This window comes from Balaenoptera ricei, chromosome 21 (genome assembly GCF_028023285.1).
Source record: "Balaenoptera ricei isolate mBalRic1 chromosome 21, mBalRic1.hap2, whole genome shotgun sequence".
Classification (NCBI taxonomy): Eukaryota; Metazoa; Chordata; class Mammalia; order Artiodactyla; family Balaenopteridae; genus Balaenoptera; species Balaenoptera ricei.
The window spans coordinates 24,916,566-24,988,654 of record NC_082659.1 but is presented as its reverse complement, the minus strand read 5'-3'; positions in this window follow the sequence as shown (position 1 = coordinate 24,988,654).

Below are 72,089 nucleotides of genomic sequence, written 5' to 3'. Positions count from 1 at the left end.
CCAACTATACCAAGTGTTAGTGAAGTGTGGAAGATTTGGAACTTCCATAACCTATTGGTGGTAATGTAAGGTGGTACAACCAGTTTGGAAAATACTGCAGCAGTTTCTTAAAAAGTTACATATTCTATACGTAATATATATATATGTCATATATATATAATATATATATATATTTTTTTTATTCTAGCCATTCCATTCCCAGTATTTACCCAAGAGAAAAGGAAAAGCATATGTCCGTACAAAGACTTGCACAAGAATCTTTGTTGCAGCTTTATTCATAACATCCCCAAACTGAAAGGAACCCAAATGTTCATCAAGTTGTGAATATAAACCAAATTGAGATATAACCATATAATAGAATACCACTCTGTAATAAAAAGGAATAAACTACTAATACAGGCGACATGGAGGAATCTTAAAAGAATTATGAGAAGTAAAAAATGTTAGCCACAAAAGACTAATATAAAATTCTAGAAAAGGCAAAAGTAGAGTCATAGAAGACAGAGCAGTGATTGCCAGGGTCCAGGATGTGATGTGATGATGTTAATTGAAAGGGGGCATGAAGGAACTTTTTTGGGGGGTGATAAAAATGTTCTACAGGGAATATAGCCAATATAATAACCATAAATGGAGTATAACCTTTAAAAAATTGTGTGAACCACTATGTTGTACATCTGAAACTCATATATTATGAATCAACTGTACATCAATTTTTAAAAAAGCAGATGGGAGAGAAAAAAAGGCCAAAAAAATGTTGTACATCATGATTTTGGTGGTGGTTATATGACTATATATATTTCATCAAATTGTACATTTCAAATTGGCTGGTTTCATTTTAAGTAAATTATATCTCAATGAGGCTGATAATTCTTAAAAATTACTCATTAGAAGCTTCCCCAAAGAGATGATGCTATACGTTCACTAGAAAAATACAAATACATTTCTCTTTAACTATGTACCTGAAAAGGCTGTCTTCACAGACTTACCTGATATATGGTTGGAAGAGTAAATACACCAGGCAAGAGGTAACACACCAGCTCCAGAATTTCACTTGGCAGTCTCACCTGGTTTTCTGATTGCAATTTTAAACTGTTTTACACACACAAAAACAGTATCAGTACTCTTTAATTACTATCCTTCCACAAAGAGTTCCAGGTTTTAGGCATGTAGAAAATATCTCTGCAAATCTTTATTAATGACAAGGCTACTGTCCTCGCTTGAAAGAATCCTTTAGATTCAGGCGATGGTCTGTTACCTTAGAATCTGGCCATTTAGGACCTTCTCAGAGAAAGGAGTTCTGTTAATGAACGTTGTGTAACTATAATTTCAAACCTGTAAATCTAGGAAGTGGGGGGAATCATGTTCCTTAATGTTATCTTATAGCACCTCCTGGTGTTTAGATAACTGAAGGCTTAAATCTTGGATGGCCAGTCTATTTTTCCCTAAAACCAGAGAAATTAGAATGATTCTTAATGGTGAACAGTGAGACTATAAATAGATTTATTCATTTATACATTATTTACAAAGAAATGAATTGAGGGATTCTTAGTTTGGAACTGCCACTTGTTTTTGAAAATAAATAAAAATAATGGCTACTTACGGGATAGTCCAAACTTAAAAAAAAATAGGAGATTCATTGGAATTTTTTTTTTTAAGAGTTTCTTTTTAGCCAGCCAGCCATACCTAACCCCACGTAGAATGATCTTCATTTGAAGAACTTCTGCAGCAGCTGGACCCTTTGTCTTAGTCAGGTTCTGAGCAGCTTTTAGGCACGGAGAAGGGTCAGGACAAGTCTCATCAGTAGGTAGGTTAGAACTTGTTGAGGCTGAAGAAAAATGCTTTGCAAGGAAAAGAGCATAGCAAATTCAGCCAAGCTTACTTAATGATGAGAAGCTAAACTCAATGTCTCTTCCCTCATGCCTGCACAATGACCATTCCATTTTCCCTGGACTTCTGTTAAGGTAATCAGCCAAAGTAGGAGATGGAAAAAACCACACTCAGCACATTTTCCTGCATCTCAGTGATTCTGAAATAATTTGGAGGTATGGGGAGGTTGGAGAGATAAAAGCTAAAATGTCCCAAGATTAACTGTGGATATCATTTAAGCATGCTACCCTCACTCCAATTCCATAGGTAATCAAGAGAGTCACCTAGAGTTCATGTCTCCCTTATGGATATTGAACAAGCCAGATCAAAGGGGGAAGGGAAGCATTTATCATTAAGGTATACAAAAAAACACAACAATGTAGCTAATTTCTCACTAACATCATCCATCTGTAACTATTGGGTAGCAAGTCTTGGTATAAATGCAATGATAAGCTTGAAATTTGAAAATTAATAAATTGGTTAGTTAATTGGTCCTTTACTTAAGTCTTTTCTTCTTCAGTTTCTGCTGTTTGTGTATTATTAAAATACTTTTTTACTCTACTGGAGAAAATCAGCAGGTGCTTTTTAATTATTCAAACTCCTCTGGAAACCAAATTACTTAATGTAATTACATCTGGGATAAAAAAAATTATTAATAAAAGCCATTAACAGTTCTTAGGGAACTTGACATATATACTTACCATTTTGGAAAGAGACAGAATTGATTTTTCTTTTTTATTTATTTTAATTTTGTTTCTCATAAGAATTACATGGCAACAATCAGGAAAAGATGGTAATATTTATCTTAGTGATAAAATGCACTGTGTTCAACTATGTAAATTTTATCCATGAAAATCCATGTTGTTTTGCTGTATTTTCACCCACTTGCATAGATAACGAGGGTTCCCCGTGTCATCTCTGGTATTATGAATAATGTTTTTACTGGAGTAAAAGAACATCTTAGACCTGAAAAAAAACAAATGTAGATACCAAACACAGACAACCAAGCAGGGCATGAACGAATGTACAACTACACTATGAAAGAAAGAAAAGTCAACGACAAACAAAATAATTTGCATGTTTTTAAACAACTTTATTTTCTTTTAAAAAGCCAGAATCTTATGAAACTACTTTTCCAATTATCCCCTGATTCTGAATAAATGGGGAGGTGTTTTGGATGGAAAATTTAAGTGCAGCTGTTTTGATATAAAAACCTCCACAATTTCATCCTTGAGCCAACCAATAAAGTACGCGTCAACCTTTTACAACTTCAGAAAAAGCCTCGAGGTAGCATTTCTGCCCACCTCGATATGTAAAGGCTGCACTTGGCTGGGATTTGACTCTGGGGAAATTATTCTGAAAGGAGCAAGTTAGGAAGGTATAACCACACAGACTTGTAACACAACAGAAACATTTGCTTTTCTGGTGCAATGAAAGTACAGCTGCACATTTCTCACGGCCCTCAGTTATGATCTATACATACCAACAACACATACAAATTCTGCTTTTTATATTAGTGTTCCTACAACAGGCAACTAAACCTTGTGTCAAGCAACTAAAACAAGGCAGAAAGTCAAGCTCTCATGATCCCAACAGCTCACACAGAGGTGACTATGAAGATACACTGTCCTTCCAAACACATGCCTGTTTGAAAACAATTTGTTTTTAGTCTAAAGCTTCTAGGGCTTATCATAAATTGAGCCATTCTTTTAAAAGTTAACCCCTTTTCTTCTCATTGAGAATTGCTGTTTCTAATTAAACAATTCAGCTGATTTGCTATTGTCTTTATGTCTCATTTAAGATTGAAATTTGCTCATCTCCATCACTGCTTTTACAAAGCACTGGTATTTTATTCTCTGCCAGTTTCTCCCCATAATTATATTTATTTCTCTGTCTGTTTTGATGTTGGCCAATTAGAGGCTCTTTCGGCTCCCTCTAAGTTATCTTTATGAAATGATATACACGATTCTCATCATACTTCACTTAGGCTATGAGAGAATGTTCTGGTTACATTGCTTTAAAGTATCAGGCACAGACATCAGACACTGGTCCTCAAGCTAATGCCAGCACATGACAAAATTGACACTGCTCTCTTGCAAAATGAAAAAAAACAAATGAAAACAAAAACCAAGATGGGAAAACACAGGTTTTTATAATGCTGTCCCATTTGAGGGACTGTCCTTGATTCTGAAAGCATGTGTTTCCATTTTTTCTTATGGTTAAAATTCTCCTTCTTTTTTGAAATGAAGGCGATTGCAAATGGTAATTGCTTTTAAGGCCCTACTTGGCACAATAAAAATGCTACATAGATTTCCAGATTCTGTGAACTTCTGCCAGTATATGAAATTTAAAAATCTGAACTAATCTAAGACAAGCAGTCCCTTGACTCACTGGAATGGCAGTATTAAGTAACAACTAAGAAATGGTGTCAGATGTTTGCTATGGCCAAGTAGGGAAGGTTTCCCATTAGCCTTTAGATAGGAATGGCTTGAATTGACAGCAGTCAGTTCAATACTATATGCTAATTAGTTTTCCTATCTTAAAACTTAGTCAAGTAACTCAAAATAATCACCCATTATTTTTGTCTCCAAAATCTTGTGTTTACTATAACTTTGCTCATCAAATTTTGATAATAAATAACAAATATTGCAAAGATAAATTTCATCTTTAGTACACCCAAACCAATCTGTGGAGTTAGAAGAAATGAGTTCACTGGGCCTGGCCAAGCTTGGTTCAGGCAGAGAGGCCTCAATTTCCTCAGGGAATCACTGGTCCTCATCATAGTCCTCCACTTATTACTGGGTGACACTGGCATCTCACTACTGTCCTACAGCTTGGATTCCACTTCCTTTAGATGGAGGCTACAAGAATAATCCTGACCCACCTAAGAGGCTGCAAACTGAGCTTTACCTTATAAAATTGCAGCAACTGTTTTGGTAGTATTTTAATTCTAAGTTTTAGGTCAACATGTGTGATTTAAATGCTAAAAAGGTAAACAGCTACTCTGGGGATGACTTTCCCAGGTGGAAGCCAGCTTAGTATTTTGACGATTATTGGTAGCAGGATCAGGAGGGAATATAGAAACTATTGAACGGTGACAAATAACATTGGTTTCTTCATAATCTACCCTTTAATAAAGCTGATATAATTGATGTACTTCTATATAAACCCACACTGTATCTGCGAAGCCAAAAACACAACAGGAAAAACTTACGTCATCAGTATTTTATTACATCTGTGGACATTTCTCTTTGTTTGCTTTTGCCTCAAGAGATATCATTTTGCCTTTTGGATCCAAGTGTTACACATTCACTAGCTGGATTTCCTATGTTTTGCAATTCTCTGAGTAATCTCCATTAATCTAGATTCCTCAAGGGGGTCTAAGACCATTAGACCCTTTAAATGGAGAGTTGTTCTCTTATGAGCTTCACAGAGACTACACATTGAATTTCTATCCACAGACTGGAGAAACTGGAGAAAGATGTTGATTTAAAACAGGTGTAAACGTAGGTTATTTGGGTTTCTTTGATATGCTGGTGTGATGATTAGTTTATCCCTAAAGAGCAGCATCTAGATTTTTTTTTTCTTTCCAAAACTGCCTACTTAAGAGCCACAGCCTCATTCTGTATTACTAGGAAAGGGTAGATGCTTTAGAAAACATACAGCCATGGATATAGTAAGGTAGATATACCTAACATGCTCTGTAACGAAATGTCCATTTTTCAAGTACTTGAATGCAAACTAGTTAAAATAGAATTTTTTTTAAGTTTTGATTTTTTACATTCTGTACAATCATTCTAAAGATTAAAATAAGAATGCCAAAATATTCTAAAACAGGTTTCAAGAATAACTAAAGTCTTAATCAGTAGGGAAGCCAAGAGGTGTCTCACAGAGGTTTTTGATACTCCCTCTCTCCCTCCCCAAATCCAAGTAAAAATCATATCTTGCTATGCAAATACAACTTCAAAACAAGTACCAGTGGGATTGCTGGATTATATGATAGCTTTATTTTTAATTTTTTGAGAAGCCTCTATATTGTTTTCCAAAGTGGCTGCAACAATTTACATTCCCATCAACAGTGTACAAGGGTTCCCTTCTCTCCACATCCTATCAACACTGTTGTCCTTTGTTTTCTTGGTAATCACCTTCCTAACAGCTGTGAGGTGATATCTCATTGTGGTTTTGATTTGCATTTCCCTGATGATTAGTGATGTTGATCAATAAATGGTGTTCAGAAAACTAGATATCAACATGCAGAAGAATGAAATTGGATCTTAATCTTATACAATGCACAATAATCAACTCAAAATGGATTAAAGATGTAAAACCTTAACCTGCAAATCTCCTAGAAAAAACAAAGAGAAAAAGCTTCTTAACATTGGCCTTGTCAAAGATTTCTTGATATGACACCAAAAGCAAAAACAACAGAAGAAAAAATAGAAAAATAAGATCAGTCAAAGTAAAAAGCTTCTGAACAGAAAAAAAAGCAATCAACAAAGTGAAAAAACAACCTAGAGAATGGGAGAAAATATTTATAATCCATATAGTTGATAAAGGGTTAATATTCAAAATACATACATAAGGAACTCCTACAACTCAATAGCAAAAACTAAAATCGAAAAGCAAAAGCCACAAATAATCCAATTAAAAAAGACCTGAACAGACATTTCTCCAAAGAAGACATACAAATGGCCAACAGGTGTATGAAAAACACTCTTGTGAAGGGAAAATACAAATTGAAATGACAGAATTTCTAAAACATAATGATAATAAAGAGATACATTGAAATTAATGTTTAGAGGAAAATTCACAGAACTCCATTTTTGCAAGTCAAAAAAATGAAAGAATGAAAATGAATAAATTAAATACCAGCTCAAAACCCTATAAAAAAGAATAAGAAAGTAATAAGAAAGCACAAAGAAGGAAAAAAATAAAAAGTAGAAATTAATGAGGGAGGAAATAGAAAAATAGTATACTTAACAAAGAAAATTACTGTAGGTTTACTTCAAAGAAATTAATGAAATAAGGGAGAAATCGCAAATACGAAAAATAAGAAATAATAAGGGGAAACAACCACTGAAACAAAAAAATTAAAAACATCCTAAGACATTATTATGCAGACCTCTATTCAAATAACTTTGAAGACCTACATGAAATGTATAATTTCCTGGGGTAATACAGGCTAACAGTGTTTGACTCCATTATCAATAAATAATGTTTTTCACAGAAGATAAAAATAAAGAAACTATGCCACTTAAAAAATAAACCACTTTGCCCAGATAATTTCAGAAGAAAATTCTGACAAACTTTCAGAGTCAGTATTTCAAATGCTTTATGAATTGTTCTAAAACATGGAAGATAAAGGGATAATTTTTAATGAAGATAATTTTTAATGAAGTATTACACTGATAACTAAATCTGAATTTTTTAAGTAAAAGAACAACACCTATAGAGTTATATACTTATACTGATGTAAAAATACTACATAAAATGCTAGTAAACAGAATCTTATATAACATTAAGAAATAAATACAACATAACCAGTAGCATTTATTCTAGAAATGCAAGATTGGTTCAATATAAAATAATCCATTAATATCATACTCCATATTAATAAATTAAAGGAAAAATCATATGACTATCTCCATAGATATTGAAAATTCCCTTGACAAAATTCAACAACTATTTCTGGTACAAACACTTAAGAAAATAGGAACTGATAATTACTTTCTTAGCATAATAAAATATATATAACATATATATTATATATTATAATTTTATAATTATTTTATAATAAGTATATAACCATAATACTTATCAATGATAATTATATAATTACATATGATGTTATATATTATATATTTTATATACAGATAACATGTATTATAATCTATATATATAATGTGTATATATACTTTATATATGTGTCCTAAATATATATATATCTATATATGAAAATATCAGAATCATTTCCAGTAAAATCACAAACAAGGCAAGGAGTCCACTATCCTCATGACTATTCAACTTTGTACTACAGGTATTAGCCAGTGCAATTAGAGAAGAGAAATCAATTAGAGGTATAAGAATTGTTTAAAGAAGGAGAAAAATCACCTCTACTTGCAGATATTATAACCTCAGAGAATGAATGATAAAAGAAACTTAACCAACAAAAGAATTCAGTAAAGTAGCAAGATATAAAAATAACATGAAATCAATGGTCTTCATTTAAATAAGCAAATAAGCTAACAGTTGTAATGACAGAGAAAATCTTATCCACGATACCAACAAAGAAGAATAAATATGCAGGAATAAACTTAAGTCATGGGCCAAACTTGTATGAAGGACACTTTAAAACATTACAAAAACTTCCAAGTTCAGCCCTGAAATAAAAAGAACTTGGGGGTTTCCCTGGTGGCACAGTGGTTAAGAATCCACCTGCCAATGCAGGGGACACGGGTTTGAGCCCTGGTCAGGGAAGATCCCATATGCCGCAGAGCAACTAAGCCCGTGCACCACAACTACTGAGCCTGCACTCTAGAGCCCGCGAGCCACAGCTACTGAGCCCACGTGCCACAGCTACTGAAGCCCGCGCGCCTAGAGCCCATGCTCTGCAACAAGAGAAGCCACTGCAATGAGAAGCCCGCAAACCGCAACGAAGAGTAGTCCCCACTCTCCTCAACTAGAGAAAGCCCGTGCACAGCAACGAAGACCCAACGCAGCCAAAAATAATTAATTAAAAAATAATAATAACTTGGAAGGCATCACTCCTATATGAACAATAAGAAAAAGTTGAACAATCTGAGAATCAATGACTTTTCTCAGACCCATAAGAGAACTGAGGTTGCAGGTAAATGAACACCTGAAAATCTGGAGAGAAGGCATGTTCAGAGTCACAGCTGAGATCTCCTCATGGCTTTGGCAGGGAGAGGGTCAAGGGTGATCACTGCAAATATTCCCAGCACCTTCTCCACAGTAAAGGCCTATATCAGAAAAGGCAATTTTGAGTCTTATCTCAGATAGGGGAAGGTCATTCCTCAAATTCTAGACCCCACCCCCACCAGGCTTTCTGTCTCATCTCAGAGAGAAAAAAAAATAGTTAACAGGGGTCAGGGCTTCAAAAAATAAACTGGGAACATTGCAGCCAAGGAAGGAAGTAGGGAGCAGGGAGAAAAAAATTAAAAGCTATACCACTAGAAAAACAATTGTGAAGGTCACAGCCAAGAGACACAGACCCACTAAAAGACTGAGATTTAATCTTAAGATTATAGACTGTTCCCCCTCCCCCACCTTTTACCACGACCCTACCAGAGCCCCAGTATAATAATAACAGGCTACAGATGAAAGAATTGCAAGCCACAGACTTTCACTACAGAGGAATACATAGGAAGCCCAAAGTCAAGAGGGGAGACAGAAACGAGGACAATGGAGGGATCTGAAGTCTCTGGCAACATAGCTACAGCAAACATTAAACCCAGATTTACATAACTTTCCTTACTGAAAGCCCATTTATTAGTCTCTAGTACCCAACACAAGTTCAGCTCCCCACAAAATCTTATGAGGAATGCCAAAAATCAAGAAAAACAAAGGTCTAAAGAGACAACGCAGTCATCAGAATCAGACTCAGGAGGAATTATCAGACAGGAATTTAAAATAGCTATGATTACTGTGTTAAGGGCTCTAACGGAAAAAATAGACAACATACAAGAATAAATATATAATGTAAAGAGACAGATGGAAACTTTAAGAAAAAACACAAAAGGAGATGCTGGAAGTCAAAAAGGTAGTAAAGAATGCCTTTGGTGAGCTCATCAGTAGGCTTGACATAGCCAAGGAAAGAATGAGAATCTGTGAGCTTGAGGATATGTCAATAGAAACTGCCCAAACTGAAATACAAAGAGAAAAAAACAATGGGGGAAAAAAAAACCAGAATATCCCAGAACTCCAGGACAATTTCAAAAGGTGTAATATATGCATAACTCAAATACCAGTAGGACAAGAAAGAGAGAATGGAAAAGAAGAAACGTTTTATGTAATAGAGAATTTTACTAAATCACAGAAAGCAAAGCACAGATCCAGGAGGGGCAGAGAACACTAACTAGGATAAATACCAAAATAAAACAAGAAAAACTCCCACACCTAGGCATATCATATTCAAACTGCAGACAACCAAAGACAAAAAGAAACTTTAAAAGAACTCAGAGGAAAAAAACACCTTCCCTATAGGGGAACAAAAATAAGAATTACAATAGACTTCTCATCAGAAACCATGCAAGCAAGAAAAGAGTAGAATTTGAAAAATATCCATGCAGATGAATTCCAAATAATTTATACAGACATTCTCAAGGAGGAAAGGCATAACTTTCCACTCCTCAAGTACTGGTTTTCCATGGTAACTCTTTCCAAAGAGTGTAGTATGAAAAGGAAGCGGAGGAATTTACCAGTGGTGAAACCTGACCAACACTATCTCAGCTGGGTGATCAAAGTCAACATCAATAGTGATGTCATGTGATAGCATATACCCTTGGTATATGTGATCTTCCTCCCAAAACCCATAATCCCAATCTAATCATGAGAAAAACATCACACAAACCCAACAGAGGCACATTCTACAAAACACCTGACCAATACTCCTCAAAACTGTCAAAGTTATCAAACACAAGGAAAGTCAAGAAACTGCCATAGCCAAGAAAGGCCTAAGGAGACATAACTACCTGTAACGTATTTTCCTGAATGGGATCCAAGAACAGAAAAAAAATGACGTTAGGTAAAAACTAAGGGAATCTAAGTAAATTACGGAGTTTAGTTAATAATAGTGTATAAATATTGGTTAATTATTTATAACAAATATATCATACTAATGTAAGATGTTAGTAATAGGGAAAACTGAGTATATCGGAGCCCAGTGCCATGGGGTGGAATAGGTAACCCCTCCCAGGGTGGAAAGGCACTGTGAAAAGTTTAGTGACAAAAGACATGAATACAAAGCTGAGGGATTATAATCTCTTTTCAATACGATTTGTGCCTTAATTTACAGGTTTCCCTCCCATCTCTTTTATTTTGTCCTTAAAATTTACTTGATTAATGCTATTTTTCCTATAAAGACTCTCAGAGTATGGATTTTGCAGATTGAATCCTCATGGAGTAGCTTAACATATCATCTAGCTGCTGGATTACCTGTAAATTCGATGCTGGATCCAGAAGCTAGATTGGATGTAGCTTCCTGCTTTTGATATGACTCTAGCAAGTGGTGTATTCTTTCAGCAGAAGACACAGTGTTCAATTGTCTCTCTTCGGAAATGTTAGCAGCCACTGCCGCTCAATGCCTAGATCTGAAGGAGTCGCACGAAGGTGGCATTCTTTGTTTTAGTTGAACTTTAAAACTTTCTAAAATCAACTTTATGGAGTTATAATTTACACACAATAAAAATCACCAGTTTTAAATTGCAGGGGGGAAAAAAAAACCCTATCTACTAAAATAAAAATGCATGATTATAACAGTTAACTGGATTTCTGCTATTCTATATGCATATGAAAGCATTGTATATACTCTCATTCTTTCTCCTTTATCTACAAAGAACAAAATAATGACCATAAGTTTTCAAGGAATCAACAAAACCGGGGTAAAATGTATCTCTTTTCCTGTTCATTGACATCGCTGGGAATCCTTACCTACATGAGAGTGACCTTAACCTTCAGACTGAAATATATTATTCTTGATCTCTTTGACATGTACAGCTTATCATGGTTTGCAAAACCTTTTTTACATTTGTTTTCTCATTTGGTACAAACAGCTACATCATAAGAAGGTACAGTAGATATTATCAATGCCATGAGCTGTATTTGATCTACACAAGGAACCTGGGGAAGGAAGAAGATAGGAAATACCCATGGAAATAAAATATACATGCATGTGTATGACAGGGAAGAGATGAAAGAGACATTCTGGCACAATTGATAATCTCAGCTAGAAGTTATCTATATCAGTTTGGGGAAAAAAAAGTTCCTTTTTTAGGCCTTGAAAAGAATCACATAGCCAGGGCCAATAAAAATATGTGGAAACCTCACAAACAACAAATTCTCTCCATGAAAATCAGATGGAGAACTAGGAAAAGAAAATGATCTAAATTCATTTTCCCAAATCATACTTTTACATATTATCATAGATTTATCTGCATTGGCAGAGAATAGAAAGAACACAGTCTCTTGAGGAAGAAAGACCTGGCTTTAAGTCCCAATTACACCATGTACCTATGTGACCATGGGTGATTCGCAAGCCTCTGTGCTCTAATTATCTCATTTGAATAATGAGGAAATAATGTCTATTTCCTAAGACTGTAGAAGAGATGAAATGATACATAGAATATTCTGGGACAAATATGATTTCTAATGAAAGCTCAGCACCTATAATACTGCGTGGGGTCATGAGGGTCTAATCGTTAAGGTCCTTGGGAACATTTTCGCTCAATAGTTCAGAAACTGCTCCTGTGCAGAGAAAAAACTTACAGTTTTATTCAACTTCAATAACTTCTTCAGCAAAGGCACATTGGCAAATGGGTTATGCAACCCATATATTGTTATGAAAATTGACATCGGATACAATTCAGAAAAACTTATCCAAATTAAAATAGAAAAAAATATTCATCATTTAAAAAAGAGGTTCCTCCTTTCTGTCAATGTTTTCCTTAGTTTTTGCTCCAAACAGGACTTCAATGATCATTTTGATACAAAGTTCATAATGCCTTTGATTATCGAAGGTTATTCATGCAAGTTACACAACAGGGATTCTTATGCATTATATTGTTATATAATTATATATTTTCTATAAATAAATACCAATAGCAATAAGTCATAATTTTTACTTCAAGGACTCAAAACCCCTCCTCTCAAAAATATAAAGCAGAGGGCTTCCCTGGTGGCGCAGTGGTTCAGAGTCTGCCTGCCAATGCAGGGGACACGGTCCGAGCCCTGGTCCAGGAAGATCCCACATGCCGCGGAGCAACTAGGCCTGTGAGCCACAGCTGCTGAGCCTGCGCGTCTGGAGCCTGTGCTCCACAACAAGAGAGGCCGCGATAGTGAGAGGCCCGCGCACCGCGATGAAGAGTGGCCCCCGCTTGCCACAACTGGAGAAAGCCCTCGCACAGAAACGAAGACCCAACACAGCCATAAGTAAATAAATAAAAATTAAAAAAAAATATATATATATATATATATAAAGCAGAAAAGAAAATTGCAGAATGATATAAGAAAGGATGATGCTATTTACATAAATTTTTAAAATGTTTTGAAAATACTATTTAGTGTTTTACCTTCACAGAATAATATATAGATGACAACACCAACCTCCTCTGACGTAGGAAGAGGCTTCCAATGTATCTGTAATAACACTGTTTCTTAACAAATATCTGAAGCATAGATGTTAAAATATTCAGATTTGATAAATCTAGGTATTAGGAACAGAGGTGTTGATTATATTGCTACTTTTCTATATTCTGTAATAATGTTTTAAATTATTGTAATTAAAATGATGTATATACATGAAATAAAAACCTTTAAAGAATAATAAAGGGTGTAATATGAAAATTTAGAGCTTTCCAATCTAGCTCTACCATTCCAGGCCCACTTACTGAAAGTATCACTTTTGATCAAGTACGTTTTAGTTCTTTTATCGTTACCTCAATAAATCTCAAACATATATCACTAGTCCTAATTTTATTAAAGTAAAATCTGTTAACATCTTTCTATAAAAGACAAAGAATTAGCTCCCTGATACTACCCTTTCTCATCTCCCTCCTCCCCTCAAATTTGTTGGTCATCATTCAGTTACACTGTGAAACTTTTGCAAGATATTTATCAATTTCACGGCCCAGTATCCCTACACCTCACCCTAGTTCTTGGCATTTTAAATCATTTTTGTACTTTTTTTTCAATAAAACTGCTTTGTGAGGGAAGGAACATAAGTGAACTGGAGGCTAACAGTCATCTTTTTATTATTATGACGTTTAAATTGTGGTAAAATGCACATAAAATTTACCATCTTAACCATTTTAAGGGTATAGTTTAGCAGTATTAAATACATTCACACTGTTGTGCAACCATCACTACCATCCATCTCCAGAACTCTTCGTAAAACTGAAACTCTGTAACCAAAAAGAGTAACTTCCATTTTCTCTCCCACCCCCAACCCCTGGTAACCACCATTCTACTTCCTGTCTCTATGAATTTGACTACTCTAGGTACCTCATATAAGTGGAATCACACAGTATTTGTCTTTTTGTGACTGGCTTATCTTACTTACCACAATGACCTCAAAGTTCATCCATGGTGTAGCATGTGTCAGAATTTCCTTCATTTCTAAAGCTGAAAAAACATTCCATTGTATATAAGTACCAAATTTTGTTTATCCATTCATCTGTCAATGGACACTTGGGTTGCTTCCACCTTTTGGCTACTGTGAATAATGCAGCTATGAACATAGGTGTACACATATGTCTTCAAGACCCTCATTTCAATTCTTTTGCACATATGCCCAGAAATGAAATTGCTGAATCATACAGAAACTGTACTTTTAATTTCTATAGCAGCTGCACTATTTTCTACTCCCACCAATAGTGCACAAGCATCCCGATTTCTCCACATTCTCACCAACACTAGTTATTTTCTTTTTGTTGACAGTAGCCATCTTAATGGATGCAAGGTGGTATCTCATTGTGGTCTTGATTTGCATTTCCCTAATAATTAGTTATCTTGAGCCTCTTTTTATGTGCTTATTGACCATTTGTATGTATTCTTTGGAGAAATGTCTATTCAAGTCCTTTAGTCATTTTTTCATCAGGTTGATGTTTTTCTTGTTGACTTGTAGGACTTCTTTATATATTCTAGATATTAACCCCTTATCAAATGTATGATTTGCAAATATTCTCTCCCATTCTATGAGTTGCCTTTTCACTCTATTGTTTCTTTTGATGCACAGAAATTTTTACATTTGATGTAATCCAATTTATCTATTTTTTTCTTTTGTTATCTATGTTATTGGTGTCATATCCAAGAAATCATTGCCAAATACGTCATGAAGCTTTTCCCGTTTTCTTCTAAAAGTTTTATAGTTTTAGCTCTTACTTTTAGGTCTTTGATCAATTTTGAGTTATGAATTTTAAAGATTTTTTAAAATTTATTTATTTTATTTATTTATTTCTGGCTGTGTTGGGTCTTCGTTGCTGCACACAGGCTTTCTCTAGTTGCGGCGAGGGGGGCTACTCTTCATTGCAGTGCGTGGGCTTCTCACTGCAGTGGCTCCTCTTGTTGCAGAGCACAGGCTCTAGGCACACAGGCTTCAGTAGTTGTGGCACATAGGCTCAGTAGTTGTGGCACACAGGCTTAGTAGCTGTGGCGCACGGGCTTAGTTGCTCCGCAGCATGTGGGATCTTCCCAGGCTAGGGCTCGAACCCGTGTCCCCTTCATCGGCAGGCAGATTCTCAATGACTGCGCCACCAGGGAAGCCCCAGAGTAATGAATTTTATATACAGTTTAAGGTAAGAGTCTACTTTCACTCTTTTGTATGTGCATATCCAGTTTTACACAACAACTTTTGCTGAAAAGACTGTCCTTTTCCCACTAAATGGTCTTGGCAACATTGTTGAAATATTTGATTGCTGTATATGTAAGAATTACTTCCGGGTTTTGTATTCTATTTCATTGGTCTATATGTCTATTTTTAGTCCAGTTCCACACTATTTTGGTTCCTGTAGCTTTGTAATAAGTTTTGAAATCAAGATGTGTGAGACCTCATACTTTGTTTTTTTTCAAGATTATTTTGACCATTCAGGGTCCCATATATTCCACGTGAATTTTAGGATGGGTTTTTCTATTTCTGCAAAAACACCACTGGGGTTTTCATATGGACTGCACTGAATCTATAGATTGCTTTGGGTAGTATCAACAGCATAAAAGTCTTTCAATCCATGGACACAGATGCCCTTCCAGTTACTTGTCTTTAATTTTTTTTCAGCAAAACTTATAGTTTTGGGTGTATAAGTCTTTCACCTCCTTGAATAATTATTTAGTGAGTATTTTATTCTTCTTGATGCTATTTTAAATGAAACTGTTTTCTTAATTTCCTTTTCAGATTGTTCATTGTTAATGTATAGAAACCCAACTGGTCTTTGTGTATTGATTTTATATCCTGCCATTTTGCTAAATCTGTTTTAGTTCTAACAAGGTTTTTTAGTGTGGAACTTTTAGGGTTTTCTACATATAAGATCATATTGTCTGCCAACAGAGATAATTTTACTTTTTGTTTCCAATTTAGATGTCTTTTCTTTCTTTCTTTTTTTTCCTGATGTTCTGGCTAGGACTTCTAGTATGATGTTGAATAGCAATGGTGACAGTGTGCATCCTTGTTTTTTCCTAATCTTATAGGAAAATATTTCAGTCTTTCACCACTGAGTATGATTTTAATTATTATGTAGAGATACTTTTCTTCTATTCCTAGTTTTTTGAGAGTTTTTATCATAAGAAGTGTGTTGAATTTCTTCAAATGTTTTTTCTGCATCAATTGTGATGATTATGTGGATTTTTCCTTCATTCTATTAATGTGGTGTATTACATTAATCGATTTTTGTTTGTTAAACATATGTTTCACATATCCTTGCATTCCAGAAATAAATCTCACTAGGTCATGGTGTATAATCCTTTTAATGTGCTGTTTGCTTGTATTTTGTTAAGAATTTTTGCATCAATATTCATCAGGGTTATTGGTCTGTAGTTTTCTTTTGTTGTAAGTCTTTGTCTGGTTTTGGTATCAGGGTAATGCTGACCTTATAGAATGAGTTTGGAAGTGTTCCTTCCTCTTCAGTTTTCTGGAAGAATTTGAGGGAGATTTTTTAAAATTTAGAAAGAATTTAGAGAAATTGTTCTTTAAGTGTTTGGTAGAATTACCAATGAAGCCATACGGTTCTGGAAGGTTTTTGATTACTAATTCAATCTCCTTACTCGTTATAGATCTGTTCAAGTTTTCTATTTCTTCATGATTCAGTCATGGTAGATTGTATGTTTCTAGGAATTTATCCATTTCAGCTTTTGTACTTTGCATCTCTCCCCACTTTATGTTATTGATGTCACAAATTATACATTTACATATTGTGTAAATATTAACTTTTTTTTTTTTTCCCACACCACACAGTATGTGGGATCTTAGTTCCCTGACCAGAGATTGAACCTGTGCCCCCTGCAGTGGAAGCATGGAGTTTTAACCACTGGACTGCCAGAGAAGTCCCAATATTAACTTATTTTTATAATTATTTTTATGTTTTTGTCTTTTAAATCCTATAAAGCAATAAATGTGGAGTTTGAACCAAAATGACAATAATAAGTTTTACATTTGTCCATGTACTCACCTTTACTGGAGAACTTTATATTTCATATGGTTTTGAGTTACTCTCTAGAATCCTTTCATTTCAACTTGAAGGATTCCCTTTAGCATTTCTAGTAGGACAAGTCTAGTGGTAATTAACTCCTTCAGCTTTTCTTTATCTGTGAATGTCTTAATTTCTCTCTCATTTTTGAAGGACAGTTTTGCCAGTTATAGAACTCTTGGTTGATGGGTTTTTTCTTTCAGCACTTTAAATATATATTCTGTGGCCTTTTTGTCTGTGGGGTTTCTGCTGAGAAATATGTTGATAATCCTATTGAGGATCCCTTGTATGTGATGAGTTGTTTTTCTCTTACTGCTTTCAAGATTCTCTGTTTTTGACTTTCCACAGTTTAATTATATTATGTCTCAGTGTGGGTATAGTCTACTTGGAGTTCATTGAGCTTATAGTATTGTATGTCCATGTCTTTCCTCAAACTGGGGAATTTTTCAGCCACAAGTATTTCTTCAAATAAGCTTTCTGCCCCTTACTCCTTTCTTTCCTTGTTCTCCTCCTGGGATGCCTATAGTGCATATGTTGGTCCAAATAATGGTGTCTCAGAAGTCCTTAGGCTCTGCTGACTTTTCCTCGTTCTGTTCTCTTTTTGGTCCTCAGATTTGATAATTTCAAATGCCATGTCTTCAAGCCCACTGATTCTTTCTTCTGCCTGTTGAAGTACAAAACCTCTAGTAAAAATTTCAATTTAATTATTGTATTTGTCAGCTCAAGAGCTTCTGTTTGGCTATTCTTTATAATTTGTACCTTTCATTTTGTTCTTATAACATTTTCCTAATTTCTTTTAGATCTGTGTTCTCCTTTCATCTTACTGAACATATTTAAGACAGTTGTTTTAATATCTTTGTCAAGTAAGTCTGAAGCCTGTGTTTCTTTAGGGTTTTTGGAGATTTGCCACTTTGAATGAGCCATATTTCACTATTCCTTTGTATGCCTTATGACCTTTTCTTGAAAATTGGGCATTTTAAAAAACAGCCATCCCACCCAGTCTTTGGAGACTGTCTCTTTATGGGGAAAGACCTTCAGTAAAAAGCCTGGTGTGAAGATTTAAGATTTTCTCAGTCCTTTTCTGTGCATTAATCTTCTCTGGGTCAGTGTGTGTGCTTTCATCCTGTTACCATATATTCATGACTGCTTTTAAATGTCTTAATTTCCCTAAGAGTCTCATCCCTATTCTTTCTCAGGACCTTAGGTATTCTATTGTAGTCCCTTGCCTGTAATCTTTTGCCCCAAGTCATCTATGAGTCTGAGGTCCTCTTGAAGCTCTCTCACATCATGGTGGCTGCCAGTTGTTTTAGCAACCTTCAACCTGATAGCCAAACTATGCCATCATTCCCCTCAGTGCTCCAAGTCAGGTGAGACAGAAACCAGTCCCTTGGGCAGCCCCCATAAAGCCAGAATGTTGCAAACAAGTCCTACTTTCTTTCCAGCCTAAAAAAGGAACCAGGAATTGGTTGGTTTCCTTCCATTCCACACTAAGTAGGGTGTGGGGCAAAGGTCAGCAAGCATGCCCCAAAATTTCCTATCATTTTGAGTGTGGCTTTTCCTTGGTTGGGAATTGATTAAGTTGCTGCAGATCCTTAATTGGTTTCTAGAGTTTCCACAAAGCTACTTTGGTCAGTGTGTTGTTGTTTACTTGATGCTTTTGTGGGCAAAGAATGGAGCTTCCTAGTTTGCCATCTCCCTTGGTCATCTTTTTTAAAAACATAATTTGGTTATATCTCTCCCATAAATTGGATTAAATTATTTGATGTCTATTAAAATAAAATCCAAAGTCCTTGGCCTTCAAGTGTTGCACGATTTGTCCCAAGTCTTTGCTTTCCTTTCCAACTTTAATTTGCTCCATTCTTCCCATTTCTCACTAAACTCTAACCACAATAATCTTCTTTTAGCTCCAGGAATGCTCAAGTCCTTCCTGCCTTGAGACCTTTTCACATGTTCTCACTTTTATCTAGAACATGTTTCCTTCCCACTCTGTATTGCTAATGCCTTTTTTTCCCTCAAGTGTTATCTTCTGGGACCTCTCCTCAAGAAAGTTGTTCCTTACCTTTCAGATTAGGTTAATCTCATTGTTATATGCATTACAACACCAGGAATTTTTCCTTCATAGTGCTCTTTCAACTGTAAAGGTATAGTTTTTTGGTTATATTTATTCAATATCAATCTCCCCTACAAGCTGGTAAACTCTTCAGCATAGTGAAAATGTTGCTGTTTACTGCTACATCCACAGTACCTATAACAGTTCTTAGGACACAGTAGGCACCCCAAAATATTTTTTGTTTATTTGTTTCTTTGATGAATAAATGAAGCTTTTCATTTGTATGTTTGCCTTGTTTCACTTTCTCTCCTCTTTAATCCTATAGCAATACTGCTGCATATGGATTTCCTTTCTGGTTTTAATATTTACACACTTGAATAGACAGTCTCAATGTCTTTGCATTTTACCGCCAGGCTCACCTAGGGCAACATTACAAAGTGCAAAACATTCCTCTTTCAGTGTTCTTTGCCCACCTTAATCATTTTTTTTCCCTTCAGGTAGCCGGTGCTCTCATCCTGTGAAGAAGTAATTGCTTCTAAAAAAGACCTTGAGTTCTTACTAAATTCTGGACTTACTTCATCAAGAGGCTCTCTTAGCAGCAGACAGTGCATAAACACAGTGGAATTTCCCACACCTTTGACAGGCATAGAAGAAAGCTAGTTTTGGAGGGAGCTTCTCCACAACTCTTAAGTAACGATGCAGAGTTCCTCTTATTGTCTCATTCCTTTTCTCATTCCTTCATTCACTGTGATATTTTGAGTACATACTACATGAACAGTAATATACAGGAGCTAGTAGTCCAAAGATGAATATGATTCGATCCCCATCTTTAAATTCAGTCTAGCAAAAGAGATGGATACCTGAATGAATTATAATACGTTACCAATTATTAATTCATTCAACAGATTTATTGAGACCTTACTCTATGTCAGGCTGGTGGGGAAACAAGAATGAAAAGAAATATGATTACTCTCAAACAGATTACAGTATAAAGGCAAACATATTTGCAAGCAATTATTGTTAAAACACATGGCCCAGGTCTCATAGATGGGGGAAGTAATTGCCTCATATAATTCTTTCAGCAACTCAGCCCATAAAGGCAATTTCCATTCTCAAGAATATTTTGCTATTGGTACCTTTAACAAATGGCAAGGAGACAGGCCACTTTTTTTCCAGAAGGAAACATAGTAAAATATAAAGGGAAAATTATGATGAAGGAAGACAAATGGACCTATAAAATACAGGGAAAGAAATGTCAAGAGGATAAAAGGTTAGAGTAAAAACACACTTAAACGTTTAATAAGGTCGAATGGGAACCAATTAAAAACAATAATACTTTCTCAATTCAGTTCCACAGCGAAAGGGCTGGTGGGACCTGCCAAGTCACTTGGTTCAATTCCCTGCCTCTAGGCTATGCTTAATTTCAACTATCCTGGGTAGTAACTGTGATGTTCCCACCTGTATCCCCTGGCTTCTATGCCATAGCTTTATTTCACCCATTAAACAAATTCATTTTTTTCACCATGGCAGAAGGAATCAACAGAACCAGCATTTATTTGTAATTCATCGCTTCTTCTAGCACTTGTCACAGGCAGTATCTGACACAGAATTCAGTAACACATTTGCAGTGAGATATGGAGTATCCAAAACGTATCCCTTCAATCTTCATCACAAAACTGTTGGGAAGGATAGAGTGCGAGGCCTGATACATAGGGAATTATCTTAGCCAATTTTTTGGTACCATGGTGAAGTGACACTTAGCAAGTGTTTGAATTTGTTTGTGCTAAGGATCTAAATTATAAAATGTGTAATATTCAAGGTCCCTCTCAGGGTTGATAATCTATGAATCTACATATTCTGACATTTTATTTGACCTTACAAGGGAAACCCAAAATATCATAGTGGATATGGTGATGCTCTGTCCAGATCCCACCTCAGGTCCAACTGATCCATTCCTCAACTTTTCAACAGCAAGGGTCTTTTGTGCTTGCATTATATTCACTCCTTGTTACGTTTCTTGAGTGTTCAATTTATTAAATCATTGCCAACAGATGTATAAATTAAGTTTCCTTAAATATTTCAACCTTTATTATAAACTTAACTAAATCTCCTTAAACAATTTAAAATAGACTTTAAAATTTAGACTGGCTGATTCTTTTGAAACCTCAAACACCTTAATCAGTAAACAAAAAATACAGAAATACAATGTCTTCAAAATGTATTCCTATACTTAGACCTAACATTGTTCTAAATATTAACAACATGTGCTTGATTTCTTTCTTTACTATTTCTAGACAACCTTACATATTGCTAATGTTATGGACATACTAACTTTGATACTATCTCAGGTTACAGTATTCTTATTAAATCAACAGGATAAAGAACACAGTCTCAGAAATCTAAGGTTATAGAATTTGGGTTACCAACCAACTGATCCTTAGTTGGGAAATGAGACCTGATTGTTTCTCTCAAGATGACTTTAAAAGATTATGCAGTCTTTTATGGCTGTAATTGCTTACTAAACTAATAAGAATTTTTATATTTTTATAAACTATAAGAATTTTTATAACCAGGATTTCAACTGGATTTTAGCTCTTCATAACTCCCCAAATGATGTACCCTTAAGATCCACTTGGACGATGTCCAATGACACATGTCCCATTACAGCAATATTAAAATGTACGTATGTGCAATGATAGCCCAGTAGCAATGAGCACACCTAGCACCTAAATCTTGGTCTCAAGATACCATTACCCAATAAAAGAACTAGGGCTACTTGGAGAAATGGCTGATTCCAGGGGTGGGGGAAAGAAAGTACAAGATGAGCCTGGAATATCTTATTGTGCCAGAGAGTAAGAAACTGCTCAAAAAATGATGGGGGAAATGCCAACCAATAAATGTGGATGGAATAAAAGAGAAATTAGAAAAAATTTCAACCCTATATATTTAGAATGTGTCACAATATCCTACTTAGAAGTTTTTTACTACACTGATTAGATACATTACTCGACAGACCTTACTTCTGACAATATGTCAGCATTGTCGTCCCTTCTTTCTGGCATGTCCTTCCTCCACTTCTCAGTCTCAGCTGAATTAGAACCTCCTCTATGAGCCTATCCCGTCCCGCTGAACACCCTGGATCTCCTCCTCTGCTCTCACTAAGCTTCAAATGATGTTCTGACGTTGCCATTTTTCTTCCTGCCTTATGGTAACCTGTTTGTACATGGTGTTTCGGAACTACCCTCAAACATTCCCTCCCATTTCCCCACCCACAATTTTGAAAGGGAAGTATGATATTTATTTTCCTTCCTATTACATCTCCTTCCTCTCTATTCTCTCACTTCACTACTGCCTCAGAATCGCATAGTCTTTAAGATCACAGGCTTGGGTGTAAGTCTCATCCCAGTTCAAATGCTGGTTCTACCACCAGCTAGGTGTATGGCTTCGGATATTTACTTCTCTTCACCTCAGTTTTCTCATCAGAATAATGGTAAACTGTTCTTGACGGAGCCATAGTGAGCATCGTGTAAGTTAATGAATGCCGAACACTTAGCACTGTGACCCGCAAAAGCTGCTCAGTGAGTATCACCTGCTATCATCCTCATCAACATCATCATCATCATCATCATCATCATCATCATCATCATCATCATCATCAGTGCTACAGTAGCATCATTACTAGCTGTCAAGAGCCACAAACTCAGAACAACTGATGAAATCTGAATGTCTGAGTGCTGAAATTAAAGAGTGTTTAATGAGGTTTTAACCGTAGTTAACTTTCTGACCACAACTTCAGAGACTCTCACAGAGGAAAAGTTAAGCCATTTTAGCCCTGAATTCAACAAAAGCAACCATTAATTCTTAACCTAATTAATGACCTTAACAAATATGTGTTCCAAAAGCAGGGAAATCTATTAACCAGATAGAGTCTGACTCATATATTCATTGGTCCATCCTTTAGGCAACATTTATTGAGCATCTACCATGTGTCAAGTACTCTTCTACGTGTTAGTGATGTTGCAATAAACAGAGGAGACCAATTCCCCACTTCCTTAAAACTCACGTTCCAAACGGAGGTGGAAAATCCAGTCATTCCACCCCAAAATAAATGTTGTACATTATAAATCACATAGTGATGAGTACAAGGACAAAAAGGGTAAGGAGACATAGAATAATGAGGAAGTTGCTACTTAAATGGGGAAGTCAGAGAAGACCTCTCAGATGAGTGTTCACTTTTGAAATTCCTGATTAAATTCACCTTCCCATATTTTGAATAATATAAGACATTAAGTCTAACAATATATATCAAACTCATATCCTTAATTATATCAAGTCTTGCCCAAGATCACTGTGTCCAAATATGTAAATAGAAGAACATAATTACTGGTCATGGATTAATTCCAATCCATAGTATGCCTACAGCTCTTGAACATGGATGCCAACTGCAATTAGTTCCATAACGTGAAGGGAAACAGGGAAGCCAGCCTGGGGTAACTAGTTTACGCTAGCCTGAGCTGCATTTAGGCAATTTATGGGAAGTAGTTTATTCCAGACTCATTCATCAGTCTACAAATACCATCTTCATGTCATCCCAGAGAACTTAACCTGTGAAACCACTGATGGTGTTATATTAAGTAAATTCATGCTCTGGACCAGAGATCAAAAGGCTGGTTCTAGTCACATGTTTGCTTCTAATGTGTCCCTTGACCTCAATCAAGTCAGTAAACCATCTGATCATTATTTTCCTCATCACTATTACTGAGAAGGAAAAGAAAGTGCTGTGGTCCTTAGTCCTAGACTAAGAACCAGAATTTAAGTTCCTGAGTGGCTGTTTCATTGGTTTTGTGACCTTGAGAATATCACTCCAAGCCTCTGGTCCCATCTCTAAAATGAGAGGCAGACTAAATGATCTTCAGTGTCCTTTACGGCTCTAACAGCCTGTGGATCTAAATATAAAAATCCCACAATCATTAGTTCTGTAACACAGCATTTAAGATGGCATTTTCAATTTTATCAATAACTTTGTTGCCAAGGAAAAAAAACTTTTAAATCCTTATGAAAAACACTTATACGGTCTTTGCCAAAAATAATTTTTTAAGTCCTATTACTTCATTCTTTCTCATCCATTTGTTCCTTCCTTATTGACCCTTTTTATCCTTTTTTTGGCGTGTACCTTCTTCTCCCATCCCTAGGAGACTTTGAGCAAACGATAGGGGAGCAAAATGAGTATTCAGTGCTGGCATACAATCATTTTAACGCTTAGTTTCAAATACTTCGAATGTTCTCCTCTCGTTTCCCTTTCTTTACAGCCTCTGTTGCATCCTATGGGCTTTCTATCTTGTTTTTCTTATTCAGTATTCATAAAGTGTTTATGCTAAAACAGAAATGTTTTCAGGTTTCACCAAATGCTTTTCTCTCCCTGATACTCTTTCTCTAGCACCTTCCTGCTCCATGACATTCAAATTGTACCCCTTTCTGGTCACGACCATAAAGGTTGCTTAAAACTACCCCTTTCTCTTTCCTCTCCCTGCTCTCATCTAACTGGCTCCACACATTCTCACGAAGCAGAAAAGAGATGTCAACACATTGCAACAGGAGCAATTAGAAACAGCGTTGGCTGGCTTGTGCCCTTCTGGACCTCTGAAGAGGAACTAAAAATAGAAATGAGCTGAATCTGTTCAGGGCTTAGCACTGCCAGAGGAGTTTCCTCAGTTAGTTCTCCAAGGCTATATTTTCTGAGTCATCTTTCACAGCTCAGAGGCCAGAACTCATAACTCATATGCTGTGCTCTCCATCAAGACACAGTTACTGTCAGAAAGTGGTTCCTCTCTAAAGGGAGATCTTTACTCATGTCCTGACTGGCAGCCCACAGAGTTCATCAAAGGAAGGGCAAATTGCTCGCTTGTCTCAAAGCTGCAGTGAAAGCCTACTAAATCATATAATAAAAGTATATCTCCTCTTCTCATTCTGACCTCTCTAAACCAATAACGTATTCTAGAATGAGCCATATTAAAAATAAATATCCACTGGCACAGTCCGCAGATTCCAGGCTATGTGAAACAGAGACGTCATTGGTGGGGAGGTGGAGGGGAGAGTGAAACAGTGGGGGTCCCCCTATGTTAACGTCTCCCAGATGCTCCTTGTGGCTTACTACCTTCTGAAAGCTTGTCTATTCTTTATTGTTCAATGAATGTCAGAGAGAGTTTTTGGTTTGTTTTCTCAAATCCTGCTATTAAATTGCACTGAAGCAGTGAGAGGATAAAGCCCAACTCCTTTAAACTAAAATATTATGATTTTGAGCATTCTTCTTGCTATGAACCTTTCTAAAAACCAAAGTTGCCCTAGTTACCCTAGTCTCCATGCCTGGTTCTTAAGATAGTTTTCAGGTAAAAGCATTGGCCTCTTCTTATCTCATAAGGTCAATAAACAAATCCAGAATGGTTTTCTTCCTTCCTTCCTCCCTTCTTTCCTTCTTTGCTTCCTCTCTCCCTCCCTCCCTCCATCTTTCTTTCTCTTTCGCTCTCTTTCTGTTTTAAAGAGTGGCTTGTAATTGCAAAGGCTGTTATGACGTCACCAAAGATTGACACTGATCAGAGACTTTTAATAAAGCAAGGGTGGGGCTGAGGAGCTTACTGACACTCATCACAACTTACTCTTCCTACTGGGTTGTGTGACACAGTTCAGGATACTAATGTCAAGTTGAGAGGCAGCACTCGTGCCACGGTAGGTGCTAGCAAAGAAGTAAGAATCCAGCTATGAAGTTTCTTGAGGAGAAAGAAATGTTTGCTGGTCTGCCTCAAAGCCTTCTTGTTCTTTAAATGCTGCTCCCCCAGCCTGCTTACCTTGCCCAGTAAGAGACGGAAGGTTGGAGATGCTGTGTCTCATAATCAAGGCTCTCGGAACAGCTCCCAATGGGGACATCAGCGCCACCAAGGGACGTTGGGAGCAGTCACTAATAAAAATCAGTATAAAATGCTTTGCACATGGAGGATGCTGGGTTAATCGCCATCACCTAAAGTTTAAAATATATTGGCTGTCATGCTGATTTAAGTGACAGGAGAGGTGTTGCATTACAACCATCTCTTTGCAATTCACACTCAACTTCTTCCACATATTTTGGCCATGGTAAAAAGTATTAGGTGCTAGAAAAGTTTACATTTGTTATTTATTGAAAAGTTCGATGTCTCAGTCATAGTGAAAATATAATGGCTGCAAGAACAAAGATGACGGATAGACCACTATGTTCCTTAACTCTACAAGCCGTAACATGTTCTCAGTTGTGCAAGGGGAAACGAAGCAGTTCCTTCAACTACTGAGAAGAAACTATTTTCATGGGGGCACCATCACGGATGCACCAAAAGATGCTAATGCCCCCTCCACCCCACCATCCACCCTAACTGTGGAAATTCACTTGCTATTAACCATGTGAGAACCGTGTTTAACAGGAAATTGACAACGGCACATCATTTCCTGGAAAACTGAGAGCCATAATATTTCCAAGCACCATGTGCCCGCTAGACATCACCACAGGGTTCCATTTCTTACATTACTGAGGCTTCATGCCTTACCCAACAATGACATAGCACTTTTTAGTTCACAGACAAGAGTTTTCTTTTAAAAATCTGTCAACTACCTAGCATTCTATAACATCCATAATTGTAATTCATGGCATTTGTATATTTGTATAATGCTTTAGACTTTTCAAATTGCCTGTAGATATGTTCTTACTTAATTAAATTCATTCAATATTTTTTAAGATCTTACAATGAGCCAGGAACATAACCCTCACACATAAACACACAACAATAACAACAAACTGGGTATTATTATCTCCAGCCTGCAAATGAAGAAAAGTAAGGCGGGGATATAAAGTAATATCCCAAGGTCACAAGATGACAGATTAGAGAAAAGGTTGGTAAGCAACAACAGAGAGAAAGATTTGTCAGGACAGTCAAGGTCAGTTACTAGATAACTCTCAATTATCAACATAATGAATGTATAAAAAGAAAAGGAAAACTCAGAAGCGTCAATGCAGTTAACTGCTTCAAACTTAATATTTGAAATTGAGCCTCTAAATTTAAATTCTTTCCATTTTTTCCCCTCTTTGTTTTCTGCTGGAACTATGAACAAATAAAGAAATTACCAAATCTGATAACCGTCGACAGGGATTCTTTACCTTTTTAGTGTCACTGAACCCTTCGGCTAGCTGGTAAAATCTATGGACCACTTCTCAGACTAATGTTTTGAATGTACAAAAGAAAATATAGAAGATTACAAAATGATTAAATTAAAATACAATTATAAAAAACATCAAAAGAAAGAAATTGCAATTTAATGATATACATGCTTCTGTATTAACGCATTAAATAATGAACTCTAGCTGCCAATAACTGACTTAAAAATAGTAATAAAGAATAAATGGCATTTCCAGAGATCTGCAACAACTGTAATATGATATGAAAATATCTGTAAGCTCTACTGGTGATAACGTCACAGACACTCTTAATACTACTGTGGTTTGTGCCTACGTATGTAATTGAAGGAACTGTTAAATTTTAATGATTACTAATTTAAAAGATGGAATTTTTACAGACCATTTGAATTCTATCCAAGGGCTTCTGTGGGCCTATGGACCCTATATTTAAAATAAAACAAATGGATATAACAAAACAGAAACAGACTCACAGGTACAGAGAACTAGTGGTTACCAGTGGAGAGAGGGGTTGGGGGAGGGGCATGATATGGGTAGGGGATGAAGAGGTATAAACTAGTAGGTATAAAAATAAACAAGTTACAAGGATGTAATGTACAGCTCAGGGAATATAGCCAATATTTTATAATAAATTTATATGGAGGATAATCTATTAAAATGTCGAATCACTGTGTTGTACACCTGAAACTAATATACTGCTGTAAGTCAACTATACTTCAATTTTAAAAATAAATTAAAAAAAAAAAAAAACTCCTCCGTAGGAGAAAGGAAAGGGTAAGCACATTTGGAATGTACATAAATTATTCAGAGTAGCCTGAATTAGCACGAGGTTTCATCAGCCTAGGTAAGAACACTGTTTTGTGCTTTTCTTACAGATCCTAGAACAATGTTTGATAAATAGTAGTCAGGTGTTCAGGAGCGTTTGTTAACTGACTCCTGGATGGTCAGACCTCTTGGCTGAGTCCCAGGGCAGGATCCTCCCTTCTGAGTTACTTCCATTCTTCTTGCTGGAGACAGGTGGACCCTCCTTGACAAAATGAACATGTGGCCTTAGTGAGCCAAAGGAAGAAGAATTAAACGGTCCCTTATCTCCACTGGCAGGTGGGAAAATTACAATAGCAAAATGGGATAAAACAAATTAAAAACATATCAGAGAGAATGTTTCACTTAATACAGTTCTACTTGACAAACTGTTTCTCCTTCTAGAGGAACACGTTATTTTATGTGACACTAAATGGCAAGAATAAATCAAAAGCATTGTTTAGTTGGGGTAAGGAGAGAAATAAACTTGAATGAATTTAAACTGTAAGTCAAAATGGTACAGATACCCTGATGAATGACCCCGATTTACTCTCAATGGTTTCATTATGCAAATTATGTTATTTGTTTTCTAGCTTTACTCAGAACAAACAGTGATGCCACAATAAAAGCAAATCATTTTCTTATCAAGTGTCTCATCAATGTGACTTAAGATATTACAAAATTACTCTGTCCTGGCCTTCTTTATATTATCCATTGATCATTTAATTTCAAATGTCAATGTGACGCGGTAATATCATCACCAAAGTTTTTTCTTAATAAATACTCTGTGCATAGAGAGGTATCATGGAGGATTAGAGCTTATAGTAAGAAGAGCAAAATGAATGTGATTGTTCTAGTCTTTCTATCATTTAAATAAGTTATATCTTGTTTTGTACCAGTAAGTTTTTATTTCCTATTTTGCCTGCATAGCAACAGTAAAAAGCCAAGTATTCCTGAGTTAATGAAACAGCAAAAAGGAAGTGTATTAAAATAAATTGTTCTCTGGAGCCAGATTTCCTTGTGTGGTAACTTGCTGCTTCAGTTCAGAAGTCCCTATTTCCCATCCATCCCTTTCCTTCTTGGATTGCCCACCATTTCTCCTCAGTTTTGTTCCCTCTCTCCTCTGCTTAAACTCCTCTCAATTTCGGTACCATGATACTTTTCCCTCCATGTCTCCCTTGCTTCTAGTCATAGTTTATTCTGAGAGTAATCACACAGAAAGCAGGATGAAATAGTAATGAATTTAAATAATGAAAAGTGTGATTTTGTCATAAATGGGAATCACAGTTTACTTTAATCCTCATATAGACAAGTAAGCATCAAAAGGATATGACAGATATATGAAAGAAACATTTCAAATTCAGCAAAATCTATCATTAACTTTTTTCCTCTAAGGATTGGGAAAAGCCTTGGGATTTAACAGTAGGATAGCTCACATTTCAACTATTTAGTAGTGGTTTTACAAGTAAAATCTTCCCTCCCACTGATCTCCACACCCTGACCCACCAAAATGATAAAATGAGAAGAGGCAGAAGGACTTTGGGTCATTGCTGGAAGAAAAAGCATTAACATTAAACCAACAAAACATTAAACCCTTATTTGCTTGACTAGGCACCTGAATGTCGACCTCTCCCTTCCCTGACCTGCTTTTTAGAAAAACGGGCCCTGTTTTCAGAAAACCTAGCTGCTGTCCAATGTCTTGATCCAAACTGAAAAGACCACCCAAAACCAGTACTGGTCAGAAATTGAATTTCTAGAATTATTACTGCCAGCGACTCCTGTTGGCATGGGTCTCAGTGACACGCTGCCTCCTTCCTGACACTGACCTACACCAAGTGTGAGTTCACCCCATTGTGTTGGACTCTGATTTTTGATGACTAGCTGATCAGCTTCACAACTCTGGGCAAGGATCACCCCAGGCAATCCTCCTTCCTCACTGACCACTGCCACTGAGTGTCTACCATGCTTCAACACCTATAGCACTTGTGATAATAATACTTACCATTATTTAGTGCTAACTATGTGCCAGGTACCATGCTAAGTGCTTAATGGGCATTATCTAATTCCATCCTCTCAACAATTTTATTAATCCTTTTATTTCCAGATGAGCAAATTGTTGCTTAAAGAAATTAAGAAACTTGCCCACATTCACATTTCGTAAGTGATGGAGCTAGAATTTGAACTTAGGTTTATCTGACTCCAGGACCATTACCTATGATCATACAAATTAGAATAGACCTGATAGATGCACTTATATCCCAATGAAACCAGGCCTCCTGGAGCAAAAAGATTATGGCCTATGGTTTCAAATCAATGACCCATAATAGTTCCCCCCTATACCAGCCATTGGGCCATATAAGCATAAAACAAACAGCCTTGTGCTAAAAGACTCTTTAATCTAGCTACGGAGATCAGACAAACAGCTTTGAAAATGCAATGAACTATACAAAATAGCATATGATTAAGGGTCAAATGACTAGTACAGATTAGAAATGCTGTTAGGAGGTAAGAGCAAGAAGAGATTCAATCAAGCTGGGAGGATCAGAAAAGGCTTCCAAGGAAAGACCTGAGCTAGACCTTGAAAAATGGCTCCAATTTTAACAGGAAGAGAAGAGGGAGGAGGATATGAAACCCATCAGCAGATATGAAATTGGGACTGAAATGTCATGATAGCAAATGCAGGAAATGAGCAGGTCACTGCCATCCGATCTGGGCAGAACCAGTTTTTCTCAGCCTGGAAACATCCACCACCAAACTGGGGAAGTTATCCTTCTCAAGCTCCATTAAAGACTTGTAGCCTGATGATGGTTTATTTTCTTCAGAGTTAATAAAAAGCTTTTATTTGGTGAGACACTGCTTTGTCCTACCATTCACCAAACCCCAATTCAAGTTATTTCAGGATGTTGATTTCTATTTCCTGATGACTCATGCAGTGGCAGCTTGAAGGAATAGGCTTAAAACCTCTAATTGAGACAGCAAAGAAATTGTAAATTAAAACTTTTGTATCTGTATTGGTGCCAAAATTTTATGGGAGAATGAAATACATATATTCATGTTTACATACGTTATGAGCCAGATCAGCTCATTAAATTTTCAAAGTTGAAGAAAACTAAAACTTTTAAAAAATTTTAACTGATTCATTCATCAAAACTTCCAGTTTGATAAATGAGCAGAGGATTTCAGAAAATTGTCTTATGAATGAAAATCTCTCTCTTTAGAGGGAGGCATTATTATACTCCTGGTTATTATAAATAAGAGTAATAACTATTGTATTTATTTAAGAAATGGTGATTAAATAATGAGGTGGTATCTTTGTTCCAGCTTTTGTTTTTCCAACTGAGTAAAAATGAGACACAGGAAAATATTTGACTGTGCTTGATAGTAGAGGATTCAGAAGCAATGCAGGGAATGATCATGTCTGATATTTACAAGGTGCTCATGTCCTCAATCATCCTCTAAATATCATGCTTGGCATTGCTGATTAAAGTAAATGACTACAACTAGTAACATCCAGTACTACCTTTGGTCCTGTATACACCTTGGAATGTACAGCTCTGGGTTTTTAGAGAGTGTAATTTTTGACTATCTGGAAATCTCAACACATGAAGAGATCCAGCACTCCTCATTTGCATATAATGTCACAATCAGCTCTACTCCATTTTCTGTCAAATGTCCTGTCATTTCTGTCATTTTCTGTCAAATGCTAATTCAGGCATCAAATATTTATGTGTTTAAATATAGTGAGCAAATATTTGTGCCTGGAAAATAATGAGCTGGATTTTAGTTAATTTGAAAAAATAATGACAAAACAAAAAGGCTATGTGAAGTAGAAGTTGTTCTAATTTCAAGGCATTGAGAAGATTACATTTTTGCTTTTCATCTATATTCATTTCAATGTCCCTCATCGTATGATTCTATGAGGCTTCAGTAAGTGACTGTTGCTTGTTTTGCAAATGGAAACCAAACTGGCTGGCTGTAGTCACTCGAAGCATTGCTGTGTAGCCAGGTCTCCAACTGAGGCCAGATTTGTTTATCACCGGTTTGTAGGTGGCCCTTGCAGGTATATGCATAAAGGTTTTAGTGTTTTGACTAAGGAAGAAAATGTTTGACTTTACTGTTGTTGTTGTTTGCTTGTTTGTGGTATGACTGGTCGGAGAAGATGAGAGAAGTGGCAAAGATGGCAAAGAGGAGAGCAAGAAATTTTCCACTCTCCCCCTGGTGTGACCCCTGAGAAGGGAAAGGAGCCGACTTCAGGAAAGACTATGGAAACTCTGACCATGACCACTGATGCTTCAGGGCATAAATGACAAGGCCCTTCACAGAGTCTGGCATCTAAAGAATGTCTCTCAGGAACACCAGCGGACCATATGCACAGCAGAAACATTGACATTTTCAGGGAAAGCAGTACCAGCAGAAACAAGTGAGATCTAAATGAGAAGGCAGACATAGTACAATGGGAACAACCGTGTTCCTAGACACAGCTGAGAAACCATCCTCAAATATTCCAGAACTGGCTGAGGGAGATTTTAAGAGGAAGCTGAATTCCTATATAAAGAAGGGCTGGGTTGGGAGGAAGTGGTGGAGAAATGAGTCCATGAGAATGCTCATGCTCTGTTCTTGCAGCAGCGGCTGGCGTTTAGATATTATATAAATATGACATGTGTTTATAAATTTAATGTTAAAATGTCAACATCCCCTCCAAAGAAAGCCAGGCAAAAAGATTTATCCCAGACAAGTTTGTTTGAAGATTAATCTAAGCATGAACTTCTCTCAGCATGAACATCAGCGAACGTAAGTGATGAATATCTGATAGAGTTACTTAATTTTCCTCTACATGATTATTTTTGCAGGACATTATGATTCTTCCATATGCTAAAGAATTGGTTATTCCATTGTCACTTTGGAAAAGTTTCTAAAGGATGTGAAACGTGCTCTCTAACAAAGCTAGGAAGGAGGCAATTATTCACAACCTGTCCCAACTATTGCTGTATCCAGTATTGATGCAGTTAAAGTGACTATAAGCAATTGTCTCTTAATACGTATTTTTCATGTTGCTACCCTAGAATTTTCATTCACCTACTATAATTTACTAACATCTTACTTAATGAAAGACTAAATGTTGTTCAACCAAATTGGGAACAAGGGAAGGATGTCTGTTCCCAGCACTTCTATTCCAATCTACTGCAGCTCTAAGCCATTGCAATATGGCAACAAAGGGAAATAAAAGGCATGCTGATTGGAAATAAAGAAGTAAAACTTTTGTATTCATGGACAATATGATCATGAACATAGAAAATTCTAAGGAATTTACTGAGAAAACCCACTATGACTAATTAGTGAGTTTATTAGCAAAGGGTCAGAATACAAGGCCAATCTACAAAATCAATACCTGTACTTCTATATACTAGCAATAAATATTCTAAATAAGAACTTAAGTATACCATTTAAAAGAGCATCAAAAATGCATCAAATACTTACGGACAAATGTGTTCAAATGTGTTTAGGGCTTGTACACTGAAAACTACAAAATATTGCTAACTGAAATTAAAGAAGACCTAAATAAATAGAGAGGTATAACAAATCTAATGGATTAGAGGATTCAGGATTGTTAATATATCCATTCTCCCTAAATTTATCTATAGATACAACAAAATCCCAGTCAAAGACAGTAGGGATCTTTTTTAGTAGAAGTTCATAAGAAAATGTTAAAATTTATCATTCGTGGTGGATGCTACGAAGTACCACCCACACTCCCTTTCAGAAATAAAGGAATTCTGCTCTTTAGCCACTGGTAGTGCCAGCTGTAAACAGTCCTCAGAGGCCAGTCCCATTTGGGATTGGCTAAGCAAAAGAAAACTGTTCCAGCAAGGCCACAGCCCCTTCCCAGGGCTGCCTGTATTCAGCAACTGATAGACATAGAGGTTTAAGAGCCTGGCCTTCTTATTCCAACTCAAGACCACTTGAAAGTGATTCCATCTTCTAAATTCCTTGCAACCTCAGTTAAAACATTCCATTGTAACTGCATGGCAGGTTACTTCTCTCTCTGACAAACCCTGTTTCTTTCTCTTCCTTTCCGTAAGTGTTGAACCCCAAAGCATTCCTTAATAAACCTCCTGCATGCTCATTTCTATCTTAGAGTCTGCTTTCTGGGGCATCCCACCTGTGACAGAGTCAAGGTATAGGAGTCACATGAACCCCGGGTCCAATTCATCCCAAGCAATGACTGCCTAAATTAGAGTGGTCCAAAAATAGAATACTCTGCTCTGAAAAAAGCAGTCATTTTCTTAGCATGGAAAGATCTCAAAATGATTGGAAGACATGTTGTAGAGAACTTCTGATTTAGTAAAAGATTTAAATATATAACTAAAAAGCCTCTTCCGATTTAAAAAGCCTTCAGTTCATTGTATCTCAACTAGTTTTTTGACCTGGGACAAATCATTTGTTCACTTGAAGCTGTTTCCTTTTTGGAAAAATAAGGGTGTTAGATGAACACTGAAGTCGCTGGTAGCCTCCCGTGATTTTACAATTCATAATGTCTTTTTTTTTTTTTTTTTTCATAATGTCTTTTTATAACAAGTTTTTAAGAAAGGGAGGGCTAGTATGATCCCAGTTTCACGGAAAATGAAGAGCAGGCATGAAAGATTTAGACCCATGGCTACTATAGCATAAAGAGAATGCAGACCACTCTCTGCTAAATTGCTGATTTTCTTTGAAAAGCTCCAAGTTCCTCCAAAAAGTGTGTTTGCTTATCATAATTGATTCTAGTTTAATTACTTCCTTAAAGTCACCAAACTTACTCATAACTTATTCTCTTTAAATTTCATGCCAACACCTTATCCTCAAGCCAACTGATAAATGAAACCATCAATTTGTTTGCTGAAAAGTTTTCTGGTGCTCAGCTAGAAAGTTCAGGAAGTCTTTTATTTCCTGATATTGAGAAGAACCATATACTTACCAAAAGAGAAAGGAAGACACACACACACACACACTTTCTCATTACTTTTTAATCCAAAGTCCTTAAAGTCAATGATGCTGGTAACAGGATATTGCACTAATGATAATATTAGCATTAGATAATATTAATATTTTTGAAAAGTGCTTTATATTTCATAAATAACTTTCATGTGCATTCCTATATTTACAAGTAGAGAAGTAATGCCCAAAAAGTAGTAGTAATAATTATTATTATGGCCACTAAGGAAAGAATAGAAGAATTAAATTACCCTATAGCATAAAATATTCAGATGAGGCAATGGAAATAGTGACGGTCACATGGAATATTATCTAATACCTTTCTCTGAAGGATTTTTTAAATTGGAAGAGAAAAGAGTCACGTGTGACAATGAGGATCTGAGGAGGGTATCTATGGAGGCAAACACCCACTGAACAATCTATTAAGTTTCCTAGAATAGAATCACACACCCACCAACACTTCACAGATTATTTAAATGTTGATATGTCAGAGGATCAGCCCAGAAAAGGTTTTGTGAATTTTTCTTACTAGACCATCGAATACAGTAAGAATCCCCTATTAAATTCCAGGGATGTTTTGTAAAGTACACCAACAAAGTAGCCAATATTGCAGCTTTCTTTAACCAGCCTTCCAAATCATCACATGGCATCTTTGTATTTGAGCCTCATCAGCAAAGTTCCTTTGGGATCATTAGTAAACGTCTCTCATCAATTTCAATTACTTAGGGATATATTCAGAAGACAATAAAATGCAAACAAATCACATCTCATACTTTAAAAACACTGCTTGGATATGTCTACCTTCTCTGCAAAAATATTTTTATTGTTTTGCATCTTCATTTGGTTGAATGACAGAAAACATTCCAATTGGCGAATGAATGAGAAAATTGTCCAACACCTATTCTCCATTTCAATATTCTCTGAGACTAAAAATACACAGCTACAGCCCTAGATTTATTTTTCTAGAATGTGAAAACATAGGGTGAAAATACAGAATGCCTAAGCGTAACTAAAAACGATAGCCCAAAGTAGCTGCTAGCTGATTAATGTTAATTCTGGCTACCACCCTTAACGCTTTGTGAGTTGTGGTTTAGAAACAGAAGCAAAGCCCCAAACAAAACAATACATGTAGGATGTTAAAGAGGCTACTGAATTTTGCTATTATTGTTTAAGGAAAACTATCTTAGGGAGTGAAGGGTAATCCGAGCTCAGGATGGTGGGCTGAGAGCAGCGCGCTGCCTCCACTCCTGGCACAAATCCCTTTACAAGCCAGAAAACAAAATAAATGAATTCATCTCAACAGTAGAAAACAAAGGAGACACTACAAGGACTCCAGAAAGTAGAGGATTGGATTGAAGAAGGAGACCACAGCCTAAGATGCAACTAAGAGAGGGAAGCTGCAAAGAACAGGGGAAGCACGGTTACCCCCATGTCTGAGGATGGCAGACACTAGGAGCAGGAGAGGGTCCAGAACACACACAACTTCCTACTCTGCCCTGCTCTCCTGAACCTGCCCAAGGGCCAGGCAAGAGAAACAAGAAACTCCTCCTTCAGGTAAGTGAGAGTCGGTGGAGGGACAGGATGGTGTTCCAGGCAACTCTCAACACCCAGGAGAATAGTGAGCCCTAGACAGAGTTCTATCTACTTATGAACTCACTCAAAAACGGGTCCTCACTCTGCTGTACAGCAACAGACTAACACAACATTGTAAAGCAACTATACTCCGATAAAAATTAATTAAAAAAAAAAAAAAAACTGGTCCTGCTTCTCCCATCAAGCAGGCTGCAAAAACAGATACAGCATTCTCTGAGTTTAAGACAGAATTTCAGTTACAAAGATGTGCAAGACTCATCAAATATTTAAAGAAAGCCAACACCATGAAAGTGCAATAGAAAATTCAAAAAAAAGAGAAGAAATTTACATGCAAAGAAGGAAAATTGATAGTGTGAGCAGGCCAGGACTTTTGATCATTATAGATAATATTCCAACAAAAGATTCAAGAGAATATTTCATCCTAAAATAAAATCAACAAGAGGTGGAGGAGATTGAAATTTTGCCTACAGAAATAAAAACTAACCAGATGAATAAATACAGGATATCCAACTTACAGAAGTTACAGGAGAAGAGAAAAAGATTGACATTATTTACTGCTTGCAAATGATGTCTGAAATAATTACTAGAGGATGCAAAGAGTGGGAGATGGGGAGAGAGGGGAAAGAAAGAAAAGGAAAAGGAACGATTAAAAATACATGAAGAAAGAGTGGAATTCAAAGAGTAATGATGAACAATAACAACAACAAAAGAACATTTAGAGTTGTCTAAACGTGTTGATAGAACAATAAAACCACAGCAACTATCAAACTAAAATTCCAAACTATATAAAAATGGCAAATGCATAGAGGTATCTGTCTAAATAATGGGGAAGATTGCAACTCTGAATAATTAAATACATGTTTGTACAAGAGAAATATAGACATAATTACTCAGAATTATCTTCCAAACAGTTAGAGTGAGGAAAAAAAAAAAAAAATCAAAGTAACAAAAGGCTGGAAAGGAGGTAAAAAGAGAAATATATAGCAAGTGAGGTAAATAGAAAACAAAATAAAATTTCCAGAAAAAGTTAAATGAATTGTTAGTTATAATACATATGCCAGGGTTAAACTCATCTATTAAAAGATAGCAACTCACAGATTAGGTTAAAAAAAAACAAAAAAACTTTCTTTATAAACTGTCCATAGAGACATCCTTAAATGTCCTTAAAATGAAAGCACACAGGAAAATCTAAAATAACAATGTGGAAAAATACACATTAGGCAAATTACAGAAGAATATAAGACAAAGGAAAATTTAATGTGAAAATATTAAATGATTCCTTAAAAAAAGGAGGACTCCAGTAAGAAGCCACAATAGTTATAAATCTATAAATAGTTAATAAAATAGCTTTAAAATTTATATAATGAAAAACTGTATAAATACAAAGAGATATGAACAATAAAAAATCTTAAAGGAAGATGCTAACAAAGCTGTCTCAAAATCTGACAAAACAAGGAGTCAAAACAAAATTAATTAGAACAAATAAAATATTACACATGAAATTCAAAGTCTATACACTTTTTTTCAAACACACATTGACAAAGTTTACCATGTATTATTAAGCCACAAAGGAAATTTCAACAAATTCTCAAAAGTGGAAATCATAGCAATCACCAAGGATAATGCAAAAAAGAAAAAAAAGAAATTAATAACCTTAACAAAAAACATTAGCACAGCCCTCCCACTGAAAATATTATTAAATAACTGGAATTGTTAATCACATTCAAAATTATTCTTAGGTCAAGGGGGAAACAAAATGAAAATTATAAACTGTACAGAAGTATTGAAGAGTGTGAGAATGAGAACATGAGGCTACACCCACAGTGTTACATCAAAGCAGTATTTTAAAAAAGAGAGACTGAAAATTGTTGAACTAAGCTTTCAACTAGATTTTAAAACTCTCAGAAAATTAGGGCAGAAATAATTGAGGTTAAAAAAGAGATTAATGGGATTAGAAAATAAGAAAATTTAGCAATAAAACCAAAAGGTGATTTTTGGAAAGATCAACCATTTTTAAAACTTTGGGATGTATAATTTCAAAAAAGAGATAAAATATAAATTAACAATGTTGTGAACAAAAAGTAGAAATACAGGGAATGACTTTAAACTTTTATAAAAAATACTATATTACTTATCTAGATGAAAATAGACACTTTTAAGAAAATTTAAATTTTCAAAATTGGCTCTACAAAAAATAGAAAATAAATATAGATTTAGAATAAATTGAAACGTCAGCTGAAGAACTATCTTAAAAATTGTACAAGATCCAGATGGATTTACAGATAAATTTCATAAACTTTCAAGAAATAAATAATTCCAATTTATACCAATTATTTCAAAACATATAATAAGTGAAAGAAGCCAATCTGAAAAGGCTACATACTGTGTGATTCCAACTAAATGACCTTCTTGAAAAGGCAAAACTATGGAGACAGTAAAAATCATGGTTGCCAGGGGTTAAGGCATGGAGTAGGAATAAAGAGGCAGAACATAGAAGATTTTAAGGACAGTAAAAATACTTTGTGTGATACCGTAATGATGGATACATGTCATTATACATTTGTCCAAACCCATGGAATATACAACACCAAGAAGGAACCCTAAGGTACACTATGGACTTTGGGTAATTATGATGTGTCAATGTAGGTTCATCAATGATAACAAAATGTACAGTTCTGGTGGGGACGTTGATAACGGGGGAGTCTATGCATATGTGGGCATGGGAGTATATAGGAAATCTCTGTACCTTCCCCTCAATTTTGCTATGGACCTTAAACTGCTCTAAAAAAGTAATGCCAATAAAATTTAATTAATTTAAAAGTACATAATATGCTTCCTAGCTCATTCCTCAAAGATCACATAACACTAATATCAAAACCAGTAAAAGACAGTATCAGAAAAGGCAACTATGGGTCATTTTCACTGACAAACATATAAACAAAATTTGTAACTTAGCTTACTCAATACTGAAGTATATTAAAATAATAATGTATTATAAAATATACATATATATAATAATTTTACATAAACTATATCTCACTATGCTCCAGGAACCTGAATGACTACAGAGTCATTCAGTGAGGGTCCACTTAAGATACAGAATAGAAACCGCAACAGTCATTTTTACAGATATGATTTAATATAAAGAACTGTTAACCAGCCAGATATTGAAGAACTGAAAAGACAAAAAGGAATACTAAAGTATCATGGGATAGGAAGCTGTAGGATCCAGCTACCACCCTTAGGGCAGAGAGAACAGACACAAGGTTAGAATTATTATAATTTAGAAGCTGAGTGACTTCTCAGAGCTGGAGCCCAGATCTCTCAGGATGGGTGCTTGCCAGCTAGTGCTGGTATTGAAGTACAGTAAAACTAGTTCTAGGAACGTTGTCAGAACTACAAACTGGACCCAACTGTTGCTATTGAAACACGCTATCATTGCTGGGATGGAAAATAAATGCTGAGATGTCACTGAAAGGAGCAGGAAGCAAACAGGAGAAACTGTGTTCCTTCTCCCTCCTTCAGCCTTCTAGTCTGCCTCTAGCATCTCCTAATTAGGAGAGCTTAACAGGTAGTTGGCTAGCACAAGAGAAATGTGATTTACAGAGTCCTGGGCCTGGCATCACAGACAGAGGACACAAGGGTGGGACTGAAAGTAAGGCAATAGTTTAATGCCAGCCTATGTACATCTGTACATACACTGATGGTCCCACTGTATTTCCCATAGCCTGGATTTCCCCTTTACGTCCAAATCAAAGAGGTTTTATTTGTTTTATTGCTCTTTATCATTATACACTAAAACATTAAGGAATAAGAACAATAGCCCAATTGAGATAACTTTGATAGTTATAGTCTATATAAATATTTTTATAAAACTCAGAATGTGAACTGTAGTTTTCTTCACTTATACTGCATACCTTGATTTGATTACATTTATTTTAATTTCACCCTTCATTGGTTCAGTTATTCAAATAATTCATGCAAGGGTTTCTTAAAAAACTCATTTTTAATAAGGTCTTTTTTTGTGTTTAAATCAGGTAAGTGGTTTAGTTCAAACTGTATTTACATTAACATACTCTTGAGGGGCTTTTTGAGAATTGTGTGACTTTTTTAACCAGTTGGTGTGTTTTTCCTTTTTCTCCTGTTTAGCTAGTTCCTTGGAATGTGGAGGAGTAAGGTCCCTGGATAGAGAGGAAAGCAAAGAGTGACTGGAGATTCTGATTCACAATGGAGTTAAGTCTGCTTATCCAGTGGCCTCTGAGCTTTCCTTCTGCACCTACAGGGACCTGTTTCTAACACTTGGCCAGACAAGGTAACTCTCTATCATTCAGTCACTCTCCATTTTGCAATAAACTCAATCTCATCCCACTTTCATCCTCCCCATTACTAGTCCTCACTTTGCCTCCCTCTTTCTGTGCCCACTGAGACGGTGGCCATAAACTACAATTATCACTGTAGCATTAAAAAAAAAAAAGAATGCTGAACCAAAATATTTGTAGTCTTTCTTCAACTCTCATCTCCTTTGAATTATCTCCTTCCTCTGCTGCCATTTACAGCAAAGTCTATCTACAGAACTGTCTATATAAACTTTTCAATCTTTCTCCTCATACTTATTCTGCCTGTCTTAAAATTTGTATTATTATGAAATAGTTTGTATTTGAAAAGAATGCACGCTTCACTGAGGAAAATATACAAATGGCCAATAAACCCACGAGAAGATGCTCAACATCCTTAGCAAGCAGAGAAATGCAAATCAAAACCACGGTGTGATACCACTTCACATCTACGAGGACGGCCATAATCAAAACTACAGATAATAACAAGTGTCCGTGAGGATGTGGAGAAATTGAAATCCTGCTGGTGGGAATATAAAATGGTGTAGCCACTTTTAAAATAATAGTCCAGCAGTTCCTCGGATTAAATGTAGAGTTACCAAACGTTCTAGTAATTCTAGTCCTAGGTATAGACACAACAGAAATGAAAGTATATGTCCACACATTGACGTACAAAACTTGTACATCAATGTATATAGCAGCCAAATTAACAGCCAAAAAATGGAAACAATCAAATGTCTATCAGGTGATGAATGGAAGAAGATGGCGGAGTAGAAGGACATGCTCTCACTCCCTCTTGCGAGAGCACCAGAATCACAACTAACTGCTGAACAATCATCAACAAGAAGACACTGGAACTCACCAAAAAAGATACCCCACATCCAAAGACAAAGGAGAAGCCACAATGAGACAGTAGGAGGGGTGCAATCACAATAAAATCAAATCCCATAACTGCTGGGTGGGTGACTCACAGACTGGAGAACGTTTATACCACAGAAGTCCACACAGTGGAGTGGAGGTTATGAGCCCCACGTCAGGCTTCCCAACCTGGGGTCCAACAACGGGAGGAGGAATGCCCAGAGAATCACACTTTGAAGGCTAGCGGGATTTGATTGCAGGACTTCAACAGGACTGAGGAACAGAGACTCCACTCTTGGGGAGCACACACAAAGTAGTGTGTGCATGGGACCCAAGGGGAAGGAGCAGTGACCCGATAGGAGACTGAACCAGACCTACCTGCTGGTGTTGGAGGGTCTCCTGCAGAGGCGGGGGGTGGCTGTGGCTCACTGAGGGGACAAGGACACTGGCAGCAGAGGTTCTGGGAAGTGCTCCTTGGCATGAGTCAACCCAGAGTCTGCCATCAGCCCCACTAAAGAGCCTGTACACTCCAGTGCTGGGTTGCCTCAGGCCAAACAACCAACAGGGAGAGAACTCAGCCCCACTCAGCAGCAGACAAGCAGATTAAAGTTTTACTGAGCTTTGCCCACCAGAGCAACACCCAGCTCTACCCACCACCAGTCCCTCCCATCAGGAAGCTTGCAGACAGTAGAAGCAAGAAGAACTACAATCCTGCAGCCTGTGTAACAAAAACCACATTCACAGAAAGATATACAAAATGAAAAGGCAGAGGGCTATGTACCAGATGAAGGAACAAGATAAAACCCCAGAAAAACAACTAAATGAAGTGGAGATAGGCAACCTTCCAGAAAAAGAATTCAGAATGATAGTGAAGATAATCCAGGACCTCGGAAAAAGAATGGAGGCAAAGATTGAGAAGATGCAAGAAATGTTTAACAAAGACCTAGAAGAATTAAAGAACAAACAAACAGAGATGAACAATACAATAAGTGAAATGAAAAATACACTAGAAGGAATCAATACCAGAATAACTGAGACAGAAGAACGGATAAGTGACCTGGAAAACAGAATGGGGGAATTCACTACCATGGAACAGAATAAAGAAAAAAGAATGAAAAGAAATGAAGACAGCCTAAGAGACCTCTGGGACAACAGTAAACGCAACAACATTTGCACTATAGGGGTCCCAGAGGAGAAGAGAGAGAGAAAGGACCTGAGAAAATATTTGAAGAGATTATAGTTGAAAACTTCCCTAATATAGGAAAGGAAATAGCCACCCAAGTCCAGGAAGTGCAGAGAGTCCCATACAGGATAAACCCAAGGAGAAACACGCCGAGACACACAGTAATCAAACTGACAAAAATTAAAGACAAAGAAAAATGATTAAAAGAAACAAGGGGAAAATGACAAATAACATACAAGAGAACTCCCATAAGGCTAACAGCTGATTTCTCAGCAGAAACTCTATTAGCCAGAAGGGAGTGGCATGATATATTTAAAGTGATGAAAGGGAAGAACCTACAATCAAGATTATTCTACCCGGCAAGGATCTAATTCAGATTCAATGGAGAAATCAAAAGCTTTTCAGACAAGCAAAAGCTAAGAATTCAGCACCACCAAACCAGCTCTACAACAAATGCTAAAGGAACTTCTCTAAGTGGGAAACACAGAGAAGAAAAGGACCCTCAAAAACAAACCCAAAACAATTAAGAAAATGGTCATAGGAACATACATATCGATAATTACTTTAAATGTGAATGGATTAAATGCTCCACTCAAAAGACACAGGCTTGCTGAATGGACACAAAAACAAGACCCGTATATATGCTGTCTACAAGAGACCCACTTCAGACCTAGGGACACATACAGACTGAAAGTAAGGGGATGGAAAAAGATATTCCATACAAATGGAAATCAAAAGAAAGCTGGAGTAGCAATACTCATATCAAATAAAATAGACTTTAAAATAAAGAATGTTACAAGAGACAAGGAAGGACACTACATAATGATCAAGGGATCAGTCCAAGAAGAAGATATAACAATTATAAATATATATGCACCCAACATAGGAGCACCTCAATACATAAGGCAAATGCTACCAGCTATAAAAGAGGAAATCGACAGTAACACAATAATAGTGGGGGACTTTAACACCTCCCTTACACCAATGGACAGATCATCCAGACAGAAAATTAATAAGGAAACACAAGCTTTAAATGACACAACAGACCAGATAGATTTAACTGATATTTATAGGACATTCCATCCGAAAACAGATTATACTTTCTTCTCAAGTGCACACGGAACATTCTCCAGGATAGATCACATCTTGGGTCACAAATCAAGCCTCAGTAAATTTAAGAAAACTGAAATCATATCAAGCATCTTTTCCAACCACAATGCTATGAGATTAGAAATCAATTACAGGGAAAAAAACATAAAAAACACAAATACATGGAGGCTAAACAAAACGTTACTAAATAACCAAGAGATCACTGAAGAAATCCAAAACTACCTAGAGACAAATGAGAATGAAAACACAACGATCCAAAACCTATGGGATGCAGCAAAAGCAGTTCTAAGAGGGAAGTTTATAGCAATACAATCCTACCTCAAGAAACAAGAAAAATCTCAAGTAAACAATCTAATCTTATACCTAAAGGAACTAGAGAAAGAAGAACAAACAAAACCCGAAGTCAGTAGAAGGAAAGAAATCATAAAGATCAGAGCAGAAATAAATGAAATAGAAACAAAGAAAACAATAGCAAAGATGAATAAAACTAAAAGCTGGTTCTTTGAGAAGATAACCAAAATTGATAAACCTTCAGCCAGACTGATCAAGAAAAAGAGGGAGAGGACTCAAATCAATAACATTAGAAATGAAAGAGAAGAAGTTATAATGGACACTGCAGAAATACAAAGCATCATAAGAGACTACTACAAGCAACTCTATGCCAATAAAATGGGCAACCTGGAAGAAATGGACAAATTCTTAGAAAACTATAACCTTCCAAGACTGAACCAGGAAGAAATAGAAAACATGAACAAACCAATCACAAGTAATGAAATTGAAACTGTGATTAAAAATCTTCCAACAAACAAAAGTCCAGGACCAGATGGCTTCACAGGTGAATTCTATCAAACATTTAGAGAAGAGCTAACACCCATCCTTCTCAAACTCTTCCAAAAAATTGCAGAAGAAGGAACACTCCCAAACTCATTCTATGAGGCCACCATCACCCTGATACCAAAACCAGACAAAGATGCTACAAAGAAAGAAAATTACAGACCAACATCACTGATGAATATAGATGCAAATATCCTCAACAAAATAGTAGCAAACAGAATCCAACGACACATTAAAAGGATCATACACCATGTAAATTTAAGAAAATTGAAATCGTATCAAGTATCTTTTCTGACCACAACGCTATGAGACTAGATATCAATTACAGGAAAAGATCTGTAAAAAATACAAACACATGGAGGCTACACAATACACTACTTAATAACGAAGTGATCACTGAAGAAATCAAAGGGGAAATCAAAAAATACCTAGAAACAAATGACAATGGAGATACGACGACCCAAAACCTATGGGACGCAGCAAAAGCAGTGCTAAGAGGGAAGTTTATAGCAATACAAGCCTACCTCAAGAAACAGGAAACATCTCGAATAAACAACCTAACCTTGCACCTAAAGCAATTAGAGAAAGAAGAACAAAAAAACCCCAAAGCCAGCAGAAGGAAAGAAATTATAAAGATCAGGTCAGAAATAAATGAAACAATAGCAAAAATCAATGAAACTAAAAGCTGGTTCTTTGAGAAGATAAACAAAATTGATAAACCATTAGCCAGACTCATCAAGAGAAAAAGGGAGAAGAGTCAGATCAATAGAATTAGCAATGAAAAAGGAGAAGTAACCACTGACACTGCAGAAATACAAAAGATCATGAGAGATTACTACAAGCAACTCTATGCCAATAAAATGGACAACCTGGAAGAAATGGACAGATTCTTAGAAATGCACAAACTGCCGAGACTGAACCAGGAAGAAATAGAAAATATGAACAGACCAATCACAAGCACTGAAATTGAAACTGTGATTAAAAACCTTCAAACAAACAAAAGCCCAGGACCAGATGGCTTCACAGGTGAATTCTATCAAACATTTAGAGAAGAGTTAACACCTATCCTTCTCAAACTCTTCCAAAATATTGCAGAGGGAGGAACACTCCCAAACTCATTCTACGAGGCCACCATCACCCTGATACCAAAACCAGACAAAGATGTCACAAAGAAAGAAAACTACAGGCCAATATCACTGATGAACAGAGATGCAAAAATCCTCAACAAAATACTAGCAAACAGAATCCAACAGCACATTAAAAGGATCATACACCATGATCAAGTGGGGTTTATCCCAGGAATGCAAGGATTCTTCAATATAAGCAAATCAATCAACGTGATACACCATATTAACAAATTGAAGGAGAAAAACCATATGATCATCTCAATAGATGCAGAGAAAGCTTTCGACAAAATTCAACACCCATTTATGATAAAAGCCTTGCAGAAAGTAGGCATAGAGGGAACTTTCCTCAACATAATAAAGACCATATATGACAAACCCACAGCCAACATTGTCCTCAATGGTGAAAAACTGAAACCATTTCCACTAAGATCAGGAACAAGACAAGGTTGCCCACTCTCACCACTATTATTCAACATAGTTTTGGAAGTGTTAGCCACAGCAATCAGAGAAGACAAAGAGATAAAAGGAATCCAAATCGGAAAAGAAGAAGTAAAGCTGTCACTATTTGCAGATGACATGATACTATACATAGAGAATCCTAAAGATGCTACCAGAAAACTCCTAGAGCTAATCAATGAACTTGGTAAAGTAGCAGGATACAAAATTAATGCACAGAAATCTCTTGCATTTCTATACACTAATGACAAAAAATCTGAAAGTGAAATTAAGAAAACACTCCCATTTACCATTGCAACAAAAAGAATAAAATATCTAGGAATAAACCTACCTAAGGAGACAAAAGACCTGTATGCAGAAAATTATAAGACACTGATGAAAGAAATTAAAGATGATACAAATAGATGGAGAGATATACCATGTTCCTGGATTGGAAGAATCAACATTGTGAAAATGACTCTACTACCCAAAGCAATCTACAGATTCAATGCAATCCCTATCAAACTACCACTGGCATTTTTCACAGAACTAGAACAAAAAATTTCACAATTTGTATGGAGACACAAAAGACCCCGAATAGCCAAAGCAATCTTGAGAACGAAAAATGGAGCTGGGGGAATCAGGCTCCCTGACTTCAGACTATATTACAAAGCTTCAGTAATCAAGACAGTTTGGTACTGGCACAAAAACAGAAATATAGATCAATGGAACAGGATAGAAAGCCCAGAGATAAACCCACACACATATGGTCACCTTATCTTTGATAAAGGAGGCAAGCATATACAGTGGAGAAAAGACAGCCTCTTCAATAAGTGGTGCTGGGAAAATTGGACAGGTACATGTAAAAGTATGAAATTAGAACACTCCCTGACACCATGCACAAAAATAAACTCAAAATGGATTAAAGACCTAAGTGTAAGGGCAGACACTATCAAACTCTTAGAGGAAAACATAGGCAGAACACTCTATGACATACATCACAGCAAGATTCTTTTTGACCCAGCTCCCAGAGAAATGGAAATAAGAACACAAATAAACAAATGGGACCTAATGAAACTTAAAAGCTTTTGCACAGCAAAGGAAACCATAAACAAGACCAAAAGACAACCATCAGAATGGGAGAAAATATTTGCAAATGAAGCAACTGACAAAGGATTAATCTCCAAGATTTACAAGCAGCTCATGCAGCTCAATAACAAAAAAACGAACAACCCAATCCAAAAATGGGCAGAAGACCTAAATAGACATTTCTCCAAAGAAGATATACAGATGGCCTACAGACACATGAAAGAATGCTCAACATCATTAATCATTAGAGAAATGCAAATCAAAACTACAATGAGATATCATCTCACACCAGTCAGAATGGCCATCATCAAAAAATCTAGAAACAATAAATGCTGGAGAGGGTGTGGAGGAAAGGGAATACTCTTGCACTGTTGGTGGGAATGTAAATTGATACAGCCACTATGGAGAACAGTATGGAGGTTCCTTAAAAAACTACAAATAGAACTACCATACGACCCAGCAATCCCACTACTGGGCATATACCCTGAGAAAACCATAGGTCAAAAAGAGTCATGTACCAAAATGTTCATTGCAGCTCTATTTACAATAGCCAGGACATGGAAGCAACCTAAATGTCCATTGACAGATGAATGGATAAAGAAGATGTGGCACATATATACAATGGAATATTACTCAGCCATAAAAAGAAATGAAATGGAGGTATTTGTAATGAGGTGGATGGAGTTAGAGTCTGTCATACAGAGTGAAGTAAGTCAGAAAGAGAAAAACAAATACAGTATGCTAACACATATATACGGAATCTAAGGAAAAAAAAAAAAAAGGCCATGAAGAACCTAGTGGCAAGACGGGAATAAAGACACAGACCTACTAGAGAATGGACTTGAGGATATGGGGAGGGGGTGGGGTGAGATGTGACAGGGTAAGAGAGTGTCATGGACATATATACACTACCAAATGTAAAATAGATAGCTAGTGGGAAGCAGCCGCATAGCACAGGAAGATCAGCTCGGTGCTTTGTGACCACCTAGAGGGGTGGGATGGGGAGGGTGGGAGGGAGGGAGATGCAAGAGGGAAGAGAAATGGGAACATATTGTATATGTATAACTGATTCACTTTGTTATAAAGCAGAAGCTAACACACCATTGTAAGGCAATTATACTTCAATAAAGATGTTTAAAAAAAAACAAACAAACAAACAAACAAAAAAGGATCATACACCATGATCAAGTGGGATTTATCCCAGGGATGCAAGGATTCTTCAATATATGCAAATCAATCAATATGATACACCATATTAACAAACTGAAGAATAAAAACCATATGATCATCTCAATAGACGCAGAAAAAACTTTTGACAAAATTCAACACCCATTTATGATAAAAACTCTCCAGAAAGTAGGCATAGGGGGAACCTACCTCAACATAATAAAGCCCATATATGACAAATCCACAGCAAACATCATTCTCAATGGTGAAAAACTGAAAGCATTTCCTCTAAGATCAGGAAAAAGACAAGGATGTCCACTCTCACTGCTATTATTCAACATAGTTTTAGAAGTCCTAGCCACGGCAATCAGAGAAGAAAAAGAAATGAAAGGAATAAAAATTGGAAAAGAAGTAAAACTGTCACTGTTTGCAGATGACATGATTCTATATGTAGAGAATCCTAAAGATGCCACCAGAAAACTACTAGAGTTAATCAATGAATGTGGTAAAGTTGCAGGATACAAAATTAATGCACAGAAATCTCTTGCATTCCTATACACTAACAATGAAAGATCAGAAAGAGAAAGTAAGGAAACAATCGCATTCACCACTGCAACAAAAAGAATAAAATACCAAGGAATAAACCTACCTAAGGAGGTAAAAGACCTGTACTCAGCAAACTATAAAACACTGATGAAAGAAATCAAAGATGACACAAAAAGTTGAAGAGATATACCATGTTCTTGGATTGGAAGAATCAATATTGTGAAAATGACTATACTACCCAAAGCAATCTACAGATTCAGTGCAATCCCTATCACATTATCAATGGCATTTTTTACAGAACTAGAACAAAAATCTTAAAATTTATATGGAGACACAAAAGACCCCGAATAGCCAAAGCAATCTTGAGGGAAAAAAACGGAGCTGCAGGAATCAGACTCCCTGACTTCAGATTATACTACAAAGCTACAGTAATCAAGACAGTATGGTACTGGCACAAAAACAGAAATATAGATCAATGGTACAGGATAGAAAGCCCAGAGATACACCCATGCACCTATGGTCAACTAATCTGTGACAAAGGAGGCAAGGATATACAACGGAGAAAAGACAGTCTCTTCAATAAGTGGTGCTGGGAAAACTGGATAGCTACATGTAAAAGAATGAAATTAGAATGCTCCCTAACACCACACACAAAAATAAACTCAAAATGGATTAAAGAAGTAAATGTAAGAAAGACTGGACACTATAAAACTTGTAGAGGGAAACACAGGAAGAACACTCTTTGACATAAATCACAGCAAGATCTTTTTTGACCCACCCCCTAGAGTAATGGAAATAAAAACAAAAATAAACAAATGGGACCTAATGAAACTTAAAAGCTTTTGCACAGCAAAGGAACTCATAAACAAGACGAAAAGACAGCTCTCAGAATGGGAGAAAATATTTGCAAATGAATCAACAGACAAAGGATTAATATCCAAAATATATAAGAAGCTCATGCAGCTCAATATTAAAAAAACAAACAACTCAATCCAAAAATGGGCAGAAGTCCTAAATAGACATTTCTCCAAAGAAGACACACAGATGGCCAAGAGGCACGTGAAAAGCTGTTCAACATCACTAATTATTAGAGAAATGCAAATCAAAACTACAATGAGGTATCACCTCACACCGGTTAGAATGGCCATCATCAAAAAATCTACAAACAACCAATGCTGGAGAGGGTGTGGAGAAAAGGGAACCCTCTTGCACTGTTGGTGGGAATGTAAATTGATACAGCCACTATGGAGAACAGTATAGAGGTTCCTTAAAAAACTAAAAATAGAACTACCGTATGACCCAGCAATCCCACTACTGGGCACATACCCAGAGAAAACCATAATTCAAAGAGAGTCATGTACCACAACGTTCATTGCAGCTCTATTTACAATAGCCAGGTCATGGAAGCAACCTAAATGCCCATCGACAGACGAATGGATAAAGAAGATGTGGTACATATATACAATGGAATATTACTCAGCCATAAAAGGAACAAAATTGGGTCACTTGCAGAGATGTGGATGGACCTAGAGACTGTCATACAGAGTGAAGTAAGTCAGAAAGAAAAAATCAGATATCGTATATTAACGCATATATGTGGAATCTAGAAAAATGGTACAGATGAACTGGTTTGCAAGGCAGAAATAGAGACACAGATTAGAGAACAAATGTATGGACACCGTGGGGGGAAAGCGGGGGTAAGCGAGTGGTGGGATGAATTGGGACATTGGGATTGACATGTATACACTAATATGTATAAAATAGGTAACTAATAAGAACCTGCTGTATTAAAAAAATAAATGAAATAAAATTCAAATTAAAAAAAAAGAATTAAATACTGATACGTATTACAACATGAGTGAAACTTGAAAATATTACACTAAATGAAAAGAACCAGACACAAAGACCACATATTATATGGTTCTATTTATACGAAATGTCCCAAACAGGCAAATCTAGAGAGACAGAAAGTAAACTAGTGGTCACATAGGGTCGGGGGCATTGGAAATAGGAATGGCTGCCAATGAGTATCAGGTTTCTTTTGGGGGTGCTAAAAATGCTCTAAAATACATTGTGGTGATGGTTACACAATTGTGAATAAACTAAAAACCATTGAGTTGTACACTTTAAATGGGTGGACTGCATGGTATGTGAATTATATCTCTACAAAGCGGTTTTTTAAAAAGGAATGGGGGCTTCCCTGGTGGCGCAGTCGTTGAGAATCTGCCTGCCAATGCAGGAGACACGGGTTCGAGCTCTGGTCTGGGAAGATCCCACATGCCGTGGAGCAACTGGGCCCGTGAGCCACAACTACTGAGCCTGCGCGTCTGGAGCCTGTGCTCTGCAACAAGAGAGGCCGCAATAGTGAGAGGCCCGCGCATCGCAATGAAGAGTGGCCCCCGCTCGCCACAACTAGAGAAAGTCCTCACACAGAAATGAAGACCCAACACAGCTAAAAATAAATAAGTTAATTAAAAAAAAAAATAAAAAGGAATGGAAAAGAATGTATATATGGTCCAAAGATTACCTAGTTTAAGAAATCTACTATTTCTGCCACGTCCTCTGCATGTCCCTTATTTGTCTTTTTCCATTGAAATGTAGCAGTTATTTATATAATCTATTTTGTTAATGAAAAGTGTTGCAAATTTCTTCTTCCAGTTTGCTGCTCATGTTTTATACATTACTTAAGGTCTCTTTGGATGAACCTAAGGTCTCAATTTTATTGAGTCCAATTTGCCAATCTTTTCATTTTGAGATTATGCTATATGTGATTTCTTAAGAAATTCTCTCCTGCCCTGTAAAATATTCTTAGATATTTATTCTCTAAAAATTTTTAAGTTTTATTTTTCACATTTAAGTTCTAAATAAGCCTAGAATTGAATTTCATATATGGTATGAGGTAGAGATTCAATTATCTATTTTGCATATATGTAATCAACATAATAAAAGGCAACATAATAAAATAGTTAATTTCTCACTGATCTGCAATGCCACTCCTCCCAAATGGTTCATTTCCCTAAATGAATAGGTCAATTTCTAAACTTTCTGCTCTGTTCCATTGATCTATATATACATCCATTTTTAATTATCATAATGTTATAAGCTCTGTGATTTTGTTTCTTCAGGTGTGTTTTGACTATTCTTCGCCCTTTGTTCTTCCATAAACATTTTAGAACCAGCTTGTAAAATTGCACAAAAATTAGTGTTTGGGATTGTTATGGAATTGCACTGAAATACATTATATATATATATAAAATTGAGACCTTCATGTTATTAGCTCCTCCTATCCGTAAACATGATCTATCTCTTCATTTAGTTAGGTCTACTTTATAATCTTCTAATTAAGTTTTCTAGATTTTCTTCATTGAGGTCTTGTATATCTTTACTTGCTATATTATTAGGTCCTTAATTTTTTTTATTGCTCTTGTAAATGGTATCTTTTTTCATATATTTTCTATTTTTCCTTGTGTATAGATACACAGTTGGGTTTATATGTTGTCCTTATATCCAGTATTGTTGCTAAACCTTCTTGTTAATCTAATAATTTCTCTGTATTTTATTGGGGATTTTCTGCATGGTTAATTATATCATGTATAAATATTTACAAATATGTCTTCCTTTCATATTCCAATAATTTTTGTTTTCTTGTTCTCCTGAAAAGTCTGAGACCTCCAATACAATACTGAAAAAGGAAAGAGAGGGAGACAGAGAGAAAGAGAGAAAATGCATGTGGTGAGTATCTGTGTCTTGTTTTGATCTGAAAAGAAGTGTTTCCACTCTGTAATCTGTAAGCATAACATTTGCTTTAGGTTTTTAATAAAAAGTCTTTTTGGGGTTCAGAAAGTATCCTTCTACTCTCAACTTCCTAAGAGTTTTTATCATTAATAAAAGATGGAGAGGTTTTTCTCCATCTACTGAGATAGTTGTATGATTTTTCTTCTTTAATTTTCAAGTGATATATTACGTTTAGTGCTAAATCAACCTTGCCATTTTGGTCATGATTTTATACTTTTATGGAGATTTAAACAGTAAGTATGTACCTAGTATACTAGTTGTCTTTCAACATTGCATCTCATAAAACCTCAGAAAACTGAATCAAAGACCTCAATAAGCTAGAGTAATAAGCTAGCTTTTAAATGAGTACCAACTATTAACAACCCTTCATAATCTGCTTAAAAGGAAATCACAAGGAGTTCGGTTATTTTACAGAAATAATGTAAATTTATAAATACAAGATTGTTTGACCAGAAAAATTTGACAAAGACCTTATATTTCTGCATCTGCTCAAGGTCCTTCAGAAGTACCTGCACCTCCCTTTTGCAGGCCATGAGAATCACTGCTCTGGTCACAGCCCACATCCTACCACCTATAATCTATAAATACGTATCTACTTACCTTCTATTTACTAAAACAAAGTCTACGCGTCTCAGATTTTGAATTATTTTGTTCTATATTTCCCAACATTTTCTCTTTGGAAAATAATTTTATCTTCTTTCTTCAAATTACTATTTAAAATATTCCATTAAGTTTGTCTTCTCTAAAAACCCCATCTGATTCAATCGTTCTAGTCTTTTCATTGAACTATTTTATTCTTCAACTATTGATTTTTTCCAGTCCTTGGTAGTGTATTACCTTTTGATAACGACTATGTGAAATATATAAGGAGCACGATGTTTGACACATTAATACATACCAAGTACAATTTATCATCTATTTAAATTCTTCCATTAAATCCCTCCATGAAATTCAAGCTAGTTACATGCTGTTTACGACATCCACACTTCCCTCTACCAAGGAACATATTGTCTCACCTACAATTAATGTTCTGGGATATGTCCAGAGCTACTATTCCTCTCCCCCTTCCACCACTATAAATATGTCATACGCTGTTCTCTTAGGAGTCCCTGCTTTGCAGCCTACTTTTTCTTTCCTATTCATTATTACAGTCTCTATTAGTAAACTGGCCTCTTTCCTAGACTTGATCAGATCCCAGCTGGCTGGGCTACAAGCCCTTTGTAATCAGGGCCAAGACTCAAGATCAGATAAGGAAGTATTATTTCTGTCCAAGAAACTTACATTTCAGGTGGCCAATAAATGAGGAATTTGCTGCCAAGTTTTTCTAGAGTCATGTTTTGAATCTTCTACTAAAGAGATACATAATAAAATCAGCATTTGAAAATATTGCACAGTAATCATTTCTATAGGAATTAAAATCAAAGCTCATAAACCAAACAATGAATATGACCAAATAAGGCCCTTAATAAAAATCATAATAAAAACTCTGAAAGAGACAGAGTTCAAAAGTGTGAACTATTAGCTGAAATAAAAGTGACCCCAAAACCTGATTTTCAAACACTTAGTAAAACTACAGGGCATATGAATCTAGGTGATTTCCTGTGAATGTATACAAGGAAAAATAAAGTTTAGAGTGAACAGTAGCATGGAAGCATGTGGAGCAGGAAACCTAATAAACTTTTAAAGAAAACACTTAAAAGAATACTCATAATTTTTCACCTAAAGATTGGCTTTCCTACCTTCCCTTATGATCTCCACTCCTATCTTTTCTCTCACGAGCCATCAGCCTTTTTGAGGGCGTGCCTTTTGGGTGAATTTTTACCAAGTACCTCACTGACATATAGACATGTATAGGAGATATATATAGTGGAGTCAGTTTTCTCTACTTAAACTTTACTGACTCTCTATGAATTATTCTTATCTATCTCACCACAAACTCAAATTGCATTTTGATGAAGTATGGGCCTCCAATGCTTCTGTTTCAGCAGCTACCCATCCTGTGAGTGAGATGGAGTGGTATGCTTAGGAGGGACACTGGAGGGGCCAGCAGGACCCCTCATCATGAGGCGTTTGACCACAGGCCCTTCACTACCTGGGCCTCGGTGCCTTTGCCTGAAAATTAGAGACTTACCCAGATGATGCTAGAGTCCCAGCCACCTCTACCTGCCACGGGCCAATGAGAAGAAATTGGTGCAAAAGAGGGATTTTTCAAAATATGGAGAGAAAATGAAATGAAACATCCATATCCTTTCACACTTAGTAGTTCTCCATGTTAACCTCTACTTTTATACTCTTCACTCTCTGGGTCTTGTTGGTCCTGCCAATTTCTCTATTATGAGTCCCTTTGGCAGTTACAACTATATCCCATAGAGTAGTCACATGATCCCAAACTCTGTATCCTCTTGCTATTACGAGGATACAAAACAACAGGAACACCAAAGTTACTATTTTCCATACTGGAGAGCCTGAAGTCAGTTTACAAACTGTGTACATGTGAAAGAAATGTGAATTTCTTGTCATGAAGATACATTTGGGGTAAAACATCAAAGAGCAATGTTATCATCAGGGTTTGGTCAGAGATGTGTAATTTATTATAGGGATTTGATGATGTGCAATTATGGGAGCTGGTTCACAGTAAGGATGTGGTATGTCTTGTACTGGAGTCTAAAGTCTGCAGTAAAGGCAGTAAGAAGAAAAAAAAAGATGAATATAAAGTGGGGCAGCAAACTGGAATCTATGAGGCTGACTTGGAATCAACAAGGGTAGCATGGAACCTGCTAAAACCTTCGATTTCGATGATGGGAGTGCCCCACGGGAGAAACAGGGGCTCCCTCAATGTAGAGCTAAACATGCACCTGGTCAAAAAGCTTAAGGAGGGGGCTTCCCTGGTGGCGCAGTGGTTGAGAATCTGCCTGCCAATGCAGGGGACACGGGTTCGAGCCCTGGTCTGGGAAGATCCCACATGCCGCGGAGCCACTAGGCCCGTGCGCCACAACTACTGAGCCTGCGCGTCTGGAGCCTGTGCTCCGCAACAAGAGAGGCCATCATAGTGAGAGGCCCGCACACTGCGATGAAGAGTGGCCCCCGCTTGCTGCAACTAGAGAAAGCCCTCTCACAGAAACAAAGACTCAACACAGCCATAAATAAATAAATAAATTAATTAATTAAAAAAAAAAAAAAAAAAAGCTTAAGGAGGATCTGGCGGGAGCCAGAGCCACCGTGATCGTGGGCCCAGCCACTGCCACACACTGACCAGCTGAGCCAGAAGGTAATTGACAGCACATGTGAACCACGAGAGGCCATCACACCTTGTACTGATTATCCTAACATTAAAAAATAAAGATGGCTCTCCTTTGCTTTTATTTCTCCAAATCTGATGCAAAATGTCTCTTATGGTCCAGGCTAGTCCACAACTGACAAGCAAGAAAATTCTGGGAAATGTACTTCCAGTTTAGCTCAGTTGACATAACACAAATCCACCACAACCTGTCCCTTGTCCACGTAAACCTCTTTCAATTATACTTAACTTCAAAATAAAGCAAATAGCAACACAATGCAAAACATAATACAACTGTAGCTCATATAACTGAAAGACATACGGATTCTCTCTCCAATACAGGATACAAAGTCTTTTATCTGTCTTTGGAGGAGAGCTATTCCTCTCCTATGCCACATTGCTCTTCCCCTTTGATATTCTGTAACGTAAAACTGAGATATAAGTTAATTGTTATTAACACATCTTATGTTAGACGTAGGAGAAGGGAAAAAGGAGAAAGAAACTTTTTCGATATTCATAACAAAAGGAGGAGGAAATGCATTTAATTATTATAGTTCTCATTTCTGCAATTACCCACAGCTGGTACTTAGAATTACTTTCTTCCACTCTCCATTCCATAACCTCTTTGCCATTAGTAAGCACCTCGGCTAGTTGCAGTTCCTTGCCTGATGGAGTGACCCCAAACTTTCATTCCTGGAAGGTTCTGGGTCTTAGTAATAATACCTGTATTGGATTGTTGTAGTTTTCTATTGTCTTTAATCACAGAGCTTGAGAGCACTAAGAAGCATCCCGAGAGATCTCTTGCATCGCAAACATAATCCTGCTTACCTCCACGGTGTAGTGACAATCCAATATTTCCCTTGTTAACCAACACCAATTATTCCATCCAGTGCAGTGGCCCATTCTTTGCCTGTTAATGAATAACACCATTGTCATGTCTCCTGGTAGCAGCATTTCTCCCTCCGGAACTAAGACTGCTAGAGCAGTATGGTATCCTGGAGAAGGGAGAAGGGATCAAGATCACGGAGGACTACATAATGATTTAGGGATGGAAAGCAGCCCTGAAGTAGGGCAGTGAAGGTTTACCACTTACCCTGCCAGCTGATAGCAAATGCTTCTGATGGTCTTTACTAACAGGTGTAGATAGACAAAAGCATTCACTTGATCAACAGCTGTAAACCAGGAGCCTGGAGATGTGTTGACTTGTTTCAGCAACAAAACCACATCTGAAAGAATACCTGCAATTGAAGTCACCACCTGATTAAGTTTACGGTAACCCATCACTGATCTTCATGATTGTCGTATGCATAGGCCAAACAGGCAAGTTGAATGGGGAATCACCACTCCTGAATCTTTCAAGTCTGTGATGATATTATTAAGCTTTAAAATCCAAGATGCATTTTTTAAAAAAATTTTTGGTAGGTAGAGGAAGTTCTAGTGGCTTCCAGTTGACTCTCTCTAACTTATTAGTTCTCGCTCCATAGCAGCAAATACTTGGTCACCCAATTCCTTGACTCTATAAGCACTTGGTTACAGTTGTCTACAGCTAATAATTTAAATCACTTGTTTGTTATTGAATGCCACTGACGATCAGAGTCTCATTTACCATTGGAAGCAGGGTCATTAATTCCTTTTTAAATCAAAACAGATCAATGAACTATGTTCAGACAACCTAGAAGCAATTGAGAGCAGAACTTCTGAGATTTGTAAGACAGCATCAAATAATCTACGTATGTAATAATTGGAGACCCACAAAGAGGGGAGGGAGAATGAGGCTGAAGAAATACTTGAAGAGATAATTACAAAAAAAAACTTTCCAAAATTGACAACATAAGTCAACCTATAGAACCAAGAAACTCAGTGCAGGAACTTTAAGCAGGTTAAATACAAAGAAAGACACACCTAGACACATCATAGTCAAACTGCTGAAAAAAACTGATAAAGGACAAGTCCTAAGAGCAATGAGAGAAAAAAATACACATCACAAACAGAACAATTATATTGATGGTTGACGTCTCACCAGAAAGAATAAAGGCTAGAGACAATGGGATGACATTTGTAAAGTACTTGAAAAAAACTGCTCAAACTAGAGCTTGATATCTAGGGAAAATATCCTTCAGAAATGTAAGCAAAATAAAACATTTTCAGAAAGATAAAAGTTCTTGCATTACAAGAAAAGCTAGAATAAGTTTCTCAAGCTAAAGGGAAATAAAAATTCAGATAAAATATCAGAACTTCAGAAATAAAGAACACCAGAAAGAGTAAATATTTTTTATAAATAAAAAGCCATTTTATTTTAAAAAAGGATCTGTATTATATATAGAGTATCCCAAAATTCTTAGGGTAGTTTTAAGCTTTAATTAACTTCAAAAACATAAATGTTACAAGCTTATATAAAATTCATTTGTAGGTTTATTGATTTACATTTAAAAGCTTATTTTGTGAATTTTGATTTTTAATTTTTTCTGGGTGATAGTTTCTAGATAGTCGGATATAAGAGATATCTAGCTTGGCCATATCAGCCACCTGATTACTCTCCATTAGACTTTCTCTTTAGGGACATGTGAAGAACAGACATTTTGTTTAGGTAACTCATAAGTATCATGTACATATCAAAACAATTTTCTTTGGATGATCCTGAGTCTAGGATTACAAATGGTCACTTCACCATTTTGGTCACTGAGCAGCAGTTGATGAAATTTTTACAAAATCCAAATTTGACTAAAACAATGTATAGCATAAGATGTTGGTTATGTTGAAGTTGAATAAAAAATATATTAATATTTAAAAATTTTAAATAACCTTTGAAATGTGTTTTTTAAATAAATTTGTAGCACTTATGTTATTAAAGCTTAAGACTTCACTAAAACTGGGACTGCCCTGGTGGCGCAGTGGTTAAGAATCCACCTGCCAATGCAGGGGACACAGGTTCAAGCCCTGGTCCGGGAGGATCCCACATGCTGAGGAGCAACTAAGTCCGTGCGCCACAACTACTGAGCCTGCGCTCTAGAGCCCGCGTGCCGCAACTACTGAAGCCCGCGTGCCTAGAGCCTGTGCTCCACAACAAGAGAAGCCACCGCAATGAGAAGCCCGTGCACCACAACGAAGAATAGCCCCCGCTCACTGCAACTACAGAAAGCTCACACGCAGCAATGAAGACCCAATGCAGCCAAAAACTAAATAAATAAATTTATTAAAAAAAAAAAAAGACTTCACTAAAATTTACATGCTGATTTACTTAAAAAACAATAATAGCAATATATTGTGGGGTTCATAGTATATGAAGAAGTAAAATATAAAAAAGAAGATCACAAAAGGTGAGAAGGAACTAAGAAGTACAGTGTTGTAAGATTCTCTCACAATCTGTGAAGTAGTATATTATTTAAAGATAGATTGTGATAATTTAAGTTTGCATATTGTAATCAATTTAGAGCCGCTACTATAAAAATGATACAGTGATATAGATTAAAAACTCAAATAACACGGAATATTAAAAAATATGTGATTTAATGAAAAGTAGTCAGAAATGGAAAAATGGAAGAACAAAGACCAAATGGGATTTTAAAAAATTAAATACCAAGATGCATGTGTTCATAAACTCTTTGTTTTTCTCTTGTCACTTTGCCTTTTGTCAGTTCATTTCACAGGCCCAGCCACTGAAGCTGAGGGTAGAGGAATCTTTTCCTGGCTACAAATGAAATGCTCCACCACAACCGCCTGCCTAGCTAACCTGCACCCCTAGTTCAAGTTTCAGCTCAAGTGTAATTTCTTCCAGTGAGCATTCCTAGACCCGCATAACTGTGGTCAACTCACCTTGTCTGTGCTCCCCGAGCATCCTGACAAAGTGCATAATCTGTCACTTTTATGATGCATGGAAGTGAGCCCTTTCCAGATCCTTCTCACTTGCTAAGTCCTGCTAAGAACTTGGTGGTCCTTAGCAGAGACTTGTGTGTCCGTCCTAGCCCAGTGCTGGCACATAGGAACACCTCCATAAATGTTACTAAACAGGATGAAACTGAAGAAAGGCAACAGATATAGAGAAATAGGAAATAATAAAAGAAAAAGGTGTCACCATTTACAGAGGGTCCCATTCAGATAGAAACTGCCAGGAGATTTCCATCCTGAATGCAGAAATAATAAAAATTAAATCTGTAAAAACTAAATGGAGAAGAGAATACAATAAAACCTGGCAAAAGAAAATATGTTACACTTTGTATTAAGCAGTCTTCAGATTCAATTCCAGAGAACCAGCCTTCAAAGAAAAATAAATTTTAAAATATCATGGGACTTCCCTGGTGATCCAGTGGTTAGGGCTCCGTGCTTCCACTGCAGGGAGCATGGGTTCAATCCTTGGTCGGGGAACTAGGATCCCGCATGCCACACAGCACGGCCAAAATAAAATAAAATATCGCACAAAAATATTGCTCAGACTCAAGTGTGGTTTTTCAAGCAAACAATTTTGGAACATCTTTCAATACCATGTTTACCTTAAGAGATTCAAAAACACTGTTATCTTCTCATCTGTTCTCCAGATTTTTTTCCCTAGTCATTTCTTTGCCTTTCCTATCACCTTCATTTAAAAGCAATTAAATGTTCTGTCACAGACACTAGATTATAACTTCAGATGCAAAACGAATAAAAAGCAGCTCTTTTAAAAAAAGAGGGAGAGAGAGTACATAACTGCTGGCTGCATGCAGCATAACAAAGGAGGCAAGAGAACAGGGCTGGAACTTTCTCCAATACCTCCCTTAACGTGGAATTGGCCCTGCAATCTCCAGAAGCCCCAGTCTCTGCATTTCATAAGCAAACCTAAGTCTATTCTGCTTCTCCTAAGAAGGGTACTGAACTCTGAAGCCAGAAAACCTGTTTTTGGATCCCTCCTGAGGCAGACACCAGGCCTCAAACTTGAGTAGAGAATAGAGTAGAGAATCATGCATCCGACTCTGGTGTTCCTTGGAGGGCACTGAGTAATTTAATTTTCACTTTCCCCACTCTCTCCCTCCACCATCCCCTCTTGATTCTTACCTAAAATCCCTCCCCTAAATATTTACTCTCTACTGTTCAAAAGTCAGGATTCCCCTATTCCAGTGTTTCCTAAACATACCCTATCACGTGAGTCACCTGGTGTGCTCTGTAATACACAGACTGCCCCAGGACTCTTCCTTTGAGATCATGATTCAAAAGGTCTGCGAAGGGGCCCAGGCTGCTTCATTGAATGCAAATGTCCCAAAGGCGGGATAACAGTTTACCGCTTTTGTTTTATTCATTTGATTTGTTTATACCTGGCCTCTTTCAGAGAAGCGTTTGAGATGCCCAGCTCCAAGGTGAACTAAGAGGCTTCACCATTCACAGTGTGATGAGGAGCACGCAGAGCTGTGTCGCTGCTTCCCTGGGTAACCACAGACCCACTGTACCCCTCAGGGCTCACCAGCTCAGCAGCAGAAGGAAGAGCCCTAGGCTAGGAGTGGATCACACCCTCAGCCCTTCGTCATCAGCTGTATGAACTTTGCAACTTACTAAGACTCGTGGCTAACACATTTCTTCAACTATCAAAACTATAGTGTTGAATTTGATGATCTTGGAATGTGGTTGCCTACCTTACATGTAAAACAAGCCCATTCATGCCAAAGTCTTACGAGACTTCTAGGGAAAATTGCTAAGTAACTCTACTACAGCCTTATTCAGCCTTCTCTGAGCAAATGCAAAAATGAAACATTCCCTTTTGCCATTTATTATGAATGGGGTTGAATTGTATCCCACCCCCCAAAAAAGGTATGTTGAAGTCCTAACCCCCACTATCTCAGAATGTGACCTTACCTGTAAATAGAATTCTTGAAGATGTAATCAAGTTTAGGTGGGAGATCATACTGGATTAGGGTGAGCCCCAATCCAGTGACTGGTGTTCTTATAAAAAGAGGGAAATTTGGACACAGAGACACAGGGAAGACAGCCATGTGAAGACAGAGGCAGAGAATGATGATGCATCTACATGCCAAGGACTGCCGGCACCACCAGATGGTAGAAAGAGACAAAGAAGGATTCTCCCCTAGAGAGCGTGGCCCTGTAGACCTCGATTTCAGACTTCTGGCCTCCAGAACTGTGAGAGAATAAATTTCTGTTGTTTGAAGCCACATAGTTCATGGTACCTCATTACAGCAACCCTAGGAAACTAATTCACCATGTACCTTATAAGACATAACCACAGAATTGTGATGATTAGGACTATATCTAACTTAGAGCTAATGCTCATCCACTTATCCACCTCTTTAGAAAGAATTTTAAAAGGGAAAAAGTGGAGTTTAAAAAGCGTATCCAAGGGCTTCCCTGATGGCGCAGTGGTTAAGAATCCGCCTGCCAGTGCAGGGGACACGGTTCAAGCCCTGGTCTGGGAAGATCCCACATGCCACGGAGCAACTAAGCCCGTGCACCACAACTACTGAGCCTGTGCTCTACAGCCCGTGAGCCACAACTACTGAGCCCACGTGCCACAACTACTGAAGCCCAGGCGCCGAGAGCCCGTGCTCCTCAACAAGAGAAGCCACCGCAATGAGAAGCCTGCACACCACAACGAACAGTAGCCCCTGCTCGCCACTACTAGACAAAGCCCATGAGCAGCAACAAAGGCCCAACACAGCCAAAAGTAAATAAATTAAATAAATAAATTTTTTTAAAAAACTTCTTCTGTATAAGGAAGACACAGGAGTTCCATTTCTAGATCTCTATATAAACTATCTGGAAATTAAATTTAAGTGCCATTAAGGAATTATATGAAAAAAACTATTAAATTGTATATTAGGATATAAAGCTAAATAAATAAGGAAGTATACCTAATGCACATATAAGAAGAGTTAATATTTCAAAGGCCTAAGTTCTACCCAAATTAATGCATAAATTTAAAGCAATTTAAAGCTGGAGGAGTGTGGTCATTGTTTGGAAACTTTATAAAGTGCTTCTAAAGTTTATCAGTAAGAAAAATTATACCAAAATATACACACACTGTCATACACATAATTAAAGGGTGGAAAGTGGCATCTTTCCTTACAGACTTTAACATACTCAAACAGTGAAAAAATATGATTTTTGGTGAATTTAAAGAAAAAAATTTGATTAAAGAAATTTAATCAAAAGTACAGAAAGGAATATATGTAAAAATATTTAGACATGATAAAGTGGGGAAAAGAATGAATAATAATATTAATCAATGATATTATAATAAGTGGTTAACCATTTGAAAAATCAAGTTAAGAGTTCCACTTCACACATTTCACCTAAATAAATTCCAGGGAGATGACAAATTTAAATGTTAGCTGAATGATTGGATAATAATGGGGTAGAGAAGGTCTTTGAAAGCATATATAAATTGTCATTTGCCAATAGGCAATTAAAACAATTTTTAAAATCCAAAGTAAACAAAGGTATAACAAACTGAGGAAATACGTATTACAGACAACTGTATTGTCTCTGATGAATAAAAGACTCTTACAAAATTAGGAAGGACAAGTTGACAACCCAATGGAAAAATGAGTCAAGAATATGAATAGGCAATTCAACAAGAGAAGAAACGAAAATAGCCAATAAATATAGGAAAACAAAAAACATACATTCAATTTCATGAATAATAAAATTGTAAATTATTACACCAGTGAAATACCATGGTGTTATACAGATCTCCTCAAATATGGATGTTGGGAGGGTAAATTATTCCTACCTCTCTCGAAGGCAGTTTGGTAACATGCATCAAAAGCCTTAAAATGTGCAGATTTTGATTCAGTTAGGTTTACATGTAGGAATCTCAATTATATAACAAAACGTATGTCTGAAAATGCTTGTCATTTATTATTTATAATATAAAAATAAAAACAACCCAAATATCCAGAATTAGCAAATGGTTAAGGGACTTCCCTGGCAGTCCAGTTGTTAAGACTCGGCACTTCCACTGTAGGGGGCGCAGGTTCAATCCCTGGTCAGGGAAATAAGATCCCACATGCCGCGCAGCCAAAAAACCTTAAAAATTTTTTTTAAATTTTAAAAATTAAAAAAAAATTTTTTGACATACAAAAATTATTTATTATAAATTTGAGTATACTCAAAAGATGTCTTTCTTTAAAACATCTTTATTGGAGTATAATTGCTTTACAATGGTGTGTTAGTTTCTGCTTTATAACAAAGTGAATCAGCTATACATATATCCCCATATCTTCTCCCTCTTGCGTCTCCCTCCCACCCTCCCTATCCCACCCCTCTAGGTGGTCACAAAGCAAGGAGCTGATCTCCCTGTGCTGTGCAGCTGCTTCCCTTTAGCTATCTATTTTACATTCGGTAGTGTATATATGTCGATGCCACTCTCTCACTTTGTCACAGCTTACCCTTCCCCCTCCCCGTGTCCGCAAGTCCATTTTCTATGTCTGTGTCTTTATTCTTGCCCTGCCCCTAGGTTCTTCAGAACCATTTTTTTTTAGATTCCATATATATGTGTTAGCATACGGTATTTGTTTTTCTCTTTCTGACTTACTTCACTCTGTATGACAGACACTAGGTCCATCCACCTCACTACAAATAACTCAATTTCGTTTCTTTTTATGGCTGAGTAATATTCCATTGTATATATGTGTCACATCTTCTTTATCCATTCATCTGTTGATGGACACTTAGGTTGCTTCCATGTCCTGGGTACTGTAAATAGTGCTGCAATGAACATTGTGGTACATGACTCTTTTTGAATTATGGTTTTCTCAGGGTATATGCCCAGTAGTGGGATTGCTGGGTCGTATGGTAGTTCTATTTTTAGTTTTTTAAGGAACTTCCATACTGTTCTCCATAGTGGCTGTATCAATTTACATTCCCACCAACAGTGCAAGAGGCTCCCCTTTTCTCCACACCCTCTCCAGCATTTATTGTTTGTAGATTTTTTGATGATGGCCATTCTGACCAGTGTGAGATGATATCTCATTATAGTTTTGATTTGCATTTCTCTAATGACTGATGATGTTGAGCATTCTTTCATGTGTTTGTTGGTAATCTGTGTACCTTCTTTGGAGAAATGTCTATTTAGGTCTTCTGCCCATTTTTGGATTGCGTTGTTTGTTTTTGTGATATTGAGCTGCATGAGCTGCTTGTAAATTTTGGAGATTAATCCTTTGTCAGTTGCTTCATTTGCAAATATTTTCTCCCATTCTGAGGGTTGTCTTTTGATCTTGTTTATGGTTTCCTTTGTTGTGCAAAAGCTTTTAAGTTTCATTAGGTCCCATTTGTTTATTTTTGTTTTTATTTCCATTTCTCTAGGAGGTGGGTCAAAAAGGATCTTGCTGTGATCTATGTCATAGAGTGTTCTGCCTATGTTTCCCTCTAAGAGTTTTAGAGTGTCTGGCCTTACATTTAGGTCTTTAATCCATTTTGAGTTTATTTTTGTGTATGGTGTTAGGGAGTGTTCTAATTTCATACTTTTACATGTAGCTGTCCAGTTTTCCCAGCACCACTTACTGAGGAGGCTGTCTTTTCTCCACTGTATATTCTTGCCTCCTTTATCAAAGATAAGGTGACCACATGTGTGTGGGTTTATCTCTGGGCTTTCTATCCTGTTCCATTGATCTATATTTCTGTTTTTGTGCCAGTACCATACTGTCTTGATTACTGTAGCTTTGTAGTATAGTCAGGGAGCACGATTCCTCCAGCTCCGTTTTTCTTTCTCAGGATTGCTTTGGCTATTCAGGGTCTTTTGTGTTTCCATACAAATTGTGAAATTTTTTATTCTACTTCTGTGAAAAATGCCAGTGGTAGTTTGATAGGGATTGCATTGAATCTGTAGATTGCTTTGGGTAGTAGAGTCATTTTCACAATGTTGATTCTTCCAATCCAAGAACATGGTATATCTCTCCATCTATTTGTATCATGGTATATCTCTCCATCTATTTGTATCATCTTTAATTTCTTTCATCAGTGTCTTATAATTTTCTGCATACAGGTCTTTTGTCTCCTTAGGTAGGTTAATTTCTAGATATTTTATTCTTCTTGTTGCAATGGTAAATGGGAGTGTTTTCTTAATTTCACTTTCAGATTTCTCATCATTAGTGTATAGGAATGCTAGAGATTTCTGTGCATTAATTTTGTATCCTGCTACTTTACCAAATTCATTGATTAGCTCTAGTAGTTTTCTGGTAGCATCTTTAGGATTCTCTATGTATAGTATCATGTCATCTGCAAACAGTGACATCTTTACTTCTTTTCCAACTTGGATTCCTTTTATTTCTTTTTCTTCTCTGATTGCTGTAGCTAAAACTTCCAAAACTATGTTGAATAATAGTGGTGAGGGTGGGCAACCTTGTCTTGTTCCTGATCTTAGTGGAAATGGTTTCAGTTTTTCACCATTGAGGACGATGTTGGCTGTGGGTTTGTCATATATGGCCTTTATTATGTTGAGGAAAGTTCCCTCTATGCCTACTTTCTGCAGGGTTTTTATCATAAATGGGTGTTGAATTTTGTCAAAAGCTTTCTCTGCATCAATTGAGATGATCATATGGTTTTTCTCCTTCAATTTGTTAATATGGTGTATCACATTGATTGATTTGCGTATATTGAAGAATCCTTGCATTCCTGGGATAAACCCCACTTGATCATGGCACATGATCCTTTTAATGTGTTGTTGGATTCTGTTAGCTGGTATTTTGTTGAGGATTTTTGCATCTGTGTTCATCAGTGATATTGACCTGTAGTTTTCTTTCTTTGTGACATCTTTGTCTGGTTTTGGTATCAGGGTGATGGTGGCCTCGTAGAATGAGTTTGGGAGTGTTCCTCCCTCTGCTATATTTTGGAAGAGTTTGAGAAGGATAGGTGTTAGCTCTTCTCTAAATGATTGATAGAATTCACCTGTGAAGCCATCTGGTCCTGGGCTTTTGTTTGTTGGAAGATTTTTAATCACAGTCTCAATTTCAGTGCTTGTGATTGGTCTGTTTATATTTTCTGTTTCTTCCTGGTTCAGTCTCGGGAGGCTGTGCTTTTCTAAGAATTTGTCCATTTCTTCCAGGTTGTCCATTTTATTGGCATATAGTTACTTGTAGTAATCTCTCATGATCCTTTGTATTTCTGCAGTGTCAGTTGTTACTTCTCCTTTTTCATTTCTAATTCTATTGTTTTTAGTCTTCTCCCTTTTTTTCCTGATGAGTCTGGCTGTTTATCAATTTTATTTATCTTCTCAAAGAACCAGCTTTTAGTTTTATTGATCTTTGCTATTTTTCCTTCATTTCTTTTTCATTTATTTCTGATCTGATCTTTATGATTTCTTCCTTCTGCTAATTTTGGGGGGTTTTTGTTCTTCTTTCTCTAACTGCTTTAGGTGTAAGGTTAGGTTGTTTATTTGAGATGTTTCCTGTTTCTTGAGGTAGGATTGTATTGCTATAAACTTCCCTCTTAGAACTGCTTTTGCTGCATCCATAGGTTTTGCGTCATCCTGTTTTCATTGTCATTTGTTTCTAGGTATTTTTTGATTTCCCCTTTGATTTCTTCACTGATCTCTTGGTTATTTAGTAGTGTATTGTTTAGCCTCCATGTGTTTGTATTTTTTAGAGATTTTTTCCTGTAATTGATATCTAGTCTCATAGAGTTGTGGTCGGAAAAGATACTAGGTACGATTTCAATTTTCTTAAATTTACCAAGGCTTGATTTGGTACCCAAGATATGATCTATCCTGGCGAATGTTCCATGAGCACTTGAGAAGAAAGTGTATTCTGTTGTTTTTGGATGGCATGTCCTATAAATATCAATTAAGTCCATCTTGTTTAATGTAACACTTAAAGCTTGTGTTTCCTTATTTATTTTCATTTTGGATGATCTGTCCATTGGTGAAAGTGGGGTGTTAAAGTCCCCTACTATGATTGTGTTACTGTCGATTTCCCCTTTTATGGCTGTTAGCATTTGCCTTAAGTATTGAGGTGCTCCTATGTTGGGTGCATAAATATCTACAATTGTTATATATTCTTCTTGGATTGATCCCTTGATCATTATGTAATGTCCTTCTTTGTCTCTTGTAATAGTCTTTATTTTAAAGTCTATTTTGTCTGATATGAGAATTGCTACTCCAGCTTTCTTTTGATTTCCATTTGCATGGAATATCTTTTTCCAACCCCTTACTTTCAGTCTGTATGTGTCCCTAGGTCTGAAGTGGGTCTCTTGTAGACAGCATATATACGGGTCTTGTTTTTGTATCCATTCAGCCAGTCTAGGTCTTCTGGTTGGAGCACTGAATCCATTTACATTTAAGGTAGTTATTGACATGTATGTTCCTATTACCATATTCTTAATTGTTTGGGGTTTGTTATTGTAGGTCTTTTCCTTCTCTTGTGTTTCCTGCCTAGAAAAGTTCCTTTAGGATTTGTTTTAAAGCTGGTTTGGTGGTGCTGAATTCTTTCAGCTTTTGCTTGTCTGTAAAAGTTTTAATTTCTCCATCGAATCTGAATGAGATCCTTGCTGGGTAGAGTAAGCTTGGTTGTAGGTTTTTCTCTTTCATCACTTTAAATATGTCCTGCCACTCCCTTCTGGCTTGCAGTTTCTGCTGAGAGATCAGCTGTTCACCTTATGGGGATTCCCTTGTATGTTATTGGCTGTTTTTCCCTTGCTGCTTTTAATATTTTTTCTTTGTATTTAATTTTTGATAGTTTGATTAATATGTGTCTTGGCGTGTTTCTCCTTGGATTTATCCTGTATGGGACTCTCTGTGCTTCCTGGACTTGACTATTTCCTTTCCCATATTAGGGAAGTTTTCAACTGTTATCTCTTCAAATATTTTCTCAGTCCCTTTCTTTTTCTCTTCTTCTTCTGGGACCCCTATAATTCGAATGTTGGTGCATTTAATGTTGTCCCAGAGGTCTCTGAGACTGTCTTCAATTCTTTTCATTCTTTTTTCTTTATTCTGCTCTGCAGTAGTTATTTCCACTATTTTATCTTCCAGGTCACTTATCTGTTCTTCTGCCCCAGTTATTCTGCTATTGATTCCTTCTAGCGAATGTTTAATTTATTGTGTTGTTCATCATTGTTTGTTTGCTCTTTAGTTCTTCTAGGTCCTTCTTAAACGTTCCTTGTGTTTTCTCCATTCTATCTCCAAGATTTTGGATCTTTACTATCATTATTCCGAATTCCTTTTCAGGTAGACTGCCTATTTCCTCTTCATTTGTTTGGTCTGGTGGGTTTTTACCTTGCTCCTTCACTGCTGTGTGTTTCTCTGTCTTCTCATTTTGCTTAACTTACTGTGTTTGGGGGTCTCCTTTTCACAGGCTGCAGGTTCATAATTCCCATTGTTTTTGGTGCCCCCAGTGGCTAAGGTTGGTTCAGTGGGTTGTGTAGGCTTCCTGGTGGAGGGGACTGGTGCCTGTGTCCTGTTGGATGAGGCTGGATCTTGTCTTTCTGGTGGGCAGGACCACGTCCAGTGGTGTGTTTTGGGGTGTCTGTGACATTATTATGATCTTAGGCAGCCTCTCTGCTAATGGGTAGGGTTGTGTTCCTGTCTTACTAGTTGTTTGGCATGGGGTGTCCAGCACTGGAGCTTGCTGGTTGTTGAGTGGAGCTGCGTCTTAGCACTGAGATGGAGATCTCTGGGAGAGCTTTTGCCGTTTGATATTACATGGAGCCGGGAGGTCTCTGGTGGACCAATGTCCTGAACTTGGCTCTCCCACCTCAGAGGCACAGGCCTGACACCCGGCCGAAGCACCAAGACCCTGTCAGCCACACGGCTTTTGCAAAGCCTGAGGTATTCTGCCAGCGTTCAGTAGGTGTTCTGTAGGAGTTGTTCCACATGTAGATGTATTTCTGATTTATTTGTGGGGAGGAAGGTGATCTCCACATCTTACTCCTCTGCCATCTTGAAGGTCTCCCCCCAAAAAATTTAAAAATTTTTAGAAAAGAAAATGGTTAAGTAAATTACGATCCATCCACATGGTGGAATTATATTACCTCTAAAAATAAAATTTTCTAAGAAATTTTAGTAACTGGGGAAATGTTTGCTATCTGACAAAAGCAAGATACCAAACAATTTGAAAATATGTAAAAGAGACTGGGAGGAAACACAACACAGAACCAAGACCAGTTGTCTCTTGGTTGTAAGATTACAGTTTTCTTTTTTGCTTTTTTGTACTGCTTTGCCTTTTACAAATTTCCTAAAATGAACATATATTGCCTTTATAGTTGAGCCAAAAAGCACATCAGAAATTCCATTGGTCTCTCTTTCTTCCACTCTGATGACAGAGATCTAAGAAAGTTTTTTGCCTTTTCCCTGTTAAATTTTCTGTTAAACAATACTATGTATTTAAGGTTCATTGGCCTATTACCCAGACAATCTTTGACATCTGAGTGATGCATCTCATTAAGCATTTCTGAGCCTTGTGGAATAATACATGGGACAGAAAAAGCTGAAAACCCTTGAGAATACAGACTGTCAAGAACCTCCAGAGCTCCCAGAAATCCAAGTGTGTTGGTATTTTATTTGTGCCAATTAATCCAATTAAGGCATGACCCTTCCCATAGCCTGACTTGCCATTTCCTGCTCAGAATATGGAGACTAGATGGAATCAGGTTAAACTGAACTTTGTAGATGAATTTGAAAGGTAAAAATGAAAAAAAAACAAAACAGTAATAATAACAGGAAGAAAAGGGGTCCAAGGAGAGAGGGACACAGAGCGGGAAGAGAGAAAGTTGAATCTAAGGGCCTGAGGAGTCAGACCTACAGTGCCTTCCATGCCCGCTCCATGTGTTTAAAAGACTTCACTATGAAGAGACACAATAAACTGTTCTGTGCCCCACCAGACCCAAATGTGCCCGTTAACCCCTTTCGTCAGAACAAGAACCTTTCAAGTGAATCAACATTAACAGCTCACCTAACCTTTACTTGGTCAATTACCAAGGTGAGGAGAGAAGCGAAGATTCTGATCTCCTGTCTTGTTTCCAGTTTAAAGCAGTGCCCCATTGGTTATCAAGGACTTCTATTGTGCTGAAGTGCAGGGAACTAATTGGAATCATTCTGGCTTTCGTGACTCATAAACTTAATGTTCTTTTAGCATCATTTTGGCTGAGAGGATTTCCTAACCACAGTTTAATAGCAAAAGGCATTTAAAATAACAATCTTGAAAGTCTTGCCAACCTCTCCAATTAGAATAAAATAAATTGGCTCTTAGAATTAGAGGCTCTGCCTTCACAGGCTATGGAATATCTCTTTGGTTTCTAGTATCTTAACTATGAAGGAAAATGACAATTACTAATACTCCATTTTCATCTTGCTCCCAGTTATCAAAATATTCCTACTGGAACTGAAGTCACCTGCCTGGTTATGTACGTTACCTTGAATTGTCTCCTTGTGGTTTGGCTTGGTTTTCATTCATTTTCCTAATCAGCTATTTGAGCTTTTATTGGGTCCCTGGAAGAGACTATGAGGTTTAGTTTGTCATCTCTG